The sequence below is a fragment of the Quercus lobata genome, chromosome 12 (assembly GCF_001633185.2).
Source record: "Quercus lobata isolate SW786 chromosome 12, ValleyOak3.0 Primary Assembly, whole genome shotgun sequence".
Classification (NCBI taxonomy): Eukaryota; Viridiplantae; Streptophyta; class Magnoliopsida; order Fagales; family Fagaceae; genus Quercus; species Quercus lobata.
In genome coordinates, this window is record NC_044915.1 from 3,574,801 (window position 1) to 3,646,889 (window position 72,089).

A 72,089-nucleotide genomic window follows, 5' to 3' on the forward strand; every position below is an offset into this window, starting at 1 on the left:
CTAATAGAGTTCAAGTAATTGCATTGCCATCATGAGGAAACCACACAAGGAAGGACTCCGATGAGAAGGTTAAGCAATTATACAAAGGATATTTGCGGAGGCAGATGAGGATTTCAGAATAGAATATTTGAATCCAGAACCAAAGCTGACACAGGAGGTTGTTTATTGAGTCTCTGTATTTATAGATAAGGGTTAAAATGAAATTATTTATTTTTTATTAATAAATACCATTCACACATCACCTGACTAAATCATTTACCAAACACCCTTTTGTATACTTGACCAAGATTAAGGCACAAATCAATGCACAAGTCTCTTGAATGTCACCTTAACGGCATTACCCCTACCTTAATCCCTCCAAACCACTGTCCGCATGGCAATCTCCACCTCTACCTTAATCCCTCCAAACTAATGTCCACATGGCAGTCTCCAAATGGCAACCTACAGGTCTATGCCAAGGTGGAGTAAAGGCTCCAGCATTCTTCCAAGCCGCCTCAATCCAACCCACATTCCTAGGAGTTCTGGGCTCCAATTCAAGAGCATATGGTTTTTCCATTGCTGGTTCCTCCAAGCAAGGCTCAGGGCGCTTCATGGTAAAACCAAGGCAGTACCTTCTAAAAAGGCACATGCCCTTGCTGCCACTTAGTAATCCCCTATATACAGTAACCACATTATTGACTCTTAACATCAAACAAAAACCGATACATTATCAAATATTCCAACATCAAATTCAGATATTGTTGTAAAAGTTTAACACAACATATTGACGTAGCAATCACAAATCCACCCATGCTTGACCCAACCTAATCCCTCCAATTGCCAACTCCAATCAAAGAATGAAGTGCTGGAGATTAGGATATCCTGTCAACACATTGTGTAATGCTGAAGGACATGTGAGGTATATAAGTTCCAGGATTTAGGCCAAAACAATAGCCCATGAAAGGGAACACTACTACATCCTACTCAACAGAAATTTCCATTGACAATCCAGAGTTTATTTTTTTTCTTCCTTTTCTTTCTTTGCGTTTTATACCTTTTGTTGTTTATAGAAGTAACCCATACAGGAAACAGTTCGACTAATAGGAATCTGCTAATGAGAAACAAGTGGTAAACCTTCCAATATAACAAAGAGGAAGTTTAGGAAGCATCTCATGCTTAAGCCCCTCAACTCAAAAGGACAGTATATGGTTTATCACATATAATTGGGTAAGCAGGCAACCTAGGCTTCCACAATTCACTCAATTTTGATCTGAGAATTGCTACAGAGTAAATAAATTGACCACTGGAAGTATTAATTCAATACATAGAATCTTAAGATGGCACCAGCCAAAAAATAACAATGGATTAATTACCATGTCATAAAACTGGAAGAGAAGAAAAATAAAAACCTAGACATGCAAAAAATACACTCATTTCAAATGGATACTTAATGACAAGTGTTATAAGACTAAAGGACAGCAGTTAAGCTCCATAAACCTTGGAATTTGGGTTCCTCTAATCAAGTTGATGCAATTCTAAATATGATTGAGGGAATATAAGAGTTTATGAAAGGAAAACAGAGAGCAAGTTAAAGCTATTAAATTAGCAATAACATCCCAACTCAATCCCTAAAAGAAAGAGGGAGAAAAGGCACAAACCTTGGCAGAAAGTTTATTGATTCTCCACCAAAAAAAAATCATAAGTCATTAATCCTTAAATAAGACAAAGAACGTTGCCCTAACTAAGACACAACCACAACCATTAATTTAGATCAAATATTATGTCTAAAACTGTCCTATCAGTGGTTGCATGCTTATTCAAAAAGACACATAACAAATTAAAAAGTCACACCATTTACTAAACAAAAACTTTAACAAAAATACTAAATTTAAAAATAAAAATACTTAAAGAAACAAACTTAATCCTAAAAACTTTCTTTTAACATGCTGCACATCACAAGTGTGCAAAGGCAAACAGTAATTTAACTCTGTAGTTAAAATGCGCTTATAGCTCAAAGCCTCAAGGTTTAAGCACTTAGATCAACCAGAGCGAAGCTTGTTTAATAAAGCACACCTCATGCATACCTTTTTGGTGCTTTTTGAAGAAACATAATGCATGCCTAGGTGCACTTTTTTTTCTTTCTTTTTTTTGATAAAAAATATATAAATCGTTAAAATTAACCCCTTTATCTTGATGAGAATGATATAGACAATTGATTTATACAAAACCTATTCTTAGGTGTTGTACTACATAAAAATAATTTAGTTTCAAAAAACACGAACAAGGCTAATTTACCATTCTTGTGCTTATTGGCCTTTGCCTTTTTGATATATTTTGATTGAAACGTGCATTTTCTTGATTTTTATCATAGGTGTCACAGCTATGTATTTTTATATGGCATAAGAAAATTATATAAAATGTTAAATTTAAACATTATAAGACTAGATTATTATTATTATATTGTCCGTTCATTATTGTTTTCAAACTTACTATATAAAGATTCTAAGGAATTGAAATAACTTTTATAAAATTTGATTTCATAAACTTTGTGCAATTTCACTATCCATTTGAGCTAACAGGCAAAATATATTGCTATTTTGAGTTTATTAACTTTTTTCAGTTTTATGCTATGAATCCTTTTATTAGAAGTTATTGTAAATTATATTTGAAAAGGTATGTTTTACTTCAATCAGGCATTTACGCTTTGTGCCTAGGCTCCAAAAGGACCATGCGGATAAGTGCACTTTATGCTTTTATCAACACTGGACTTGATTAAAAATTACAGTGCAAAGTCTACAAACAATAACTTGAGAGAGGGAACTTTAGATATGAATGTTTAATTGAAAGATCCATGATTGTGTTCACACAAACACATAAGCAATGATATCATAATTGTTGTTCCTATTCATGAATGTGAACACCATTAAAATGTGTTGGGAAAATAGAGAAGACAACTAAAAAAAGAAGAGAAAAAAACAATGACAACAAAGAATAGAGGAAAACAAAGGGTTAGGGTTAGTATAACTATTTCAGCGTGTGATTTCCTCCATGACCAATTTGTTCATTGATAACATTGCTTAAAAAAGAAAAATGTGAGAGGCCAGCTCATGGGCATAAAAATAACATGAACCAGCAATAATTGCTAATACTGATAGTTCCTACCAAGTCTCTCAAAATGAAAACCCCAATATAAGGTGCTCACATCATTTACCTTGAGATTCATCGCTTATAAAGCCAATGGACAGCAATGAGGTTTATAAAAGAAAAGGGACTGACTGACAGACAGAACCATGTTGGATAGAAGCAACCATGGACTTTTGGATAAAATTGAGGTCCAGATACCATTAGAAAGGCATGTTATCACCGTGCCTCCTTCCACCATAACCGTGTCCCCTTCCCCAGTTATATGAGCTCCGGTAATTGTCACCATGTCCAGCAGCATAACCACCATAACCTAGATTAGGTCTCTGTTGGATATTGCCAAATGTCTGCAAGAGTAACAGAAATTCAGTGACATCCATGACTACTTTTATTTCTTGGCAAAAGTTCATGCCTCATGATTTCAATTCTCAAATTTGGAAATGATACAAATAAGTTGGCAAACCTCAGTATCCTGCTTGATTCGCTCAGAGAACCTGTTCTGTCCGTTCCTTGCACCACGGGCAAGCGAATTACAAGAAATTGTATCAAAGAACTCATCCTTATCATATGCAGGCTGCACAGAGGGGGAAAGGAAAAGGCATGCATTTAAGAATTAACATGACTATATGCACTAGACAAGGATAACCATAAAAACTACAGTCATGTTGTTTGTTAAAAGAAGAAAACACACAATTTTAAATAAAATTATAAAAATAAAAAATCTGGCTCCTGTTTATAGAAATGTTGCAAGTCCAACCTTGGGATTAGGTATTAAGCCATGACCTTCTCTGTCCCCCAAGCTTTGACCAGTTGTAAAGCCCTGAACTCCCCCTGTTTTATCCTTACCCTTTCCAAGATAACCCCATACTTCATCTTTTTTAAACTTTTCATTCATGGCTGTAAAATCGAACTCTTCTGTGAATTGTGTAGCCGAATACTGAGGCTGCAAAAAACCAGCAACACAACAATTGGAAATTTCAAAAAATAGTGCAATGGGCATACATACTTCCCATAGAGACTAAATAAAACTGTGAAAATACACAAGCATCACACCCCAACCAAGTAGACCAATCTACTTTCTGTACACAGAAAAGAGTGCAATGAATATATGAATATAAATATATATATATATATATATATCTCCAAACACACAAGCCAACGTACACAAACATGCTCCAAACACCAACCTAAAGAGCCAAGTAGGCAACCTATTTTCATGCCCAAACAAGGACATGAATCCACATGAATGCTAACTGCAAGACAGATAGATGATCGAGAGATCATAGTTACCAGATGCACATAATGTTAGTTACAACGACACTGCACTTCAATGGAACACATCAAAACCCACACCAGTGAAAAACAAATAAAGAGATAAATAAGTTACATACTCGGCATGCACATGAATACCAACTGTAGAATAGTACAAAGACCAATAATTGAAATATTTGTTGACACATAAAAACACATACATAACATACCAATCTACCTAGACACTTCTTAAACAAATATCTTTATCATACTTTCCTGACTCCTAATCAAGCTTCAACAACAACAAAGACTTAGTCCCAAACTTTTAGGATTAGCTACGAATACTCAACAAATTACTTTAGGGTCGGCCACATGTAATCTTTTCCTCCATTATATATCGAAAGTCATACTCTCTGTTACTTCCTTAATTGATATGTCCTTTTGTATTGATTTTACTAATGTTATTTTGGCCTTCTTGACCTCTACCTTTTTTCGATCCCTCAACTTGGATCAACTCATTCTTTCTTACTGGTTCATTAATCGCTCTCCTCTTAACATGACCAAACTATCTCAAGCAAATCTCCTTCATCTTTTCATCAATAGGGGTGATGGAGGAAAAATGGTGAAAAGGAAAGATGTTTTAGAAAGCTAAGTTGCTTAGAGAAAAGAAAGAATGAACTAGCTCTTCAAGAGACACACTCTTGAAATAATACCTCATAGGTAGAGATTTCTTGGATTCAAATTCAACTAGTTACCATGAGGGCAGCCTTGCTTATTTATAGATACATAAGCAAGCTGTTGATTGGCTAGAAAGTTAGTTACAAGAACCTACCATGTGGCTGTCATGTGATTAGCCAAAGTCTAACAAACATCTCTAACTGATAGCACTTATCACTAACAATCTATCAACTAACTAATTTTCTGTTACAAGTGAAATGAACTATTTATCATACAGCATAAACACTAGTAAACAACTATTTATCATACAACATAAACACTAGTAAACACTAGTTCCACCCTGAGTGTGGATGATGCGGACAATACCCCAGGTAAAAATGAACAAACTTTTCAAGGGCAGGAGCTTTCTCTCAATAGAATAAGGCCGGATTTGTACAAATTTTATTTTAAAATATCATTAGATGGGCCATCGAATATTCTAGACTTCTTGAATTTTTGTATTTGTAAATGTTATTTGGGGCATAATTTTTCATATACAACCAGTATATCAAAGTTCCTCCCTTTGTTTTTAAATTATTGCAAAATCTTTACTTATCAAAAAAAAAAAATCCTAATCAATCCAGTAAACAAAACCGCATCAAAACAAGCAGAAACCAAGAAAATTAGATTCAAGCATGATGAATGCTAAAAATACTATTAATAATGTCTCAGCAAATAAAAAGCACCCCCTAAATTGTTTTGCATAATATTTCCCCAACATAATAGATTAAAACAGATTACAGATTAAATGGTACAAGATGCAATAGTAACAAGAAAATATCCTAAAAATGGGAATTATAATTTTTGGACCCAGCATCCCCCCCTCCCCAAAAAAAAAAAAATAAAAAGATAATTTTACCTGTCTTGTAGAAGTTGGCAATGGCAAAAGAGGTGCTTGAGATACTGGAATAGAAAATGATGATGAAGAATAAGATGATGTTGGAATTGGAGCACTCATATCAGTCTGAACAGGGTAGAGTTTCTGGATGGAAGAAAGCGCATGTGGTCTAGACTGTGCTAACTGATCTGGAGTTAACAATGGTGGAGGAGGTGTTAGCAAGGGGCCTGAAGAATCCGCAAATGAAGATGGATAAGACATGGACTGGACAGGGAGAACCGATTGTGAGTCAGACACAGCTTTACCAACAATTTGGTTTTCACTGGTGTTTAAGTCTTCACGAGACAAAGGAAATGAAGACACAGTTGATCTGTTAGCAGTTAAAGATTCAGAATGTGGTAAGGATGATTTTGTGGACAAGAAGGACGGAATATCAAGAGAAGTAGAAGACTGTACTGGACTAGTAGAGGGTAAGTATTTTGGATGTACAGAAGCAGAAGCAATATATGAAGATACAGGGCTACCAAATTCTGATGTATTCGGCAGGCTCAGGGTTGTAGGTGTCTGAATTTCAGGAGTCTGCCACTGACCCTGCATTGTCAAGGGAAATGATCCAGTTGATGGGGGTTGAAAAGGAATAGGTTGCTGTGAAGCATGAGATATACCACCCGATGTTCCATTGTACCCTTGCCAATACATTGGCATAGAAGAAGATGGAGAACCAACAAGTTGTGTAGCAGGTTGGGATACAGATTGATATGAAGGCAGTACTCCAGTATAGGTTCTGCTTGTCAAAGCAGGGGTATCTTGCCATCGAGTTGATTCTGTCAAGGTTTTACCACCAACAGAAGCAAAAGGTGGAGAACTCAAATGCACCCCAGCATAGTGCGACTGCAAAAATAAAGCAAAACAGATATGTAGGTGAACTTGATTTTTCTGAATGACACTTCAAATTTTGAATTTCAAATCCCAGAATGTCAATACCTGGATGATAGCAGGATCATTGTGAATCTGCTCTTCTGTTTGGACAGGTGGGGAGGCTTTAACTTGCAAGTCCTAAATGGTAAATATTCATAAGGATTTTTCTTTTATGAATAATAAAATTTTATTAAAATAAAGAAAATGGGCAAAATCATAGTCCACAGGACATTTACAAGAAAAATGCAACCAAAAAACTATGATGTAAAACTGCAAACATCTAAAATTTCCAGCAACAAGGAGCAATAAACACAAAAACAAGTGGAAAACCAACATATTTAACATGCCCACAATTTTAGAAGACTACCAAAACAAGTATTTAGTAAAGAATCATATAGCAGCAACAGCAATTATAGAAGATTACCAAAAATATTTCATAAGAATCATATAGAAGCAACATCAACTTATCATCCTAGCTCCTCAACAAAAATACAAAAAAAGAATGAGTATGTCTGAGAGAGAGATAGAGGGTACATATATAGTCAAAGGCAATGATAATGCAACCAAATATTGGGTGTTTGCATTCTTCTTTTTAAGCTTAGGGAAAATTATGTTTTAAACCCTATAATTTAAGGGTGTAACAAATTAAATCCTATAGTTTTAAAAGTAATAAATTAAACCCCAATGTTCCAAAAAGTAACAAATGAATCCTTATAGTTTCAGAAAAATGAAAAAGTAAACCCTGAGATTTCAAAAAATAACAAATTAAACCCTCAGCCAATTTTAAATTCCAAACGCAATGAAATTTTATTTAAATGGTTGAAGATATTTGATTAGGTTATTAAGTAAAGCTAAAAAAGACATTATATACCATAGCTCTTAGTTACTGAAAACATCCATATTTGTTCTAAGAATCAAGACACAAGGATATTTAAATAATAGCTATATTTTCAAAAAAATAAAAGAAGGGTGGGGGGGTGCTTGTAGAAAATCAGGAAAGACCTCAAAATGAGAAAGGAAGCATACTAAGAATGGAAAATAAGTTGCTCTCACTTACTTTAATGTCACTTGCTCGGAACAGAATGTATTCATACACCTTATCACCTGGTGGAATTTGCGGGCTATCTTTCCTTCGCCCCTCTGTTCCAAAAGACCTAACTGCAAGATCACAAAAGGCTATTTTTTTGTAATTCTTTTCCATTAATGTAACAGCCAAGCTAGAATTTATATAACCCCCAACGTTTTAGGATGAGTGCCGTACTTTTTTGTTGAACTTTAAGTATTTCACCTACCCTTATTATCTTCTTTTCTATTTTTGGATTAGTAAATAAAATAGTATTATTAAGTATAAGAGGATAACCTCAAGTACAAAGACTTTATAAAAGAGATTATCCAAAAAAATTACACTATGTAGTTTAACAAAACAAGAAAACCCATAAATGTAGAATAAGGAAAAGAACTCAAAGACTCAAAGTAGTCATCCTATCGATTAACAACCATAAAAACTTCAGCATTTTGTAGAGATCTCCACTCCTTTTTTTTTTTTATAGGAAAGATCTCCACTCCATTGAAAGTACAATTGACCTTGGACTGCAATTTATTATCCATAGTTGTTTCAATATCATCACTCTCAGAAGGAAACAAATATAGATAACATGAGGCCTTCGCCAAACACGTGACCCCACAAAGAAACGGTGACTTCAACATAGATTGGAAGCATTATAAGCTATGCAAAGAAATTAAGTTTCAGAGATTTTCCATGACTAAAATCAGCTCTTTTTTCTTACTTGGGCAGAAAAAATTTTAACAAAAATACCCTTTCCCTGCACTTGGTTGAGGGAAGTCAATATGCCCCCCGCATTTGTACCCCCAAATGGAATACCTAGAAACTTGAATGCCACAGAATATAATTTTTCCGCATTTGATTCGAATACAAATTTGACAAAATTCTCGAGAAAGTTACTAGCATGTTAGATTTATCAATCGAAATATTATAGGAACTGATTTTATTAATTAAAAAAACAAAAACAAAACAAAACTCCATACAATCTCATTTTGTGAAAACATTATAGTGACATTATATTCACACAATTATTCTCAAAAATTAAGACCACCGGCTATCAAATGCACGCCAACAAACTATGCATGAGTAGCCTAATGTTCAATTGTGGTATCTCCACCATGTCGCATCCTAATTCTTCAAAGAACAGACATGCTTCATAGGTTTTTGGCAATGTCCATTATTGTTCTTCATTTGTCGATTCTATAATTTTATTTAGGAGAATCTTTTGAAACTGTGGACAACACTCTACACCTAGGGTTAACAAAAATCCCAAACTACTTGTCAAAAAGAAACAAGAACAGAGGCAACAAAAAAAAAAACACAAACCCTAGTTTAGAAGAAATAGTTGGGAATTAATAAAGGTAAAGGAGCGTACCGTTGTTGAGGCCAATGGTGGAATCGTTGACGTTGAGGAAGGAGAGGAGTCCTTCGTAGCGAATATCGGACTTGGAAATCAGGCTTATGAAGCTTCCTATGTACGATTCCGCCGCCGCCGCCGCCGAACTCGAAGAAGACGAAGCGTCTTTGGCAGCAGCGGTTTCAGTCGCCATTGTAGTTGTGCTGGTTATGTGTGACGATCAAGATTCAAACAAGTACCTAATAATCCACAGAGAGAAAAAATATATATATACTACAAGTTGATATGAATATGAATTCTCTCTTCTGAACTCAGTTATTGTTTTGTTCTCTCTCAACACGGTTTTCTTTTGGTTTGCTTTTGCTTTTTTGCGTTTCAGTTTCAGTTTGTTTCTCCTTTTTAAAGAGGAAAGTGCTTTTAATTTTACTGGTGTGTGTTTTTTTTTTTTTTGGGATGGTCACAACCCACAATAAAGGAATGTTATTTACAAAATATTTTCGTAATAAATTATATAGTAGTGATCCTCCAAAAAAAAAAATTATAAAGTAGTGGTTGTTATTTTAGGTAAAAAAAGTAATTTTATTGATAAATTTAAATTAAAATTAATAATAACTTATTATTTATAATTTTTTGTGAAAATGTTTTAGACAGTTTAAAATAATTAAATAAAAATAATGTTGTTCTCTCAAAAAAAAACAATATTGATAAATAAAAACAATATTTTCCAAAATAAATAAATAAAAACTTTTTTTTTCTTTGAATTAGGTATAAATTTAGATTTTATCCCTAAACTTTAAAGTGTTATTTTTTTTGTCCCTAAGCTATCCAAAATGTTATACTTTCTATTTTTAAACATTAAAAAAATTAATCTTAAACTAACAAAAAAAAGTTTTTTTTAATCCTTATTTGGCCCCTAAATGTGAAAAAATGTTATTAAAAAATTTGTATGATGAAAAATGAAATTCATGCAAAATTTATAAACGAAAATAATATTTTAACCTAGAAAAATGCAGGATGCCAATTTTTTTTCACTCTTTTTTTTTTTTTTTTATCTGATTATATAAAGAAGTTCTAATAAAGCAAACTTATTAGCATACACTTCGAAGCGAAGGAAAGCTCCCCGTCAAAAGTAGGAGAAGAAAAAGGTTACAAAGTCTTAGTGTTGGCATCTTATCTTGCAATTTGCACCAGCACAATTATTTGATTCGCTGAAGACATACTTCGTCGGCTTTGGCTGAACTTGCCCAATAAGTTATAAGATACTTACAAAAGTTGTCCAAAGAGTTTTATTAACTTTAATTCCCTTCCAGGTTATCGCCTTCATAAGTGCCTTAGAGCATTCACGTCAAAGTTTTAAAAAGAATTAGCTTTTGCACCAGCACAATTATTTGATTCGTTAAAGAGATACTTCATCGGCTTTGGCTGAACTTGCCCAATAAGTTATAAGATATATTATAAAATTAGTGCAAGAGTTTTATTAGATGAAGATAGATTAGACACCAAATCAACTACAATTTTTGCATCCAAGTTTAACTCCCTTCCAGGTGATAACCGTCATAAGTGCCTTAGAGCATTCACAGCAAAATTTTAAAAAGAATTAGCTTTTAGCAACTCAAAATTTTATTTTATCTGCTTCTCAAAAAAAAAAAATTATTTTATCTATTTTAATACTTTGATTTATAAGAGCACTAGCAATAGTGATGCTAAATAGCTATATAGTTATTTTTAGCACCACTAAATATCAAAATATACCCTGCAATATTGGAGTCAAAGCTATATTTTTTTGCTCCACAGTTACAGTGCACAGCTACTTTTGGCTGAGCAGCTATGCATGGTAGCTGAAAGGTAAAAACTAAAAATAAAAATAAAAAGTTTCATTTTCCGTTCACACTGATTTTGCCTCTCTTCTCACTACCTCTCTGTGTCTCCCAATGTCCACCATGTGTTCACACTACTTTTAGTTGTGGTTGTGTTTTGGTGGTTAAATTAAATATTATTTTATTGTATTAAAAGTTAAAATAAAACCACTATTGTTGGAAGTGAGAAGGTAAAATAAATAAAATAACTTTTGGTGGTACTAAAAAGCTAAAAAATTAGCTCTACTACTATGGATGCTCTAAAAGTATCAGACCATTCACATTAAACCTCTCAAATGCTAAAAATGCTATTTTTTAACATTTTTTAGATGAAAACACCACTCCATTAAACTGCTAAATCTTAAATTTTTAAGATTTAAGCTACAGTGCAATCTCATATTTGAGACCACACTGTAGCTACAATTGTAAGACAAAAATTATTTTTTATTCACCTCAGGCTCTCTCTCTTCTATCTTTCTCTTTCCTTTCTCCACTTCTTTCTTCTCTCTTCTCCCTCTATGCTTTGCCGATGTGTTTCGCCGATGAGTGTGCTCTGCCGATGATTGTGCTCCGCCAATGGTCGTGGGTCGTGGTCTAATGTGCTCCGACGATTTTGTGGGTCTAGGTTTGTGGGTCTGGGTTTGTGGGTCTGCGTTCACGGGTCTGGGTTCATGGGTCTAGGTTCGTGGGTCTGCGATCGTGGATCATCGACATGACCTGGGTTGAGATTAGGGTGGTGCGTTTTGGCTGGGGTTGGAATCGGGGTGGTGCGTTTTGGTTGGGGATGAGAATGAGGTGGGTGGGTGGTGACTGAGGTGGGTTGTTGTGGCTAAGGCATGGTTCTTGGGTTTGATGGGTTTTGCTTGCCGTGGCCGCCGTGGGTCTTGGGTTTGTGGGTTTTGTTCACTGCTTTATCCTCCGCCTCCCTCTCTTCCTCTCACGGTGAGGCTTCTCTCTCTCAAGTTTAGTTTAGTTTTTGCTGTTGTTGTTGTTGTTTTTTTTTTTTTTTTTTTGCTATGGGGTTGATTTTTGGATGGATGCTGATTGTGGTGGCCATGGGTTTGGGTTTGTTGTTGAATGTTGATGGTTTATGATGGTGGTGGCTGACAGTGGCTAACCGTTGAGAAGAAAGTGGTAAAATAAAAATAATATTATTTAAATGAAGTTGTAAAAAAAAAAAATGTTTGATATTTGTTGGATTGTAAAATGGTATGTTAAAATTGATAAAGTAGGATTTTGAAGTGATAAATGCTAAAATATTTAGCATTCTAATGCTCTTAGTATTGATGGTGTTAAAAAGATAAATTGCTATTTTTAGCACCACGAACTACAAAATTGGGGTTGCATTAGTGGAGCTAAAACAATAATTTTTTGCTTCTCAGCTACAATGTACAACTCTGTAGCTCAAATGTTAAAAAAAATAAGACGAAACTACACTATTGGTCCCTGAAGTTTTCCTTGTATGTGCAATTGGTCCTTCAAGTTTGAAGCGAGCACAATTAGTCCCTTAAGTTTTAAAACTGAGTTGTGTTGGTCATTTTACTAACTGTTGTTAATAGTGTTGCTTACGTGGCTAACGGAACAATGACTTGGTTTTTTTTTTTTTTTTTTTTTTAATGATGTGGCATGTTTTTAATTAAAAAAAATTAGAAACTAAATTTACACGTGAGAAAAAAAAATCACCGGTACCAAATTAAAAAATTTATTTTCTACCTATTGTAAAAATCCACAACGAGAGAGGGTTATCAGGCAACCGGTGATTTTTTTAATTTTTAATTTTCTGTTAACCAGATTTCCATAACTTTTTAGACTGTTGATTACCTGAACATTCTTAATTTCTTACATATCATCGTTAGTGTTTTCTTACAACGAAACATGGAAAATTGGCAACTACAATTATAGAAAGCACAAGCTTGCAAAGACAAAACAAAATTTTAAAAGAAAAAGTGAAACACCAAACCTCAGCTTTGGATTCAACGGCAAGTCCAAAGAAAGCAGCCGAAACAAAATGCTTGCTCACAGACTCCGCCAATTTGATCTGATTGAGCCAATACGATGAAGTCTCGAGCCTATTGAATCGGCATTTGCTACAATTCTCTGCATTGTGGTATGGCGTGCCTAGACTCTTAGCCCTCATTGTGGGTTTTTACAACAGGCAGAAAATAAATTTTTTAATTTGGTACCAGTGATTTTTTTTTCTCACGTGTAAATTTAGTTTCTAATTTTTTAATTAAAAACATGCCACATCATTAAAAAAAAATGCCAAGTCATTGTTCTGTTAACCATGTAAGTAACACCGTTAACAACAGTTAGTAAAAGGACCAACACAACTCAGTTTTAAAACTTAAGGGACTAATTATGCTCGTTTTAAATTTGAGGGACCAATTGTACACACAGGGTAAACTTCAGGGACCAATATTGTAGTTTCGCCAAAAAATAAACATTATTTTATTTGTGTTCACACTGGATCATATTATTTAACTAGTTTCTTTTCTTTTCTTTTTTCTTTTTCTTTTCCTTTCTCATTTCTTCCCATTACAAGCTCCTCTCTCCTTACACTCTTCACTTCTCCCACTCTTCCCTCAGATTTTTCTTTCTTCCTCCACCTCGCCTGCCCAGCTCCGACCCACCTCTTCCTCCACTCACTGCCAACCCAAGCCCCTACCCCGCACTAACCCTCACTCTCTTCGTTCTCCGCCCCTCTCTTTCTCTGCTATCTCATGCCTCTCTCACTTGCAACATTTGCCGTGGGTTGCTGTGTTCAATATGGGTAGCGGGTTTGGCTATGTTTGTGTGGTTGGTGGTGAATTTTGGTCGTGGCAACAGGTTTGTAGAGTTTCGAGTTTGGCTGGGTTTTGGTGGATTGTGGTTGTTTGTTGGATTTCTGCGGTGGATTGTGTTTGTTTGGTGGATTTCTACAAGTTTGAATGGGTTTCAAGTTTGGCTATTATGGGTTTGTGTTTGTGTTTTCCGATCTGTTGTGGGCTGTGGGTTGAGATCGTGGGTTTATGTTTTTATTGGCTTTTTGGTTCTTCTTCCCATAGGAGTTTCACACTTATGGTGGTGGTGGTGGTGTTGTGAGTGCTTGAAGAAGTTTCACACTTGTGGTGGTGGTGGTGGCGGCGACGATGGCGGCGGCGTGAGAGCTATGGATTGAAAAGACTGAGAAAGATTGATAGAGAAGAATAGAGAAAAAAAATTAAATAAATGAATTGTTTATTGTAGTAGATATATTATTTTATTGTGTTGTTTATATTATTTTATTGCGTTGAAAGGTAAAATAAAACCACTGATGTTAGGTGTTTTATAAAGTGAGGTGGTAAAATAAATAAAGTAACTTTCTGTGATACCAAAGTGCTAAATTAATGACTCCACCAATGTGGATGCTCTAATATACTCAACATCAAAGGCTCTATTTTAGCATATAATATATTAAAATAATACAAACAATTTATACCTAATACACCCACAAACGCCATTCCATAGCCACAAAGAGTCAAACCCAAACCCACAACCACAAAATAGCCATGCCCACAGCTAAACACCCATTTCACATAAAAGCCACCAACCATTCCATAGCCACACTACCACCAACCACAACTCTGTCGAAAGCCAGCCACGACAAAATCCCACCACACAAAAAACCCACCAATGAACTCAGTGACCCACAACAATGATCAACCCAGCCACAACATCGTCAACCACAACCACCTAGCAAAAAGACCAAGTACAACTAGCTACAACCGCAACCCACCACCACTACCACCCACTCCCACAACCCACAAAACCCACCGATCTCAACAACTCGCAACCCATAAACCCATAACACTAATGCTAATCTCAACGACCACTACACGCCAATCTCTACCACCACTGCATGCTTAAATTGTCACCAATCTCAACACCATTGCTAATATGGAGCATAAAACAAATATACCCTTAATGGCAATGAGAGAGAGAGAGAGAGAGAGAGAGAGAGAGAGAGAGAGAGAGAGAGAGAGAGAGAGAGAGAGAGAGAGAGAGAGAGAGAGACAAAAATGTGAGACAGAGATGGAACAAAGAGGAGAAGAAAAGAGAGAGGGGCACGAGAAAGACAAATAAGAGAACCGAATAAAATAATATTATTTTTGTATAATTCTAACTATAGTAAACTACTATATATGATAGTTTACTATAACTAAGGTTGTATATGGCTTTGGCTAAAAAAGTCAGTTTTTTTTTTTACTATTTAGCTATTTTTGCTACTATTCAGCTTTTTTTGATATTATTCGTGGGTTTCATTGTACTTTTTGATATTATTCATGAGTCCAATTGTACTATTTCAACTACTTTTTAGCTTTAATTTTAGTACCTTCGGCAAAAAGTTTTCAGTTTCAATTAAATAAGTTGTTCCCAAATAGACTCTAAGTGTTAAAAATTTGTAAGCTTAGCACCTCTGTTGTTGTGAGTTTTTTTTTTTTTTTTTTTTTGGGTGAGTTATTTTAGCATATTTGATTTGAATGCTCTAAATAGTAGGAAATTCTTATGATCTATCCCACCTGCAAGTTTGAGAATTGTGAGTTCAAGTAGTGGCAAGTCATACCATTGCACATGGTGATCCTATGTCATGCATGACAGAGTTTAAGTTGGCCAGAACTAGTAACCACAACTACGGGTCCTTTTTTTAAAGCAAAAAATAATAATAATGAACTACACTCCAAGTTAAACAACTCCAAGCTATAAAATCAAGTCTATATCGTCTCTCAAAGCACAACATTCAAAACGAAACTAATAACTCCAACGAAATCGTCAATTAAGATTTCCTAAAGATTCATAGAGTAGACTCATAACCCAACTCTCTTGAAGTTCCCTAAATAACTCAAATCTATGTCCACAATTTTGATAAATGCTAACCAAACATTCAACTTTTTTTAAAAACAATTTCTAATAGTTTTTATCAAACATTCTACTTTTTAAAAATGTTTAATTACATACTGCATTTTTTTAAAACCATAACTTTTTTTAAAAAGCACAATATCAAAAGTTGAACCAAACTCACCTTAAAATTTTGTTAAAAGGAAGGAATAAATAAGTTTCGGGAAAGGCAAAGTAACATAAGAGAATATTAAGAGCTTTACGAGTTGCTGATGATGGCATGAGGAATTGGAGTGCTTGGACAACATCAGGCCAGTCACTTGGCTCAATGTTTTCTCAAGACACCAATGGCTCCTCGTGCCTATCTAATGAAGCTCCTAATTGCTCTTTGAGGGGGACAAGCCCGGTCTCCCTGCTAGATTCAGAGTGATGAGCATGATGAGGGGCAGCATGTGGAGGCACCTTACTTCACATGGTGCCCCAAGGCCATGGCAAAGGAGGGCCATGGTGGGCAGAGACGGATTTTGATGTTGGGCAGCAACAGGTGATGCTGACCCTGTGGGATGGTGCATGGCAATGGTGGCTTGGCTGATGGTTGCTTTGTGTGTGGTCTTGGTAGCTTGGATGCAAGGCAGTGCTTGGATGCAAGGCAGTGCTTGGCTACTGTGATGATGATATGTTGTGTAAGGCATTGGGCTGGTTAGTGTTGGCAAAATGCATGGACTTGTGTGAGTGGGTTGGTGACAGTTATTTGATGTGCTGCATATGGGCATGTTGTATGGTCTGTGATGCTGATGAGAAGGGCTTGGGCAGGAGACTAAGTCTTCTAAAACGTGGTGGAACAATTGTGTGTGGGCTGTTGGAGAATGGGTAGAAGCCCCATGATGATGTGTTGAGACATGAGCTGGCATGTGTAGAGTGTGCAGCAATAGTTATCAGCAGTTACCAAGCAGTTCCTAGCTTTCTGAATGTTCAGACCTGGTGTGTAGGGGTTGGAAATGTGGAGAGCAGGCCAATACAACATCAATTGAAAGTATCCTAAGTCATACCATATATGACAACAAGTCCTAGACAGGGGGTAGTTACTTGGCAGTAACTGCCGTGACAGTTATTTATGTGCATTTATCCTAGGCTGTTAGGGTTATCAACAGCAGAGTGTGTAATTTTGCTTAGAGAATTTTCGTGTGTATTCTCTAGGCTTCCTTTGTACTTGATATTGAGTAATAAAGATTAGGGTTGGTGTCCTGTAAATACTGTGTGTGCTGTGTGTGTGTGAATTCCCTTGATAGTTCTGTTTTGAGTGTTCCTACAATGTGTGTGTGGAGTGTTGGCTGAGACTAAGTCAGGGACTTAATGCCATCACAGGCATAAAATTTAAAATAAAAATTGACCATGTGACAAAGAAGGAGGTGGAGGATGACATAAAAAATAAAAAGCTTTGGAATAGAGTTTTGCTCAACATGCCAGTTGCCATGTCAAAATAGCATTCACATAAAGATCTTTTATTGAGTTTTAAACCACCTAACTAACCGCTTTTTCTTTTTGTTCATGGTTATGTACATGGGGAATTCATGGTAAGTCAAATCCTCAATAAAGGATGTTTATACTTATATTGTCAACATGAAAATATTGTTGTTCGTAAAAGAGAAATTAAGGGTGGAGTTCATTGGGTTGATAGTAATGACTAATGATAATACCCTGGTTTTAAAAGCTAGATTGGGGCAAAACTAGATTTGCCTTCGATTCCTAGTTTTGACCGATTTTTCTCGATTTTTACCGCTTTTCACCGATTTTAGGAATTTTTTCGGACCAAACTGGTCTCCAATTCCTAGTTCAACTAGTCGGACCGACCGGTCCAGATTTTAAAACCTTGGATAAAACTTAAGAAGCCTGTCAATATGAAGTTGAAGATATTGTTATCCTTAAAAGAGAAATCAGGTGGAGTTCATTTGGGTTGACAACAGTGACTAAGATATTTAGGGTCTGTTTGGATACTGTTTATTTTGCTAAAACTGAAAACTTATTGCTGAAAGTACTGTAGATAAATGTAAAAGTTAGTTGAAATAGTACAGTGAAGCTTATAAATAGTATCAAAAAAATGCAGTAGGGTTCATGAATAACAGCAAAAATAAGCTGAATAGTGAAATAATTTTCATTGGTATCCAAACTAAGGCTTAGATTAGCTTTTATCTATGTAATTTCATTATTATAATTGTTTTCGTGAGAATGTAAGTAAGAAATAAAATTTAATATTTTGCTATGTTTTATATTATAATTTAGGGATCCATACCTTGCTGTTGTTGTTTGTTTGTTTGTTTTTTTTTTTGGTTGGATTCAAACTATATTGTAATTTATTCATGCATCAATAATTTGTATGATATATATATATATATATATATTAAATTCATTGATAAAATTAATTAAGTGGCAACTTCTAAAAATTCTTGGTGGTTTGATAGCTTCTCGTGCACATTTGGTTTCTCGAGTGAATATGACTCTTTCATAGAGAAGTATCTGTCCATGGTCACAACCCTTCAAAAGGGTGCGACTAATTATTATACAATGAGTGTCCATAAAAACATCAAATTGTCATTCCATTTCATCACTGTCTGTCCTTCTCAATTTTCAATTAAGCTTCAATTTCCGCTCTCATCTTTATTTTTCTGGAATCAACATAAATACAAATCAATAAGTGTTTACAATCATTAATATGTATAATATGGCGATAATATGTTATTTTTTAGTTTGGCCAAATCATAATCACCTTCAATAAAAAAAAACGTTTATATGAATTGTTGTTGTTGTTGTTGTTTTTTTTTTTTTTTTTTTTTTTTTAACAAGAAAGTTTACAATGAATTAAAAAACAATCACTTTCATTTTGATAGACATAATAAGTTTTCATCCTATGATTATAAGTCAAGACACAGTTCATTACCATCAGAAACATACTTAATCTAAAATTATTAATGTATTTAATAACAATATATTTTGTGAGTTCCGGTAAAGTCCATAATTGAATCAAGAGATTTGGAATTCAATTTTCACCTACACAAAAAATTGACTATTATCTTGATCTAATAATAAAGAGATATAATTAGCAATGAGCACGAATTCTTAAAAAAAAAAAAATTTATTTCATCTTAGTATTTGTTTGGATAGCATTTTGCATGTTTAGTGCTTTTGATAGATCCGTGCACTATTTACAGACTCATAAATATTTTTTTTATCATAAAAATAATTTTAAAACTGGATTCGGTAATACTATTTATATATTTAAAAATGATTTTAGTGCAATATTTTCAATTTTTAATTTTCGGTGATAAGCACATCGGTGGATACAAATCCGAAACCCCACTGATTCGACTCGAACACGTCCCATAATTGAACTCACCTTTTCTTCACCACTGCCCCAAGTACCCACACCTGATTTCCCCCAATTTTCACTTTCACTTTACACCTCTCTCTCTCTCTCTCTCTCTCTCTCTCTCTGATTCTCAGATCCACAGAAATCAAATGCTTATACAAATCCCAATCTGAAAACCCTAGAAAAACCAATTCCCGGAAACCAAAAAAAAGAAAAGAATGGAGCAATTGAAAACCATCGGTCGAGAATTGGCAATGGGATCCCAAGGCGGGTTCGGCCAATCGAAGGAGTTCTTGGAGCTCGTGAAATCGATCGGCGAGGCTCGATCGAAAGCCGAGGAGGATCGAATTGTGCTCCACGAGATCGAAACCCTGAAGCGTCGGATTTCGGAGCCGGACATTCCGAAGAGGAAGATGAAGGAGTTCATAATCCGACTCGTCTACATCGAAATGCTCGGCCACGACGCGTCGTTTGGGTACATCCACGCCGTGAAGATGACCCACGACGATACCTTGCTTCTCAAGCGCACTGGTTACTTGGCCGTCACGCTTTTCTTGAACGACGATCACGATCTCATCATCTTGATTGTCAATACCATCCAAAAGGACTTGAAATCGGACAATTATCTCATCGTTTGCGCCGCCCTCAACGCCGTGTGTAGGCTCATAAACGACGAGACTATCCCTGCCGTTTTGCCTCAGGTGAATTTTAGAAACTCAGCTCTTTAAAGTGCGATTTTTTGAATTTCCTTTCTGAGTTTGTAATGTAATGTAATGTAATCCATAGATTCAAGGTTAAACAGGTGAGAGATGTTTTGAAGTTTTTTGGGTTTTTGTTTGTATTGTTCAGGAAATTTAGAAATGAATTTCCTTTCACGATTTTGGGTTTTGTTTGTATTCTTCAGAAATTTAGAAACTCAGCTCTTCATAGTGCGATTTCTTAAATTTCCTTTCTTGGTTTTGTCTGTATTGTTCAGAAAATTTAGAAACTCAGCCCTTTAAAGTGTGATTTTTATTTTTATTTTTTAATTTCTGGGTTTGAACTGCAATCCATAGATTCAAGGTTAAACACGTGAAAAGTTGATTTAACGATTTTGGGTGTTGTTTTGCATTTAGTTAAATAGAACTCTTAGCCTAACATTGTTTAGGATTTTCTTTTAATAAACATTTTAATGAGATTGGAATTTTTGGATGACTAAAAAGTCTTTTATCTATTTTAATTAGATGTTTTTAATCAGATTAAAGCTCTAATTATAAGTTAGAGATTCTAATGAGATTAAGAATCTTAGTAAGTTAAGGGTAGAGTTCTTTATGATTAAATATTTTGATCCATTAGAGTAAATAATCCTAAATAGTTTAGGACTTCCATTTAGTTAGAAAATTTAGAAACTTAGCTATTTAAAGTGTGATTTTTTTAAATTACCTTTATGGGTTTGTAATGTAATCCACAGATTCAAGATTAAACACGTGAGGTGTTTTAACGATTTTGGGTTTAGTCCGTATTGTTCAGAAAGTTTAGAAACCCCAGCTCTTGAAAGTGGGATTTATTTATTTTTTATAAATTGCTTTCTTGCCTCAGGTAGTCGACTTGTTAGGTCACCAGAAAGAAGCCGTCCGAAAAAAGGCGATAATGGCGCTCCATCGGTTCTACCACAAGTCTCCTTCTTCGGTGTCTCATCTCTTCTCTAATTTTCGTAAACGGCTCTGCGATAATGATCCTGGCGTCATGGGTGCCACTCTGTGCCCGCTTTTCGATCTTATAACGGTTGATGTTAATTCTTATAAGGATTTGGTGGTTAGTTTTGTGAGCATTCTTAAACAAGTAGCTGAACGAAGATTACCGAAAGGTTATGACTATCATCAGATGCCTGCGCCGTTTATTCAGATCAGGTTGCTGAAGATTTTAGCATTGCTGGGAAGTGGTGATAAGCTAGCAAGTGAAAAGATGTATACCGTTGTTGGGGACATATTTAAGAAGTGTGATTCGACGAGTAATATAGGAAATGCAGTACTTTACGAGTGCATTTGTTGTGTTTCATCTATATATCCAAATCCTAAATTGTTAGAAGCTGCTGCTGACGTAATTTCAAGGTTTTTGAAGGTATGCCCATTTGCCGCGATACCCAGATTGAGGTTATTCACATTGTACTAGTTTTTGGTCGCTCTAATGACTATTTTTTGTGGGCAGAGTGACAGTCACAATCTTAAATATATGGGAATTGATGCCCTTGGTCGACTCATAAAGATAAGTCCTGAGATTGCTGAACAACACCAACTTGCTGTGATTGATTGCTTAGAGGTGAGAAATATTTTCTATTATATTCACTATTATTCAAATTGCTTGAAATCTATTCATGTGGTTATTATTATGGTTTTGATGTGGAGTTTTGCTCATTGCAAATTATATATGTGGGGTAAAATTGTTCTTGATTTTTGCCCCCACAGTACATCCCCAATGTACTTGGGTTGGCTTCTTTTTTAATAAAATTTTTTGTTATCTATCAAAAAAAAAAGTGGGGTAAAACCTAGGCACGGTTCCTTATGTGCTGTACACAATTGCATTGAATTTAGTTGTACTTGAGAAAGATAACACTATTTGTGCTGCATTGGTCAATACAACTATGTGTTTGAATTTATTTGGGGAACCTAAGGTAGTGCACTAAAGGAATTGTACCAATTTATATATAAATCGCTTTTCAATCATGCTTGTCCTTTCCTTGTGTTAATAGTGGGCTTGATGTGCATGATGCAGGACCCGGATGATACTCTAAAGAGAAAAACCTTTGAGCTACTGTATAAAATGACTAAGTCCTCCAATGTTGAAGTGATTGTCGACCGCATGATTGACTACATGATAAGCATTAATGATAACCATTACAAAACCTATATAGCATCTCGATGTGTTGAGCTTGCAGAGCAATTTGCACCCAGTAATCATTGGTTTATCCAGGTAATTATTAAATGCCTTTGCATTCTGCATTTCTGCATTCTAGAGTGTTTTTGAGTATAATATAATTTTTATGATGTGTACTACACAGACAATGAATAAAGTCTTTGAGCATGCGGGAGATCTTGTGAATATTAAGGTGGCACATAACTTGATGCGGTTGATTGCAGAGGGATTTGGTGAGGATGATGATGCTGCAGATAGTCAACTCAGATCATCTGCTGTATGTTACTTTGTTGTGCACCTTATTTATGAAATATGTGTGTCAAATTTTTACGTCATTTCATTGTCTGAATTTTATATTATATAAGATTTTGAAGTTATATAGTATTTTGAAGATAAGATAATCATGTAGATGAGCTACTTATGATAGGATAAGTCTACTTATCAAAAAGGATAGGAAAAATCTAGATAACTTATCAATAGTAAACAACAAGTCTAGCTGAGTTAATTTTAATACTGTTTTCTTAGTTGTGTTTTCTCTTATAATTTTTGAAAAACAGATTCAAGTAGGGATGCTGCTATGTATTGTTTTGCTATGTCACTTTTTTTTTTGATAGGTAATAAAACTTTTATTGAAAAAAATTGAATATCATGTTCATGATGGTGAACACTTTGAACAATGAAACAAATACAAGAAGATCAAGAGCTACATGAAATAGAAACTAAAAAATCAGATACAGCAATACAGTTTGTCCACCCCTAAACACGAGCCCAAAGGAACAGAGTACGAAAAATTAAACATTTTAGATGTTCCAAAGTTCTCGCCTTATCTTCAAAAACGCGGGCATTAAGTTCCTGCCAGACTAACCACATTAAACAAGCCGGGACCATATTCCAAATGTTTGAACAATGCTTTCCAAACCAGTGTCTCCAAATAAAAGAAAAAAGAGTTCATTGACCTTGGCATTATCCATTGAATCCCAAACACTGCAAAAACTTCACACCATAAGGCATAAGAGAACTTACAGTGAAGAAGAAGGTGGTCCACAGATTCCCTATCGTAGCAACATAGACAACATCTATTAACCAAAAACTAACCTTTCTTAATAAAGTTGTCAATGGTGAGTATTCCATCATTAGCTGCTGTCCATAAGAAGAAAGACACCCGTTTAGGCACCTTAGTACGCCATATGCACTCCCAAGGAAAGGCATCAGTGGTAGGACTAGATAATAGCTTATAAAAAGAGCGTACATCAAAAACACCAGATGTAGTCAATCTCCAGACCAGCTGATCCTCCCCCTCACCCCTCGGCATAGAGGAATAAATAAGCTCAAAAAATGAGTAGACAGTGGTTGTTTGCCAATCCTGAGGACCATGACGAAACAATACATTTCAGCTTCTACCTCCTTCTGAATTTGATACAACCAAGTCAGATACCCAAGCTTCTTTAGAGACCGAGCAAGCATACATAGAAGGGAAAAGTTCCTTCAACGAAGTAGGCCCACACCATGGGTCATGCCAAAAACTAACACGGCTACCCTCCCCCACATTATACAGAATCTGGCTAAAGAACTTCTCTGTTCCTTCTTTGATACTCCTCCACATCCCACACCGGTGAGCACCTCTTACCCCTTTAGTGCACCAGCCTTCTCTTGCCTCCCCATATTTGTCTGCTATAGACGCCATAGTCTATGATTTTCTTTCCCAAAACGCCACAACCACTTCCCAAGCAAAGCCTTGTTAAACTGCCCAACCCTTCGGATTCCCAAACCACCACATTCGACTAGCAAGCATACCTTATCCCAAGCAACTAAAGGATACCTAAAAACCTCCTCTGAGGCCCCCCAAAGGAAATTCCTCTGAATCCTTTCAATTCTTGCTGCCACAGCCTGAGGGATAGTAAACAACGATAAAAAGTAGGTGGGAAGACTCGATAGGGTACTCTTTAACAAAGTAAGCCTACCTCCTTTCGACAAGTAAAGTCTTTTCCATCAAGAATTTGTCTTTTCCATCAAGTAAACTCGTATACGCTTTTGGCATGATAGGTGGATTGGTGATAATACTCTAAAAAATCTCTATCCTAATCTCTATATGTGTTCAGCGGTCAAGGATGCTTGTATCTCCGAGGTTTTGTGGATGCCAGATGGGGGTACTGTTAGAGTATGGGATTTAAGGTTCTATAGAGCTTTTGAAGATTGGGAGTTAGCAGCATCTTATTCCCTACTCCAGCTTATCCAAACTCGCATTCCTCGGGGTGATAGGAGTGATACTCTTTGTTGGCGGTTGAAGGGTGATGGTAATTTTGACACCCAGTCTTATTACCATGCGATTCGAGGTGCTTCGAATTCTTTGTTCCTTGGAAGGGTGTTTGGAAACCAAAGATTCCTAGGCGAGTGGTGTTCTTTTTGTGGACAACTGCTCATGGTCGGATCCTCACTTTGGACAATCTAATGCTTAGGGGTCGCCCGTTGGCTACTTGGTGTTGTATGCGTTGTTGTGATGGGGAGTCGGTAGACCATCTTCTTCTTCATTGCCCTCTTACTCATTCCCTTTGGACTTTTATGCTTCAGGCCTTTGGTATTCATTGGGTTATGCCAGGATCAGTGGCGGGTTTGTTATCTTGTTGGCATCAGTGGCTCGGGAAACATAATTCTGACATTTGGAATTTGGTTCCAGGGTGCTTAATGTGGATTGTGTGGTTGGAACGAAATCGTCGTTCCTTTGAGGATAACAAGAAGACATTGGACGAGTTAAAAGTTTTATGCCAACGTAGTCTTTGGTAGTGGTCTCGGTGTTGGGGTTTTACTGATTGTTCTTCTCTCTCTGAGTTTATGTCTTCCCTTAGCTTAGTTTCCTGATTTCTTGTTTTGCTGTGTTGTTTTTTTTTTTTTTTCTTCTTGTTCATCATCATGAACAACTTGTACTTTTCTTTTCTTTTTTCTCTTTATTAATAAATTTCTGATTACCTATCAAAAAAAAAAAAAAAGAATTTTGAGAGTTAGATATCAGTTTATCCAAAACCCCTCGAAGTCAATGAGCCAATACCTTAGCCAAAAGTTTATAAAGGCTGCCCACGAGACTAATAGGACGAAAATCTTTGATATTTACTGCATTAGTCTTCTTGGGGATCAAATAAAGAGCATTAAGAGATTTCTCAAAAACACACTGGCTGTGAAAATCTTTGAAGAAAGCCAAAACATCCCCTTCTAAAACACTCTAGCATTTCTAATAGAAAGCCATAGTAAACCCATCTGGCCCAGGGGCCTTATCGCCTTCCGCTTCCTTAAGAGCCTCAATAATCTCCTCCTTCTCAAACTCTCTCTCCAACATAGCCCTCTCAGTTTCGTCTAGACAAGCGAACTCTAACCCATCAATAGTAGGTCTCCAAGCTTCTGGGTCCTAATATAATCTCTTATAAAAATCCACCACCTGATCTGTAACAACTGACTCCTCCTCAAAGAGAACGCCATCCACCTCCACTCCCCTAATCTGATTGGTTCGCCTATGGGAGTTGGCAATTCTATGAAAGAACCGTGTGTTGTTATCACCTTCTTTGATAAAAAGAGTCTTGGACTTCTACCTCCAAGAAATCTCTTCCAAAGAAGCTAGATAATCTACTAGCTTATATAGGAAAAAAAAAACAGTCATACTATTTTTTTTTTTGTAAGTAATAATTTTTATTGATATAAAAAAGTGTCACCCTAGTACATAGGAAGTGTACAAGGGTTTACAAATCAATTACAAAGATTACATAAATTGAGTAAATGAAGAAAAGAAGAAAGTGATTGGTTTTGCAAAGTGGACAACCAATCCAATAAGGTTCTAAAGAAAAATAACTTGAGGTCTGGCATGGATCTCTCATTATCTTCAAAACAATTACTATTTCTTTCCCTCCAGAGACACCACATCAAACAATGTGGAACAATAATCCATATATGTCCATTTCGATGCTGACCAAACTGACCTTGCCAGCAAGCTAGAAGCCCAACTACTAACTTTGTCATAACCCAACTTACTCCAAATAAATCCAAAACCACAAACCATAAATCCATAGCAGCCAGACAATTAAGGAAAAGATGGTCAACTGATTCACCGTTATACTTGCACATATAACACTAATCCCATATCCAAACCTTCCTTTTTCTTTCCTTTTTCTTAAATTGTCTATCGTTAGACATGAGAATGGCATAAGCCCTAGTGCACATGAAGCATACAATTAAATTCTAAAATTTCAATGATTAACCACCTCTAAAAGATTAGAAAAAGAAAAAGAGCCTAACACAACATCCATTCAAACAAGGATCTGAGGAGCATCAACTTATAGATGAGAAATTCATAACCTTGCCCTTGAACTTATTTGTGAGTCATGCTCTAAGTAACTAGATGGAACTTCTACAATATATAAGCCAATAAGTTTGTACCGTGCTATGTTCTCTTGATGTGACCTAAGTTTGGGGCCAACAGGGCATTTCGTCAAACATGTTGAGAGAAATCTGATAATAAAATATTCTCTTTTTTGCTATGTTGAAAAGAACTGATGAGCGAAAAAAGAAGGGAAGGAGACTTATCTAGAAGGAAGGGATTGGAAGAAAAATTCCTTAGTAGAGAGAAGATAGATAAGGAAGAGGTGAGAGATACCTATAAAAAAAAGAGAGGTGAGAGACAATCCAGGAGGAGTAGAGATTGAGAGGGATTTTAAGGAGATTTTAGGAGAAGAACATAATAGAATGAGATGTTAAGAAGGTAATGAAGAAGCTAGGAAAGCACATGATCTTCCAAATGGCTATTTTTATCCATTCATGGTCTAATAACAAACTGATGTAACCTGAATCGTGGTGTATGACAGAGAGAATGATATAACCACCCTTAGACAGCCTAAATTTTGTGTTATGGCAGAAAGCTTGCATAAGCATGTAATTTTTTCCATCTTGTTGTATATAATTCACCCAATTGTTCTTTACTGTACAGATATGGCTTTGCACTAAGATAGTGTACATCCTTTTTGTAAGAACTATTATCTGTTCCTAAGATAAGTGTAGTAAATTCTTATATATTATTTTCCTTTTTGACTGAACTGAACAGTCCGAGAATAGAGTTAATAGATAAGATGTAAGGCAAGACCCTTTGCATTTGTTTCTGTGTGTGATCATAAAAGATCAGGAGCTTATGGAATGGAGATTGTATCTACAAATATGCATATGTGAATAGCTTCAGCTCTGCAATGAAGACTATTTTTTAATTTATCCATTTTATTGATGGCAATTGTTCTTTGGGGATGCAGGTGGAGTCATATTTGCGCATTATTGGAGAGCCAAAGCTTCCGTCTGTATTTCTTCAAGTACACACTATCTTACTTTGGTTTCATTTTTATTTATTTACCTGCATGTAGATGTTGCTGAAAGAATATTTAAAAAAAAAAAAAAATTATTATTATCATAATACTTAGTTCTGATTACAGGTCATTTGTTGGGTTTTGGGGGAGTATGGAACAGCTGATGGGAAGTATTCTGCTTCTTATATTACCGGTAAATTATGTGATGTGGCAGAGGCATATTCAAATGATGAAACTGTAAAGGTATCCCTCGCTACATTCTGTATGGTGAAATTTAAGTTGCCCTTGGCTGGCATGTTTTAACTTTATTGAATACTTCTCATTGTAATTAAGGTTGTGTTTGGTTTACTGCCAATGTTACCATCAATTCTAGTTTACCATATTATTGCCTTGCAGTGACTCAATCACCCTATTGTTGACACCAACCTTCAAACACCTCCATCATCCCAAGGTTAAATCATGATAATTGGATTGTGTTATTTTCCTTGCCAGTGCTAATATTGACATCTTTGTCCAACTCTACATTTAAAAAAAAAAAAAAAAAAAAATTTATGGCAGGGACATTGTGTAGTTGACTTTTCAAAGTTACATGTTTGATTCCGTCTTTGGTTAAAAACTCTTAGGAACATGCCTGTATAGCTGTATGCTTCATTAATCACCTATATGTGCATGTATCTTGGAAGAAATGGATGCAATAGGAGAGTAATTGATTTGAGTGGACATTCATGTTTTTCCTAGTTTAAAACAATTTGAGAAGGATGGGAAGATGTTAATCTATCTGAATGTGGGTGTTTTAAGGGATGATTTCAAGCAACCAAGTACTCTACAATTGAATTTCTTAGAAAAAGCTCAGGTTACAGCTTATTTGTGAGATCAATGTTTGCAATCGGAACATTAATTACAAATACATAATAAAATAAAGCATGATTTGAATATAGAGCTGAATTTGAGGATATGATTGCTAAAACTACTCATTAGTATACTGTAGTATGTGCTAAGTATGAAATTGCTATATTTTCCATTAGGTATTTTGTTCTTATTCTTTGGATTTGATTGTGATTTTAAATAGTGAAGAAACGCATTTAAGCTCAATATTAGCACATTAATGCTGGGTATAAATTTTATGACTCAGTTTGAGAAGGAAATTGATTTATCCGCAAAAACTTTACTTTTTTTCATCAAAAAACTTCTGCCCCAATTTCTTTTACATTTTGTCATTAATTGGACAATTTTTTCTTTTCTTTTGAAGGCATATGCAGTTACAGCACTCATGAAAATATATGCATTTGAAATAGCAGCTGGAAGAAAAGTGGATATGTTACCTGAGGTATGTGAAACACTAAGCTCAAAGACCAAATATCCTTTCCATTGTAATTGATTTCTTTATTTTGAGTGCCATCTGGGAGAAGAGTGGATATGTTACCTGAGATAGATAACAGCATTTTTTATGACTCAAAGCAAATATGCTGCTAAGATAAAACCATGACCCACTGGCTGTTCCATGGATTTGGCACTTTCCCCCATGGTACTTGTGTCAACATGATGTGACATGAGTGTGTGGATATGAATCTCATGTTGTTTTGGCAGAAGATAGCGCATCATTTTCATTCTGTATGTGTTTTTTTTTTTTTTTTTTTTTTTGAAGATTTGAGATTTATCACAACCAAATGAACTTCCACAGCCCTGTCTTGCAAATGATTGTGCATGGGGAATGTAGAACAAACAAAAATTGATTTTAGTAAATGACTTATCTGTCCTTTGGCTAAAGATTATTGTGGGTATTATATAATCATATTTCAACACGTAACAAATATATATTTGCTTATAGGTTTTTCTTTGTCTGGTAGTTTTAGTCTTGTTTCTTTCTAAATCTGATGTGGCTTAAGTAATAAGAAGACCATCTGAGCCATAATTTAGATGCTAGAAAAATAAGATTGATTTTGAATATCCGTAACAAAAACAAATATGAGATTTTAGTGACCTGCCATGCTAAGCTAAGGTATATATAATTTTTTTTTTTTAAATCCCATAAATTAGAAATTGTTGTTTTTATAGAATTCTTCAACAATTGTTCATGTAATATTTTTGGAATTCTCTTATAATTGTGCCACACATGTGCTTGGTAGAGGTTCCTTCAATATCTGTTTGAAATTGAATGCTCCCAAAATACCCCCTTTAAGTGCTTGCTTCATAATGAAACTGAAATTTCTATTAAGATATGATGTTACATTATGATTTTCTTGATTCTTGTAACTTGATTGTTGACCCCTGTATACTCCGTGTACTAGGGTTGCCCTTTTTGATATCAATAAAACTTATTACTAATAAAAAAAAATGATGTTACATTATGATCTTTCTCTCTTACAGTTATCTAACACTTATTTTTTTATACTTCATAAAAGAAAAACTTATTATTTTATTCTCTCTATCCAAGATTGGTTGTTATTAGGACAACAACAACTAAGCCTTAATTTCAAAACTTTAGAGGCAATTGTGGATCTTCAAGAAACAAGACCTAGCCTTGAACGTTTCCATTTCTCTTGTTTTCTATCCTCAATTAGATTACTCAATTTGGTCGGTCTACTTTATTGTATGGCTTCCATTAAAAAGTTTATCAGAATAACTCTTCAATCTCTCTATAATCTCCTCTTCCTTTTCAAACACTTTTTGATATTCAGCTTTAATGTTGACACAATTTAAGTATTGTTTTCATTGTACTTGTCTTAGCAAGTTTATAAATATCCAACTAGCTACATAATTCATCTTAGGCCTTAAATCTAGCCTCTCAGACTGTCTTTTTTGCTTCCTTGTTTATCTCTCTAATTTTCATAGGCGGCATTGTCTCTACATCTAGGTAGGCTTCTATACCATTCTCTCTATAGTCTAACTGCTGCTTGGACGTTCTCATTCTGCCACCAAGTCTCCTTGGTAGATCTCTCTCTCTCTCTCTGTCTCTCTTTTAACCATAATACTTCATAATTTACAACTCAACTTGGTATCAGTGTGTATTGATCCAACCTTAGAATATAGTAGAATAATCTGGAGGTTGTCATCAGATGATTGGGCTGTTGACATCAGCACCGTGCAATGACGTCATTGGTGATTTCAGCACTGACATGGTCACCAGATTCTGGTGACTACATGATTTGAGTTGCTGGCCTCCTCTGGTAATTATGGTGATTTTCCCATTATTTTTTGAAGCCATCTGATGTGATTTATTTTTGTTTTTTGTTTTTTCCATTTTTTTTTTATAAAATTTGCTACTATTTTTTCGATTTGCGATTGTTAGTGGGAAACTCCCTAACTAATCCTTGCTCACCTTTAACTGCGTTTGGGGTCCACTAGGATGCTCTAACTTCTATTAGTAACTTCTTAAATAGATTTTAGTTTTCATAGAAAATTCCACTAAATGCTAGGGCATTCTTGCATCTGTTTGTGATTGTATTCATTTATATATGTTTTTTTTTTTTTTTTTTTTTTTTTATAATCTGGCATTGCTAATTTGTTATTATATTATGATACTCTGCAAACGAACTTCTAGATTAGTAACTCTTTCTCTTGATGTAGTGTCAATCTTTGGTTGAAGAATTATCAGCTTCCCACTCTACGGATTTGCAGCAACGTGCATATGAATTGCAAGCAGTCGTTAGCTTGGATGCTCATGCTGTTGAGAGTATTATGCCATTAGACGCAAGTTGTGAGGACATAGAGGTAATTACAGAACCTACTAGCATTATTTTGAATCTCATGCAAGTGGCTCCCCTTTTAAATGCTTATTGGTAATCTTGGAAGATATTTTAATCCTACCTATCTCCTATTTATGTGCTGATCTAATTATCTAAACTTATTTCTTGTTTCTTGTTTCTCTGTTTATTAGTTTGCCCCTTCTAACTTATCAAAAAAAAAAGTTTGCTCTTCTAGAGGCCTCATGCTTATATTTTGAGTTCTTGCTTAAGTTCCATTGTGACATCAGGTGTTGAGTTTGTTCATCTGGTTTACGTCAATTTGTGCCATGTTTTAGGTAATGTGATCTTCTGATAAAATGTTAGTTACTAATTTCTAGGACTTATCAAGTCCTGCTTGGTTATCATCTACTTGACCTTATGTGATTTTACTTAGAGAGATTAAAGACTGAGGCAGGTGATATAAATGTGATTACTAAAGATTCAGACTTCAGGTTTTGCAAGTGCTATTCTGAATTATAGTTTTAATTTCTGGGATGGCACAGTTAAATCAAAGATAAATTGTGGTTCAGGGTTTGTTAATATTGTTAATTATGAATTAAAAATTGAGTGTATGAGAGATATATATGTTCTGAGATTCCAATAGTCAGATAAATTTGGTGGTATGTTTTCTTACAGTGGAGGGTACTGAAGTGGCTAAATTCTTGGTGGAAATGAGAGTATGAATTATATCTGAATCATTTAATAGTACTTTCTAGTGGCTTGGTCAAGTCAAAATTTGTTGAATTAATAATTTGTCCCATTTGTGTTAAAAGTATGTTTTAGAGGAGAGCTTATCAATTTTCATGGTTTGATGTCTGAATACTTTGCTCAACTAATAAATTAGATCTCATTTGCAGTCCTTGTGCCTCTGCATCGGTTCCTTTTATTCTTAATCCTTTGTTTTTTTTTCTCTCTTGGTCTTACAAATCTTATCCTTGGCCTTACTTATCCAAAAAAAAAAAAAAATCTTATCCTTGGCCTTCTATTAATTTTCAGAACCAATGAACTGTTGATCAAACATTGAGCTACAATTTCTATGAAATGGGAATTGGTTTTAGATTTTTTTGTTAGTTTGTTGAAGAAAAAAATACATCAATATTAGTTGGAGAAGGTTCTGAGATTTATTCAGTTAAACTTTACATAGTAGAATGAGTATCAATTGAACTTGCCAACTGGGCTTTTGGGGTTAGATTGCTGAAAACTCAGAATCAGTTTAAGCTTAGGGGTCATAGTTAGTCGACATTCAGTATACTCTCTGTGCAAAAGAATCCATATATTTTGCAGATTCAGTAGGTTCTGCCATTAATGTTATTTATTTGGTAATTTGTACCTCTGTGTGGCATGCTTGTATTCTTAGCAGGCTTTTATTGGATTTTGGTTTTTGTTGCACTTAGTTCTTGTGTCTTGTTTCTTTTTTTATGAAATCAACTTTATCAAAGTTTTGCAAAGGTAAATCCTTTGCTTGATTGCTTGAAAATCCTCGTTTTGGATTGTAAATTAATGCATTATACTTGGTAGTAATCTAAATTTGTTTCATGTACATCCTGTTTCTGCCCCTCTAGTTTATGATTGTTAGTTGCTTGGAAGAGCATTCATACTTTGGATGTATTTATTGAGAAAATATGTAATGTGCTGATGCACAATTCAGTAGATGAGGACATATGTGGGCATGTGTGTGTGTTGTGTGGGGCCACATGTGCATGCACCTGTGGGCGGGTGGGCAGTGTACCTGCATGGGTGTGCATCTTAGTATGTTTGAAAGGCATCTCTTCTGTTTTGGCTGACTTTAAACTCCTGCCACTTGGATTGGTCTGTTTTGATATTCTTCACGTCATTTAATTCCAGAATACTAAAATCTGTAAATTCTCCTTGCAGATTGATAAAAATCTCTCATTCCTCAACAGTTATGTCCAACAATCGCTGGAAAATGGCGCCCAGCCTTACATTCCTGAGAGTCAGCGCTCTGGTGTGTTAGATATCAGCAATTTCAGAAGCCAAGACCAGCCTGAAGCTTCAATGCATGGTCTTAGGTTTGAGGCATATGAGCTTCCAAAGGCCCCAGTGACATCAAGAATACCTCCAGCTTCAGTTGCACCCTCAACTGAACTTGTTCCAGTACCTGAGCCATCTTATTCAAGGGAGACCCACCAGGTTGCATCAGTGCCATCCATATCAGATGCAGGGTCAACAGAACTCAGGCTACGACTTGATGGTGTTCAAAGAAAGTGGGGTAAACCAACATACTCTTCTCCTACATCATCTACCTCAAATGCTTCCCAGAGTACATCAAATGGGGTCACACAAGTAGATTCTGCAGCCAATGTAAATTCAAAAGCACGTAATACTCATGATTCAAGGAAGCCACAAGCTGAAATTACTCCAGAAAAGCAGAAGCTTGCTGCTTCGTTGTTTGGTGGACCCTCAAAAACTGAGAAGAGGCCTACTTCAGCTAGCCATAAGGTAGCCAAGGCAAGTAGCCATGCTGCAGAGAAGTCTCCGGCACCAAAGGCAGCAGTCGTATCCAATCAAGCTACATTGGAGAAGATCAATCATCAACCTCCTCCAGACTTGCTTGACTTGGGTGAACCGACTGTTACAAATAGTGCTCCATCTGTGGATCCATTCAAGCAGTTAGAAGGGCTTCTTGACCCAACTCAAGTTACTTCAACAGTGAATCATGGTGCAGTTGGTGCTACTGAAGCACCTGATATTATGGCGCTATATGTAGGGACACCTGCTGGTGGACAGAGTAGCAGTGCTGAAAACTCTCTGCCAAGCAACAGCTATGATGTCAATCTCACATCTGAGTTATCTAATTTAACTAGTGGCGCTACTAATGCAGGAGCTACACTTCCGACACAATTTACTAAAGGTCCAAACCCTAAAGATGCCCTAGAAAAGGATGCACTTGTGAGGCAGATGGGTGTCACCCCTTCAAGTCAAAATCCAAACTTGTTTAGTGATTTGCTTGGCTAAATTCATCAGACAGAGAGTTTTAAATCAAAGATGCTTGAAGATTGATTGCTTTGTGATATGCATATGGTTTTCTGGAGCAGCTTGCTATTTGACAGGGCAATATTTATAAATTGTACAATTAGTGAAACAATCAGAGTAGCAAGTGACACTGTGAATGGAGTAATTCAACCTCCAGAACTGTAAAATCAGGTACAGATTTGTATTTGTTGAAGGACAATAGAACTTTTGATAGGAATAGAACCATAGCCGGTGCATTTGAGGTTTTCCCTTCGAGCGAGTCAACATGCAGCTTTTTGTGAATGCTGTCGCAGCCCATTTGGGGTTTTGGAGCACTCCATAAGCAAAAGGGTTCTGCTGAGCATGTTTGTATGCTTTTGCTCCGCATGGCATTTGAGACATCTTGTTGTAATAATAACGCTGTATAAGTGAGTTCTCTTTCCCACATATTTTTTTTCATTTTTCATTGGTTTCCAATTTTACATCATCTTGGATAATGAGAGGCCACTTGTTTGAATTTGACATTCAAGATCTAATCGTGTAATTTCAAATATAATAATGAGCATGGATTGGAGGTAATCGCATTACATAAAGTGCAGTGCATACGGGCTTTTCGGTTTTTTTTTTTTTTTTTTTTTTTTTTTTTTTTTTTTTTGTGTGTGTGTACAGTGCGTACAAGCTTGGTAGAACCAGAGCAGAGTATCTAAAGTTTTTAAGATACAATTTAAAGTGGTACCAGTTGAGTAGCCTTGAAAGAGTTACCAATTCGTTTAATAAGTGATCTCTGTGATACATATATTTTTTGAAAATTACATCCTTTTATTCATACTTCAAATTATTTTCTGGTTTATTTAGGTAAAAGGTACATACTTTTGCACATAATTGTAAAAGATTGTTTCCTTTAGACGTGCATGCTTTATTCTTAGTTTATCTGATTCTGTTATGGCTGTTTCTCAAAATATAAAATGGGGAAAAATGGCTAGAGACCCTTTGAACTTTGAGGTAGTGGCCACTACACTCCCTATACTTTTAATTTAGCTAATTTACTCCGTGAATTTTTCACTTTTGCCAAATTAAGATATCCGTTAGTTTGCTATTAAAAATTTAAAATTTAAAATTGACTCATGCCCAAATGCATGTGCAATTAAATTACCCAAAACAATCTATCGTCTTTTCTTATAAAAAAAAAAAAAAAAAATCCAAAAACAAATGCGAACAAAGAGAGGCTGCATCATCACCAGACTTTGTGGTCTTGACGCTGCTCATTTTTGCCACCGATCTCACCATCCTAGCGGAACCCGCTCGTGGTTGCTACCGATTGGGTTGGAGCAAGAGCGTCGAAAATATGTGCACAGACTAGGCTTGTAAATTTTTTTTCAAGGAAGTTTAATATATGTGCATATGCACAAATCGGGGTTGGTCATGGAAACACCATATGATTTAGAATTACTAATACGGCTAGAAGTGTGATGCCCCAAAATCATAAGCAATAAAAGCCTATTCCATCTAAATAATCCTTAAAAATATTAAATAAAAGCAACTAACAACCTAAAATCTCATCACAAATGTCAGAGCTCTAATCCACTAAAGATAAAACATCCTCAAAATAATTCTTCAATACAATGTTTAATACCATAAAAATAATAGTAAAATCCTCAGTTTCACAAAACAATTAGTAACTGTTGCCTTCCAAGAATCTCTACTCTAATGATCCCTTTAATGTATTTGTAAGGAGGAATAAAGGGGGGCGGGGGGGATGAGATAACTCAATAAGTGGAATTCGCTAACATTGGGGTGTGAGAACAAACTTTTCAAATAAATAATTTTTACAACAAATTCATAACTTGTAATTCATCAATATTTTATCATCAAATATTTCATATAAAAAATATTTTTATATTGTGAGCCATCATAATATATATATCAATACCATCATATAAACAATTTCTTAGGCTTTTCTCGCGGTCAACATTTAGTCCCATTGACAGGGTTGTGCTGTCCCCTTTTTGGGACTTAAACCTCATTTTCATCCCCTTTCTTAAGAATGACTCCTTTATAACCTAAAGGTGCACTCCCCTGTTAAGGAACTTCCTTTTTGGATCCTCAATAGTATACTTCCTTCCTAAGGAGCTATCAAATGTGCACTGTCCCTTTTTTTGGCACTGTCCCTTGCTAAAGACTAGCTGCAGTATGATTGTCTCTTACTAAGGACTAAATACAATACTAAGCTTTTATTCACAACTTGCCATAGGTTTTCAAAACATATTCAATATGCTCACAAAAATAATTCATTCATAATTCTAAAAAATATAAAGATATATTCACACATACAAGTTTAAATAAATTTAGGTTGTCCCACAAGTTTTTCATAAAACGAATAGTCAATGTGCACATCAAACATTTATAAAATATTAACTTATATATAGAATATTAACACATTTCTTTGATATAAAATAGTTTAATAATCAACACTGTTTTGGGAAAACCCCCCAAAATTAGTAAACACCACTTACCTCTTATTTGCAAAAATATGAAACCAACCTCCCTTGAATCACAACAAATCAGTAGGATTAGAACCTAGCAACACTAAAGATAGGTCCATCAATACACAATTTCTCACTTAAAATCAGTTTTCACACTTAAACAATTTTATCTTAAACAATACTGATATATCCAAAATTCTCTATTTATTCACTTAAATATTCAATTTACTTTCAGCTTTGATCAGATTTTTGGCTCTGCCTAATCAGATTTTCCATTAATGTAATCATAGATATTCATGAAACTTCAATATGGCCGAATAATGAATATCTGATCAATTTGACTGTAACAGCCATATGTTTTATTCATATCTATTCACTCTAACATTATATCTATTCAATCTAATATTGGAAGCCACGTATAATAGCCTTAATTTATCAATCCAGTTGCCTATTATTCCCTTGATGCCGCTGGACTAGTATTTAGACAATAACAAAGGTGTGGATGCATGTTAGTTTGATGGTGAACTTAGTGAGGCTATATACGATTATATAATAACCACAAAGCACCCTTTTTCCCATTAATATAATCATAGATTAGGTACACAAATCGTAGATGCTTCCTATAAGCGTGGAAACAACCCTAGGGTAGAAAAATAAATTCAACCTTGTGCGTCGCTAAAAGAGAGGAAGTCTCCTATTTATATATATACGTAGCTCAAGGATAAGGCTAGGGTTTTAAAATCATCAAGGCCCATATTTATACTTATGACATCTCACTTGGGCCTCATATACAATAATAATTATCTGATTTAAATATTTTAGATCCAAATCAATTAAATCCATTTAATTATGAGACTCTCTTTAATTTATGCATATGAAATAAATTTATATAAAATTATGGGGTGTTACAAGAAGTGTCATAAGGCTAGTTATAAAAAATGAACAAATCCACACACGAACATATGATTTGTACTCATTTTTTAGAGTTAGCGTTATGATGATGTTAGTTGTATTAGTAGTTCTAATTACTTAATTTTTGTAGAAAAACATGTAAATCTCAAATTAAAATCAGTAAAAAATTATGATACTAACCAAAAAAAAAAAAAGTCTCATCTCACGGGCGAAGTTTGGGATTTGATTTTTTTTTTTTTTTGTTTTTTTGAATTTAGTTATTGAATTTGATCTATTTTTTATTTTTTTATAAATATAGTGATAATATAATATATTGGGGGTATTTTAGTCAATTTTAAATCTCAAAATTCAAAAAAGGTTTTATGCTTCTCGAGAGAAAGCAGTGTTGTTGTCTTCTCGGTTGAGTTTTCTCACGCATTTGATTTCTAATTTAATTTCTTTCACACTCACACACACACACTCTTCTCTCAAAAAAAGAAATGGAAGGAAGTGGTGAAAGTGGTGAATGCGATCCTTATGATATGCAATGCGCTCCTTCATCAACAATGGGAATGGGAACGCGAAGTTGGGATATGAAGAAATCATTCAACCTCGCCCTTCGCCCTCTCCTCACCGCCTGCTCTAACCAAGTAAATTCAATTCAATCTTTTCCAAATTCCCAAAACCTAACAATTAACCAAGTAAACTCGTGTTGGTGTGTAGGGATTCTGCAGTGCCTTTCCAAATTTCAGTACCCAGGAGCAACAACATCTCCACCGCCTATTTCTCCAGGTACCGTACACCCCTTCTTTTTGCACCTAATAAATTTTTGATTATGATTAGGGCTTATTGAACTAACACTCTCTTCTCTTTGCTGTTTTTTTTTTTTTTTTTTACAGGTCCTTACATCATTACATGAAAGTATTGAGGTACACACTGCTACTTTCTTCACCCATTTTCCGAAAATTGTTTGACTGATCATAATAATTTTCATCACAACAGCAACAAAGCCTTAGTCCCTAATTTATTTTTTATTGTTGCCTATGCATCCTTAAAAGATTGGTCACATGTTTGTTTTTCATTAAAAAAAAATAAAAAGGTCAAATTAAAACTTACCTACATGTTGTTTGACCAAAATTTAAGTTGTCTACTTGAAGTTTAAAATTTGACACTTTACCACATGAGGTTAGCTCAGTTAGAATTTTGTATCCCACTTCTAATAAAAACATGGCTAAATATGTAATTTTACTTTACTTTTATGCCTCTATCCTCCAAAAAAACAAAAAAAACATAAAAATACAATATCAAATAAGATAAAAAATAATCCAGCAGAACACTTGCATCATGAGATTTCAAACCACAAGTAGGCAACTTAAATTTTGGTCAAACCTCAGGTGGGTAAAATGTCAAATTTCAAACCACAGGTAAGTAACTTAAATTTCAATTAAAACACATGTGGGTAAGTTATAATTTACCCAAATTAAAAAGAAAAAGAAAATTTGTTCATTCTTCAAAGTCAATTTTACTGCAATTATGCAAGAGTGGATGTAGGGGAAGTGTAAAAGGTGTCGTGTGCCAAATTGTCAAAATTAAGAGAATGGAGTTTGAGCTTTGTTGCCACTTGTTTGATTTATGTTTTGTGGGAGTTGTTTATTTGTTAGGGTCAGTGTGTTTGAATGGCAAATTGGTTTACTTAATTGGCTTGTTTTTATACTTGGCTAGTCTGTACTCTATGCAATTGCTGCACTTTCATATTTGTGATAGTGATTTTATTTTTTTCAGTGTATTCTCTCAAATGCGATTACTTAAATCTTCCTTGCGCTTTCTTTTTATTTACTTAGCGCCTTCTCTGGCCTTGAAGTTCTCATCTTTTATGAAACATTTAGTATTTCAGCCTGCTCTCAACTTAAATGTTAGGCTAAAACGTACTTTACACATTCTTAGTTTGGGGTCACTTCTAAATTGTTCTCTTGACTTCCAAAACTTGCAGTTTATACTATCGACTATTATAATGATGTTAATGGGCCCTTTCCATTATGGTTTGTTACATTTTTCACTGTTAACCCGCCTAAAAATGGCATTTTTAAAAAAATTTTCTTTTCAATTTTTGTTGGGGGTTGGGTAATAGGAAGATTCTAACTAATGATGATGGGAGGGCACATCAACAATGATGTTATACTCAGGATTGTAAATTAAAAGTTTTCATAGTCAAGGGACCCTGATTTGGAATCGACCTCAAACTTAAAGGGTGTAAATAGTATTTTAGCCTAACTTTTACCACCTTTATTATAATCTCTCTCTCTCTCTCTCTCTCTAAAGTTGGAAAAATTGGATTAGACATAGTTACCCTGTGTTGCTGCATCAGTGCAAACCTTATTGAAGATGACCATTACTCTAGTGAATTTGGCTCTCTACTTAACATTCAGAACCATTATGATTTTATTTTCTAAATTTGCAAGGAAACATAATTACTCTAATAAAGGTTTATTGATATCAAAAAAAGAGACACCCAAGTAAACAAGGATCGTTTAGGAGACATAGCCTCATAGACAATTCATGATCGTTTGTGATATTGTGATCATTCAGGAGACATAGCCTCATAGACAGAAAAATGAATTTTTCTTCTATGCTGAACTATTTCTGCAAAATGCCAATCAAATCAGATAACGTTTTTATAAATGTGTTCTGTCTTGGAACTCCAATAGTCACGTATGAAAGAAAAAATAATTAGTTACTTTATCTCACTTTGATGTTGAAGAATAAGTGAATAACAATGGGTTAATTTCTTTGTAATGTTGGCATTTATCATGTTTTACTATTAATAAGTTCATAAAATAAAAATAGCAGACATTATGGTTTGAAAAAGGAGAATTTGAACCAGTAAATTATTTGGAATTTTGGATGATATGGGAAAATATGTATGCATTCACTCATATTGAATTTAATGGGAATATTGTGCATATGTAATATGATAGACCTGTTACTCTCTGTTCCTACAAACAAAATTTCTCATTATTTTATTTGTTATCAAGTGAGATTATTTTAAATTCTTCGACTGAATATTTAATGCTTTGCTAAAGTGGGATTGGTAACAAGCATGTTTTGGTTGGGCATTGATGCTTCTATTTCAATAGTCTTGCATGCTTTATAGGTAAAATACACACATCCCTAGTGAGTTTTGAATCCATGACCTCATGCCCAACTATCAAAGTTTTGAATCCATGACCTCACGCCCAACTATCGAATTATCCACCAGGAAAAAAAAATCTTGCATGCTTAATTGAAAATTAGTCTCATTTTTATATCTTTTATTCCCTTTGTAGTGTTGCTTAAAGATCTTAGCTAAAGCCTAAAGTAGACTTCTTTTTAGGGATCTTCCCATTGCATGGTGTTTTTGTTGTTGATTTTATTGCATGTGTTAAAAACTATAGTTCCTGAAATAGCTCCTTCATCAACTTTATATAGAATGTATAAATTAGATTGCTACCTGGGCTCCATGGCAATCAACAGGGCCAACTTCTTAATTGCTGTTTTGATATAATCTTATGGTATAATTCTAAATTTCATGCTACCTTATTTGAATTTGACAGGATGAGTTCGAGTCTTTATGTCTTGAAACACAGGTACTCATTTTATTAATATCTTTGCTGTTATCATTTTTTCTTAATTACCTTCAATTTCTACGTCGAAGGTTTAGGTTATGTTTGGTAATAGTTTTTGTTTTCTATTTTCAAAAACTTGTTTTGGGAATATAAAGAAAAAACAATTTTCTTTTATTTTTTAAATAAAAAACATGTTTGGTTAGTTGAAATTAAAAAGATAGTTTTTTTGAACAAAAAAATAGAAAATACTAAAATATGTTGTTACTCGGATTTGAACTCTAATGCTAACTCATTAAATGAGACAAATTCATTAAATTAAATGCGTATTTTCATTGACTTTTGAAAATTAGAAATTGAAAACAGTTTTTTGCATGCTTTTAGTTTTCTTCACAAGTTAAGTTTTGAGAACAGTTTTTGTTTTCTATCCATTTTGAGTTGCCAAACAAGTTTTTTAGTCTAAAAAATAGAAAATTGTTTTTGAAAACAGAAAATAAGAGGAAAAAACAGTTACAAATATACCCTTAGTATCTTACACATCATAGAATTGAAGCAGGTTGTTTCCGTCGCTAGGATATGATTTTTTTTTTTTCCTTTTACTTTGGAAAAAGAAAAAAAGTAAGGGGGATGGGGAAGGGGTTGCCTCATATGTGAAACATACCTTTAGAATCAATGGAACCACAATGAAAAGCACTTAAACAGTGAAAACTGAAAACAAGAAAGTTTTGGTTATGTTGTTTACGTGACAGATGATCTGTTAATTTTCAAATGATTTATAGGTAAGTTAAATTTTATCAAGAAAAAAGATTACAACCAAGTACGCTGAATGTGTACTTAATGGCTAGACATTAACTTAAAGTACAATAATATACAGAATTGAGTAATTCTGAGAAAGAATGGCCACTTAATGTATCCATCCAACCATACAACGTACGTAAAATAAATGAAAAAGCTTAAGCTCCATTGTTGTATTTTCAACTCCTTCAAACATTTGAGGATTTCGTTCTTGGCATGCCCTGTTTCAATTTACTATCAAGACACGCATTCGCAATTAGATCTGTATCAAGAATTTGTCTACATTTGATGAGTGTTTTTTGAGAATGAGAAACTGACTTCGTTTGGACCAACTTCAATCTATTTTGCCAATACCCTTGCCAGAATCTTATAAACGTTGCCAATTAGGCTAATGAGTCTAAAATCCTTCCCATCCAATAATCCAAAGCCCTTATCTATAAATGTTAAAGGACCCAAGATTGAGCTAATGACCAGAAGAATAGAAGCATTTGGGGGAATACTTACTCAAATTGGTTACACTTGGATTCCTTGGGAGCTTCAGGTGGTATTTTAGCGTTATGGGATAGAGCTAGGGAGTTGTTAGTTGGTGGAATGTTCCTTGGTGCATAGGGGGGTTTTAAGTGTTATTTGTTTTTCAAGCAAAAGAAAGGGAGCAACAAGAATAACAACAGGGATGTGGGTTTTTTCAACATGCTTTGCTAGATTTACCCTTGGAGAGGGGTGGGGTGCCTTCACCTGGTCAAGCAATCACGATCCACCATTAATGTCCAGGCTAGACAGATTCTCGGTATCATTGAATTGGGAAATACATTTTCTTAATGTGAGTAAAAAATTACTCCAACAGCCCATCTCAGACCCTTTCCTATCCTACTCTATTGCAATTGCGTAAACGTAGGGTTTGGAAATATATGGCTGAAATCTTTGTGCTTTGTGGAAAGAGTCCAGAATTGGTGCGGGAGTTATAATGTCAAGGGTCACCCAATTGGATGTTGGCTCAGAAACTCAAATCTTTGAAAATTGATTTGAGAATTTGTTACAAGGAATTTTTTTGGGGGATGTGGCATCAAGGAAGTCTTTTGTCTTGAATGAAATAAGGGAGATGGATAGGAGGGAGGAAGATGGAAGGTTGAGTGCTGATGTGAGAGTTACTAAGGAAGATAATAAATTGGAATTGCAAAAGTTAATTGTTGTGGAGGAAATGAGTTGGAGACAAAAGTCATGGGTTCCCTGGTTAAAGGAAAGGGACAGAACTACCACCTTTTTTCACTGCCTTGCCAATGCATGTAGGCAGAATAACTTTGTTAGTTGCTTAAAATTTGGTGACACTTGCACCAATGTGTGGTGGCTCCATAACCATGTTGGTTGGATCTTTGCTTGTTCTGTGATGGAGCTTCTATAATGTTGGAAAGGAGACTTTGGTAAGAGAGGTTACAGTAGGATTTGCTAAGTGACCCATTTATGCTTATACGGTGTTTTTCGAGGGAAAGAAATGCCCCTTATTTTGAAGGGAAATTACAAAATTTGATTAATTGAAGTTGTTATTTTTTAAGACCCTTTTATTTATGATTGGAGTGTAGGGTCCATGCATTGGGGTGTTACTTTTGTGCGGGATGATCATGATTGGAAATTGAAACGTTGGTGGATTTCATGGACCCTATTTATTCAATCAAGATTAGGGGGGACGTTGAAGATCAAATTTGTTGGAGACCTACAAAGAATAAGTTTTTGAGGTAAAATCTTTCTATATGCTATTTTCTAATGGGGACAAGCCTTATTTCCCATGGAGAAAGTTCCTTTATAAGTAGCTTTCTTTGCTTGGACTATTGCGGTGGAGAAAATTCTTAATTTATATAATCTTCAAAGGTGAAGGATTATTGTTGTAGATTGATGTTATCTGTGTAAGAAGGGTGGAGAGACTGTAGATCATATATTGCTGTATTGTGGTTACACCAGAGAGTTATGGTCTTTCGTTTTGTGTTTATTTGGAGTGCATGGGTTATTTTAAATTTTTAATTGGTTAGTTGATTTGTTGGCATTTTGGACGGCGTGGTTTGCAAAACTTTAGAGTTGTGGTAGTTGGAAGGCCGCTAATCATTGAAGGAGAAGGGTTGCTGTTGTAGATTGATGTTATCTGTGTAAAAAGGGTGGAGAGACTGTAGATTATATATTGATGCATTGTGGTTACACCAGAGAGTTAAGGTCTCTTGTTTTGTGTTTCATTGGAATGCACTGGGTCATCCTAGTCAGTTAGTTGATTTGTTGCTTTTTGGCCTTTTGGATGGGGAAGTTCGCAAAACATCAAAGTGGTGGTAGTTGGAAGGCTGTCCCTTCGAACCTTACGTGGGCCATTTGGCGAGAGTGAAATAGCTGAGCTTTTGAAGGCATTGAATGATCTACAAAAGAGCTTAAGATGCTTTTTTTACATTCTTTGTATGAATGGATGGCTGTTTTACCAGGCCAACCGTGTTCCAATCTGTTAGAGTTTCTTGACTGTAAAATTTTCTTGATTTTGCCCTCTAAGTGCACCCCTTCTGTACTGGGTGGTTTCTTTATTCTCAATAAAACTTTCTATTTAAAGAAAAAAACTAGCAGATGAAGATTTTATTACCATCTAAGATGATTCATATAATTTCCAGTCAGAACTGTCACATTATTGGCACTTTGCTTCAAGAATCCTTGGCTTTTTCTTGTGTCTTGGTTGCTCCACATCACTGAGTAAGCAAATTGAATTGGTCACCATGTTAACATATACTGTACATGCAGGTGGGAGCCGCTCTAGATACTGTAGAGCAACTTGTGGAAGAACAAGCCTTGGACCCTTTGTTTTCAGATAAGTAGGTATCATTTAATTTTTGATTAATTTGATTCAAATTTATTGATTGGTTGGCCGGCTGCTAAAATTGTAGTCATTGTTATTATTATTATAAGTATTGGTCGTTATTTGATTTATTATTTTATAATTGGCTTGTTATTCTTGTATCAGCTTAAGGGGATTTTATAATTGGCTTGTTAATATCTAATTTTTGGCTTGTTAATATCTAATTTTCTCCTCTTTCAAATTATGCCCTCTTCTCATCTAACCCGAATCTTCCAAAGTTTACATTCAATTATTATTATATTATTTCTAGTAAATGGGATGTCATATAATTATAGGATTGTTTCGATGTTGAAGACTTTTAAGAATCTAGTAGAACCATTGATTCTAAACTTTTACAGCTTACTGAAATGCTCATACTGGAATTCAAAGACATTAACAAATTCAGGGTTAGTCAGATTTATTCAACATCCTCTATCTTGGTATCATAATCAATTTTAGAATATTTTATTCTCAGGGGATATTTCTTTGCTGAAGTTAATCTTCATTCCCTTATGTAATTTGTAAATTCTTGTATTGGTTGGGAAATATTCGTTGGGAAGTAGTTAAGTCCTATTCAAATCTTGGGTTGCAAATTGGCACTCTGACTTCTAATTCTTTTGGTTTTGGGAAAGGGAAAATTGCAAAAGGACTCTAAACTTTGGGTCAAAATAAAATTGACACTGTTTTTCTAATTTGATTTTCGTTTGGGCTTAATGGACATAAAATCCTATCACGTATGGGGTACATGATTTATTTTAATAAAATACTGGTTTGAAATTAATAAAAAAATCATTTTAAAATTCGGTTTTTTTTTTCCCTCCTTATTCTTCCTCCACCAGTGGCTTGGTGGATTTACCATGGCTGAAAATTGAGCCAACCTGGCAACCATAGGAGACCCCCATCACCATCCACATCTAGCTTGCCTTTTAGGCCCAAAACACCACCACCTCACTGCCTATAATTAAGCACCAATGCAGGCCACCATGAAACCCACCCAAAATCACTCTATTTCTACCACCTTCCTCAACTAGTTCCCATAAGTATTCTCAAAGCCCTTTAGTAAATATGCCAAATGCACAACTAGACACACCCAAATAACCAGCCAAACACCCAAGCGGCGGCTCTACTCCATTGGCCCTCCACTCAAACTAACACCTAAACTCATCCCTTCCACACTAAACCAGCACAACCCATTACTAATTCAAAGCCCATCAAACAGAACACCTTTAAACACAAAAGTGATCTAATTTTCAAACCTCAATTGACCTTTATAACCCATCATTGACCATGCTAGCCAACCTATCAACTATCAAGCTGATTTAGGCCCAAGCTATGACACCCACAACTCAAATTTGTTGTGCCCCAAAAACTGTCGTGGCGACACTCTGGTGAGAAAAGAAGAAGAATAGAAAAAGGAGGTGAAGTTTCCGTTCAGATGGAAGAGAGAATATGATAAAGATGGAAAGAGAAAAAGAAGATAAGGAGGAGAGAGAAGAAGTAGGTGGTTGGAGATTGAGAGAAACAGAAGGCTGTATCCAGTACACAAAGGTCTTACTTTTGCAGGGTTTAGGAGAGGTGATTGGTAAGTAGCATTACCCCCATTTTCTTTGGAGACTAATTCTATGACTCGAACCATGATTAGTCACTTTGGGTAGAAGGCACTTGCCATTGCTATTTGCTTAGGAGAGAAGGAAAAAAAATTGAGTTTTAAAATGAATTTTATTAATTAAATCATGAGCTTTTCACGTGAGGATATTCTGTACTTATCAAGAAGAGAGTTTCTAATTTCAAATTAGAAGAACTAGGGATTATTTTTATTATGGCCCAAAGTTCACATGATCCCTATGCATTTTTCCCTTCAGGAAATGTCTCTCCTACAGTCCTAATTATTTTCATGTTGATTAGTAGTGTTCCTCAAGGATAACCATTTGTCAAGAAGATTTTTCATAGTTTATAAAAACATCCCTTTGTTGCCTGTTGGTCTTAATCTCTTCATGTTTTTTGAGAACTCTTGAATTTTCTATCTTCTAGTTTTGGCTTTCTTCAATTTCTCTTCACCGCTTATAAAAAAAACCCTGACCCCTCCCCTACCCCCACTGTGGGCAGGCTTTGGAGAGTGGACAGAATTCCATAAAAAAATAAATTTTGCTTTACCTTTATACCTAATACCCCATTTCTGTTTTTGGTCAAGCTTAAGAGTTGAACCCAAGACCTTACCCAATTCTATTGGTGTCTTTATAACTCCATTTTTATAACAAACCAACCCCCCCCCCCCCCCCCCCCCCCCATCCCCTCTCACTATTTTGTAATAGAAAATTTTACTTGAATTGTGAATAACTACAAATATTTTTTCTATATCTGTTGCCATAAGTAAGGTGTTGCTGTCTAGTCAACCTGTTTGTGGAAATTTAGCAATAACCTTGAAAGCATTCCTACTTTATCATATTCTATCTAGTACTTGTAAGATCTGTGGTTTCTATTTTGTAAACATTGGAAACCAGAAGAAGTCTGAAACCTAAGTAAGGTTCTCTGTTATCAGTAGTAATATACTTTATAATGGATTCACAACAGTGCCCTTAATAGAATATATGATTATGCATCAGCATTCTACAATATTTTATGTTGGTTAGAATGGAATTACGTTTTCCTTGATCTCATTTATTGGAATTATAGAGTGCTTGTAACGTATTAACCCAAATGCAGGACTAATGTAATGGATGTTGCTCAAAATCTTTCATCGGCAAAGAGGAGTGAGATCCGATACTTGACGGATATGCTAAATATGGTGAGTGATTGGGTTTTTGTATTTAACTAACTTAATAGACTATGACAGTTGTCATCTCTTTTTACGGTTATATTTTTACTTATGATCACACTTATCAGTATTTGTAGAAGGGATAAAATCAGCTATATATGCATTGGTTGAAGAGGTTGTAAGTTAACTGCTTAGGATAAATCATTTTATCATCTCCTTTTCCCCTTTCTGATCAAGAAGAATCATTAGATATCTTCTATTAAAATCTTGCACCAGAAGCCACAGTGCTTAGGCTTGTATATGATATGCACAAAATCAAATTAATAGAATTGACAACTAGACATTACTTAAATCTGTAGAATTGAAAAGTTTTGTGTGCATTGGAGGATTAGGAATAAGTAAATTGTGTACTTTCAACCAAGTTTTATTGGGCAAATGGGGTGTGTGTGTGTTTTTTTTTTTTTTTTTTTTTTTTTTTTTTTTTGAGGATATGGTGTAGACATGGAAGATAGATTCATTGCTAGTTCAGAATTTCGTCCATTCAAGGTTTATATTATTGGGTCAATGTATGAAGTCTAGTTGAAGCAAAAATCATTATTTTATATGTCTAGTTATAGACATTCTGGGGTTCATACAAATTTTAATTTGGTTTTTCAATTTACAAGTTATGGTTAGTTTTTAATTTAGGCCAATTTTGTAATTTTCAATTCGTCTGAAATAATGGTATTTTGGTGGAGTCTAAAATTATCTAAAGAGATTCTAAGTATCTTAGGTTTATTTCCTTGAGTGCAAGTTTTTTATTACCTTAGTAGGTTTTTAGTTTACTAGTCTAATAAGGAGTTCGTGTAATAGTCAAATTTGGAGCTCTAGTTCTATTATAGAAGTTCAGATTTTGAGCTATTTAAGTGTCTTATTGTACTCATTAAAGGTGGATTTGATTATAAAAATAATGGGTTTTTTTTTTTTAGTATTGAGGCACATTGGCCTTATTGTGTTATTTCTCCTTTGCGCTTCTCTCTCCCCTTTATTTGATATTGTGTCACTGCCACGTGCACTGTTGGCATGCACTGTTCATGCTATTGTTCCCTACTAAAAACCTAGTCATACTTGAATCATAACCTTAACCCTAAGTCACCACGAACCCTACCACAAGCACGTACAAACAAATTCCTCATTTTGTCCTATGTTAGGAAATTGATCATTTATGGAAGCTATTAATTACAGGGAAGTGTGGTGAGTCTTGGGATACAAATTTGGTTGGGATGTCTTATGGGTGTAGCCTTTGGAAACATATAGTGCAGGATGTAAGAGGTTATTTTAGTTTTGTTAATTTGTGGTTGGGGATGATAGGATGGAAGGGGTTTTTTTTTTATTTTTGTTAATTTGTGGTTGGGGATGATAGGATAGGTCACTTGTGGAATGATTTGTGGTGGAACACAAATTGAAAGGGGCATTGAGGAAAACAAATAAAACAAAAAAGATAGGAAAGCCTATGAACCAACACCTAGAATTACTTGGAATTAGCACCACGTAGGAAAACCTAGGAATTTATACTTTGGTTGCCAGAAATCAGCACCTAGATATTGGATAATCCAGTATAAAATTTTATTCATCATCAATCATAATTTTTTCTCTGGGCCTTTAAATAGGCTAATCTCTCTCTCTCTCTCTCTCTCTCTCTCTCTCTCTCTCTCTCTCTCTCTCTCTCTATATATATATATATATATAATCAGAAACCTCATGTATGAGATAATGATGTGTTGCCTTGTGGCTCATTCTTAGAGAACTCCTTCACTTAGCCTTCCACTTAATCAAAGATTTTAAAGATTTATTTGATTTTTATTATTTATTTGTATTCAACAATAAATAATTTTGGGTTAATCACCATTTTGGTTCCTAATGTTTTTGCACTATGTGGCAAAATGGTCCCTAATATTTCAAATGTGTCAATTTAGTCTCCAACATTTGGTATTGTGTCAATAGTTCCCGCCCGCCATTAAGTAGTGGATTGAAAGTGCTTGTGGCTAACAGTCAAAATAAAAATGTTTTATATGCCACCTAGACTTCCACATGGAGGTGAAATTTCTACTTTGTGACTGATTCTTTAGCTATAATGAATTTAATCTTGCCGAAGGTAAATCATCATATGTGCTAACTTCTCTATTGTACTCTTCTGGATGATGAACTTGTTAGGAAATGCTAAACCTAACCCAAGATTTGTGAGATGTGAACAACAGAAAACAGAAACAAAATATATCTAAGCATACAAACGCAAGAACACTAGTTTTATGTGGTTCACCCCAAAACCAAGGCTATGTCCTCGAAGTTGTTGCAGCTTTTTGTTGACCTAAAAATTGATTACAAGGATCATAGGTATATATACTGCCTAAGTGCCTATCCATGTGTGAAAATACCATAGTGTGCTTAAAGCTTCTAATGTATTCTCAAATACTGAAATATCCCCTATAATTATATGCACTAACACAATAAAGGCTCCACACAAATCTTATTAGAACCTTACCCAAGCAAATATTGTTTGTTTCAAGCTCTGGCCCTTTTGTTTGATTTTTAAGATGAAAGAAGAATGATTATAAAGTAGTGGGTGAGTATTCTTATCACCACTCCGTTTATTAGGTTGAGGAACAGAATCGCCATATTCGCGCTCATGTTGAAATCCGCAGGAAAGAGATGGAAGATGCCAAACGCTTGGCAGATGCCGTAGAGAAGGTACAATGTTTTTTCTCTAACTTAGACTTCTCTCCTACCCCACACCCCCTCACCCTCTCTCTCCCACACCACCCCCACCCCCCCCCCCCCCACCCCCACCACACCCCTTCCTCCCCAAAAAAAGGAAAGAAAAAGCTATGTCAAAAGTTGTCATGAAAAGTGTTTGATGGCTGATTAAATTAGTTTCTCGTATGCTAATTTGCAGTTAAGAAGCAGGAGTTTAAGTTATGGGACATTTGGCAGCAACATGGTTGATTAAATTGGTTTTGCATATTGACAGCTGCTTCCTTCAGTGGATTTTTACAATATATGTCTGTCTATCTTCTGTTCTCAAAACCTGTATATCACAGCTTGTTAATTGTGATACAGTTCTAGTGTGTATAGGCCTTTATGGCTCTTAGGAATTCTTGTTAATGGACTAGTCTTATTCTGATGTTTAAGATCATGAGAAGCTGAGAAATTTGCCCACTTATGATATCCGTGTCAATTGCTATTGAATTTAATATGACATATTGACACTATTTTTCTCTGGGGTGCATTTGATGAAGTAATTGCTGCTAACATACCCAAGAAAGTTCAAGCGAGATTGGAAATTTCTAAATGTTTGCTTCCCAGTTCCCACATTCTTAGGTTGACATGGACCAATATCATCGGCTACGCCTACGCAAATCTAATTTAAAGCTCTAAGCTTCAACTACAAATGGAAAAAACAATTGCTTGTCGGCCCACATGGCCCAAAGTATTTCTATACTGACCGAGAAGTATTATTGGGCTCTAAGCTAATTCCTGGATCCATTATAAGTTTTGTACAAGCTCAAATGAACTACACCTACAAGCCGATTTTGAGCTCGAATTTTCTCTTCCCGGTATCTTGTTCTTGAACATTCTTTTGATAAGGCCAATAATTTTACTCAAAAGCATCAAAGTTTAGATTTTAAACAGTCATCAATATTTAAGACACACCTAGGCCTTTTAGAATGCATAATATGAACTCCCGCCAAATAGAATTGTATGCTTTTATAGTCGTCTTATGCTCTGCATCTTGGAGAAGTACATGAAATTTCAGTCAACTAAGAAAGCAGCCTAACGTCAACTGTCCCTCTACAGGGTCAGCTCTTTAGCTGGGGCCTAAAATAACTTTTATATTAAAAAAAAAAAAATAGTGAGTACACATCATACTAATATGACATTCTTAATTTTTATTTTAACATGATACATTTATGTTAAAAGCTAGAGATTCGGTTGTTTACTGTGTTCACAAAGAGAATTTCTTAGTGCCAACAAGTTAAATTTCTTTCGTGCAAAAATATACTTTGCAGTTTTGTGTTATATTTGCTCTGGTTCTACTGTTTATGGCATATTTATTATATGAAGTAAAATATATTTATTTTTATACCTTGAAAGTGAAAAGTGAAATAATGAAAAATGTAGTATATATAGATTTTACTCTTATACATTTATTACATAATATATAAGAAATAATTTATTTGTAATAAAAAAATAAAAAAATATTACTTATTATCAATAAAAATTAATTTATTAAAATTAACACATCACACGTATTAATCTACTGATTTAATTTTCTTTTATTATAATATTTTTGTATATTACAATTAATGAGGGTAAATTTATCAAGACCATCTATCTACAAAGATGGACTGAGTAAATAGCATTTATGGCAAGGCCGCATAATGGCCAACCATCAATGATAGACGAAACCATAAAAAAACATTAAATACAAGAGACAGCTAAGGAGTAACGTCCGGATACTAACAGACGAATAGTCGTTGACAGACAATAAAAGCCAACATTTATTACCAATGACTCCTGTGGGGCCCAAATAATTTATGGGTCAGGCCCATTTACCCGTAGGGAGTCCAAAGGCCCAAACCGAGGAGGGTTATGGCCCAAATTTGATAATATAAAGCACAAGATAGCCTTGGGGTACAGCCGAGGACAGTTCAGTCCTTGGCAGACCCAAAGTCCCACCGGTAAGAGGGGCAAAAACGGTATAGAACTAAACTTGAAAGAAAATCTAAAAATATCCAGGGAAAGCTGCCCTTACTGCCATTCAATACTCTGCACCTGACAGAGCCGTATTCTTCGGCTTTTACAACCACCCCCAACGACTTTGAGTATGGGCTGATGGGACAAGTATCAGTCTTGGAAAGTTTGACCCTACACGTGGACGAAGGACAGTGAACACAGGCTAGTATAAAAGGAAATGTGAGTAATCTAGAGGGGGGGTTGGGAAAAGTGGCCAAAAACCAGAGCCTCCCAGCCCACCTCCAGGAGAAAGACTCCGGGGGTGAAGAAAACTGAAACATGTATGAACTCCACGAAAAACCCACCACCTGATGACCAAGGCCTAGCCTTTCAAACCCACGCTCTACAAATCATATTGTTTGGGCCTTTTTACGTGCGAACCCAACACCGCTACGGTCCGCCACGAATCGTGTCCTTACAATTGGCGCCGTCTGTGGGGAGGCTTGTGTGTTGGTATAGGTGGTAGGTTGAGAGAGTTCCTTTGTCATTTCTAACGACTGGTTATAGAGTTTTAGTGTAAAGTTTCGCTAGGGACTACGTTTCTTGACTAGGGGCTACGCTAGGTAGCGTTAATCGCATGGATAACTCTAGGGGCTTGGTTGAGGAGCTAACTCCCCTAAAGCCAAGGTCCCACGCAATGAGAAAACTGAGTTTTGGACAGAACTAAGGCATTGCATGGTCCTCGGACTCAAGCCTATGGGGAAACCAACTACTTGGATGAGAAAACTGAGTTTTGGACAGAATCAAGGCATTGCATGGTCCTCGGACTCAAGCCTATGGGGAAACCAACGACTTGGATGAGAAAACTGGGTTTTGGACAGAACCAAGGCATTGCATGGTCCTCGGACTCAAGCCTATGGGGAAACCAACTACTTGGATGAGAAAACTGGATTTTGGACAGAACCAAGGCATTGCATGGTCTTCGGACTCAAGCCTATGGGGAAACCAACTACTTGGATGAGAAAAATATTGAGCTTTGTAAGGTTGGCTACTTAATAACAATTCTAAGTTACTCAATTCTCGGCTCAAATACTGTAAAAGGTTAATGCCAATAGGAGTGTTAAGAAGATGGAGAAACACCGCACTATTCAGTAGCATAGGGGGGCAGTTCATTTTGCGGGTGATATGTCCTCGGATGGTTACTTCCTACACTGCATCGGGCATTGAGCTATCATCTCGGCGAGTTTTGGGGTAAGTATCGTTTTTCACAGGTCGGCATTGTTGTGCCAAACAACTCTATTAAGGTTATGGTGATATCTTTTTTAGCAAGCATTTTGGCCCTAAGTGTCATTGATTCAAATGCTATATTATTGTGCCGAACAACACTTGCAAATTCACAATAGCCCTTTTTTTTTGGCGCTAGAAGGAGGGCCCTTCTCTTTGATAAAGGATTAGGACCCCCAAGTATTGTACTCTAAGGTCGGCGGTATTGTGCTAGGCCGACTCAAAAAGTTCATCATAATGTTCTTTCTTTTCCTGTCTAATGGGAGTTTCAGCCATAAGTATCATTTGTTCGATTCAGTATTATTATTAAGCCGGATTGTTTTTATAAACATAGAGCAAGATCTTTTTATTAACTGGGACTTTGGTCCTAGACTTCGGTCACGGTTTAAGAATAAAAAGAATTCACAAGATTGTATGTCTATGCATTGCGCTATCATCTCGAAAATATAGAGAAAAAACATGTGAAGTAAAGTGATAACAATTTTTATTAATATAAAAATGTATTACAACGTACAAAGAGGGGCTTAAACAAGCCTATACAAAAAGTAGATTGCCAAAACAATAAAAAAAAAGAAAGCAATACATTAAGTAAATAGTCAGATCTCTTTTTAAACTCGTCTCCGAAGTCCTTCCAAACTCTGCCTCAGTAGCGCCCATATCGAGAGAAGGATCTTCTTCTCAGTAGCGCCCATATTGAGAGAAGGACCTTCTTCGGAAGAAGATTGAGGAGACGAATGAAGAAGATGGAGGAGATGAATGAAAAGAAGGAGGAGAAGAAGAGGGAAGAGATGAAAAAAAAGAAAAAGGAGCAAAAGAGGGAGAAGGAAAAGCACCAGGATGGATCTGGTGGTGGAAAGAAGAAGAAAGAGAGGCAAAATGAGACACCAGTAAACGAAGAGAGAAAGAAACAGGGGCACTTGGCCCCTGCCTCAATCCTGACTCCTAACACACTGGTGCCATGTTAGGAATGCTCATGAGAGAGCGGTTGGTTCTGATGATGAGTGTCCTTGACTCAGTCACGCCGAAAGTTTGACGTGACGAGTCCCTGTTTCGGATTTTGGCTGAAAGGATGGTGAGATAGATTTTGAGTCTTCGCTATCCCTGCCCTGACCGAGCCATTACGAGCTTTATTGGAATGTGGTGTTTACGGGGGGGGGGGGTATGGTTCCTTCATTACACGTTGTTACGGTGAACGTATTATGATTTAGTGTATAACTAGTGGGTGAAGTAAATGCTAAGGGAGGCTAAGGATTTCAGATCTCAGAAGGGTAAAAAGGGTCTCTGTACGAGAGCGATAGCCTCCTACTTGCCTTCTTATAGGAAGGGCAAAACGGAAGGTATTAAATTCGTCCAGGTTTCCAGAAGAACCTGTAAACAAAGATGTATCCGTTCCACTTCCCCACCTCATCAAACAAACCGTCGAATTTAAATAGTCTCGTAAATAGAAGTCATTAAAAGCGCGTCTTGGATAACCAAACGGCGAAAACGCGTCCGGAGTAAGATCAAAAGAATGTCTCGTAGACCGGTACATTTCCTGGGCAGATGGAGAACCGCCAGCATTAGTGAAAGATCGAATTGGATGAGCTATAATAAAGGCTCGGTATTACCAAAACCCCCCTTTCCAACCAAGAGGTTGGACAGCAAGGTTTTGAGGGGCTATTGTGGGGCCCAAATAATTTATGGGCCAGGCCCATTTACCCGTAGGGAGTCCAAAGGCCCAAGCCGAGGAGGGCTATGGCCCAAATTTGATAATATAAAGCACAAGATGGCCTTGGGGTACAGCCGAGGACAGTTCAGTCCTCGGCAGACCCAAAGTCCCACCAGTAAGAGGGGCAAAAATGGTATAGAACTAAACTTGAAAGAAAATCTAAAAATATTCAGGGAAAGCTGCCCTTACTGCCATTCAATACTCTACACCTGACAGAGCCGTATTCTTCGGCTTTTACAACCACCCCCAATGACTTTGAGTATGGGCTGATGGGACAAGTATCAGTCTTGGAAAGTTTGACCCTACACGTGGACGAAGGACAGTGAACGCAGGCTAGTATAAAAGGAAAGGTGAGTAATCTAGAGGGGGGGCTGGGAAAAGTGGCCAAAAACCAGAGCCTCCCAGCCCACTTCCAGGAGAAAGACTCCGGGGGTGAAGAAAACTAAAACATGTATGAACTCCACGAAAAACCCACCACCTGATGACCAAGGTCTAGCCTTTCAAATCCATGCTCTACAAATCATATTGTTTGAGCCTTTTTACGTGCGAACCCAACACCGCTACGGTCCGCCACGAATCGTGTCCTTACAACTCCAAATCTCATAAATGCAAATATTCATTTAGATGATGAATACAAAAGGTATAAAACTCACACAATTAAAAGAGAGAAAGGTACACAATTTCATCCTCACAACTCTTAGCCATTTTAGCTCTCTGATTTAAGTAAGTGATTGTTTCACCTTCAACTGACTTTTATCATTGGAAGACCCTTGGCCAACACCACACCGGTGTTTTATCATTTCTTGGTCTCTCTTTGCAGATTGAGCATCAGAACAACCTGTCATCGTCCATCAACATAGACAAAGTGCACAACTGATGATTTTCTGCATTATCAACAATCATAATAAAATGAGAAATAGTATATAGGCTTTTTTTTTTTTTTTCTCATAACAATTTAATAATTCTTTGTATTACGTTGCATTCCTAAAAATAATAATAAAAAAAAATTTATGAGATTTGACTTGTGTAGGAATACCTTTTTATGGAAATAAAATAATAATTTATGTTCACAGATTTAAAATATTGATACATGACAACTAACATCTAAAAAATCAACCTATTCTATCATTTAGCACCAAAAAAAAAAAATCAACCTATAATTTATATTTTTTTAACAAGACATACATGATGGTGCAAAAAACCTCAGTCGGCCATTCATCCAAAAGAGTTTTAAAATACTTGTGATATACAACACACTCAAACAAAGGGACACTTCCTTCTCAAAAAAGAAGAAAAAAAGAAAGAAGAGGGGGACACTAATATGATGCCAGCGAGGCTCATCATGCTTAAGCTCAAACGGCAAGTAACCTATTGGCTTTTCATGCTCAATTAAATGACCATCCATTACTATCCTTTGGTCAAAGGCTTTTAATAGGTGGAGCCATGCCTTTTTATAGCTCATGTAATTAATTTCTGAAATTCTTTTTGATACCTGGAATCGAATGGAAAGGCTACCGTGAGCTCTATATATATCCATTATATATATAATAATCATGCTTTCAACACAATATATTTCGGGTGAAGAGTTTCTCATCCTATAAGTAGTGTAGGCTTGTAAGGATATACAGCTAGGTGGTTGGGTTTGTTGTATCCTAAAGGCAATACACATAATTGTTAGTTTATTACACCTAAAAACTCCGTAGATAACGTATATCGTCTCAAGAGAGTTCTTAAGAACCAAAATATATGGACCAAATTGACAATAATCACAAAATGAAAGAACCAAAATATTATTTCTCCTTAAACTTTTTACGGAATCAACCATTACATGTCAAGAAGTATCTACATACACGGTTATAGTACACAATCCATGAACCATCACTGCAATTTAATACTAATGCTAAGCATTCTAAATAAGTTCATTCTCCACTGATTATGGTACATCACTTCAGTCCATTTCTCCTCAGCCCATTTCTATAAGCTTGTGCGCACTGTTTAGAATGGCCGAAAACCTTGCAAGAAGAATATTGGGAAGAAGCTCACATAGTGGGCAAAAACTGATTTAAAGACAAAAGACTTTAGATGCAAGATGATGAAGTACAAAAACTGAACTTTTTATGTGGACAGGAATATGTTAAGAAGAAATTGAATAAGATTGGTAGCGTACTCAGATTATATTTTTTTAGTTGGGCCAAGTTATATATATATATATATATATTAAAAATTAAATCTAAAGAATAACCTATCAAAAAAAAGTTTACTTCCAAAATAGTTTGGATGAATTTTCCTTACCGGCAATGAAATGAATATTCAAGTATACTTTAAGTTATATAATAGTTTTAATAGGTTAAATCTTGTTACACACACCTTATTCCACACTCTTGTACACAAACACGATTCCAGTTATAAATTTGAAATATCTAACAATTAAATATTACAAATAGACCTTTGTGAGTGAATAAGCCCAATTCTCCGTGAATATATACACACCCACATGACTACACAAAGGCTTTTGACATTTTAGGATTCTATTTGAGACTTTGTATCAATCCTAAATTTTATAATTATTTGAGTCTCATAACTCATACTCAACCTAAGTTAGCCTTACCTTTTACCGAAACCCACACCTGTGCTTAACCCAACTAAAAAAAGAACCCAAATCTAGTGATTAATCTAATTCATAGCTACCTAAGCCTAAATCATGTTCGAGGACTCGTGTGGAAAAGATGCTTTTGTCTAGTGTTCCAAAGTACTAGACGTATAGATCAAAAAAAAAAAAGTACTAGACGTATAACAAGATTGACTTGTGTGTGTTGTCATGTCTAGTGCAATGAACAAGCTGAAGCCACTGTTGTGTGGTTTCAATAGTAGTTTGATGAAACAAATATCCTAGACCTTCTCAAATTCCCATAAGAAAATATATTGTAGAGGATTAAAATTATTTTACATGATATAGTTATGTTGTTGAATCATTTTTGTTGTTAGTTAGTTTCGATCGTAAATTCAAAAGCTAATTGAGTAGCTCAAGCTTGGCCCAATGGGCCTTTTTCGTAACAAGGATGGGGCTATACCTATTTCTGACCTCCCAGATTGAGTTTGATATCTTAAGATTGGAGTTTGAAGCCCGCTTCTCTCTTCTTCTTCTTCTTCTTCTTTTTTCCTTTTTTTTTTTTTTTTTTTTTTTTTCATAAATTTTTATTCAAAAAAAGAAGAAGAAGCATGCTTTGCACTCTAAGGATTTATTTGGGATCTGTTTATTTTGTTAAAATTGAAATTTTTTTACTAAAAGTACGGTAGATAAAGGTAAAAATTAGCTAAAATAATACTGTGGAACTTATGAATAGTATCAAAAAGTATAGTGAGACTTATAAATAGTAAAATAAGTTAGAAAAAATAATTTTTACCAAACAAACACTAAAATGTTGCATTTGAGAAAAGTTGAAAAATGCAGTTTTATTTATTTATTACTATTTAGCTTATTTTTACTATTATTCATAGATTTCATTACACTTTTTGGTACTATTCATAGGTCTTACTGTACTATTTTAGTTATTTTTTAATACTTTCACCAAAAGTTTTCAATTTCAATTAAATAAACTATTTCTAAACTGACTCTAAATAACATAGTTATTAAGCCCGACCTAACCTTGCCAATTGAACTAGAAACCTAGTGAACCAGTGCCTAAGCCGGTCTAGTTGTATAATTGAACAACTTATACAATTGAACCAGTAAGATCCTACAGTTTTCCTGCAATCCATGCAACTCGGTTTTCTTGGTTTTTCAAAAATGAAATGATGTTGCATACTCCATACTCTTGATTTTTTTTTTTTTTTTTTTTTTTAAGAGTCACGTTAACAAGTAACTTTAATCTTAAGACAATTATTAATAAACCCTTTAAAAAAAATTAATTATTTTTTATTTTTCATAAAATATTTCTAAAAATAATTTATAAACTACAGTCCATATAGAAACATTTCCCTCTTTTAAAATAGTCTTTGAGGGTGTGGATTTGGGTAAAAAGGGTAGGCTGACCCGGATTCAAATTATTTTAGTTTGATGCTCTCTGAGCGTCAGTGTCTCAGATAGAAGAACAGAATAGAACCCTAAAAAAAAAGCCCAAAAACCCTCTTCACTCGGCACAGAACAGCTCTTCTCTCGTTCCGAATGGCGGTGAGTTATTTATTTATTTTATTATTTTAATCAATTTACAATAAGTTTGTGTTTATGTTTATGTATATATTCTTTCTAAGTAATCAATTTGAAAATTTTCATCAGACAATACCAGTTAACCCGAAACCATTCTTGAACAATTTGACCGGGAAGCCTGTCATTGTCAAACTCAAGTGGGGAATGGAGTACAAAGGTTTCTTCTTTTTTCTCTGCTTTCTTTAAATGGGTCCATCTCCATTCCCTAACACATTCTCTCTTTTTGATTTGGTCTCTATTCATTCAGGTTTTCTTGCCTCAGTGGATTCATACATGAACTTGCAGGTCCTACTTTTTTGTCATTTTACCGTGTACCCACTTCGTGTTTGCCTTAATTTCTAGTTTCTAAGCTTTCATTCATGTCACATGGGTTGCTACTTTTAGCAATTATGATTTTTAATGTTGCTTTAAAGAAACACAAAATATGTACACTCGTTATAGTAATGCTCCTTGTTTATTTTCATGAATTTGGTTATCAAGGTTAGCACAAGTGCTATGTGGTTTTGAAATCTTCACTAGCAGTGTAGTGCTTCTTTAGGCTACAAAATAATATTTGTAGACCAATAATATTGGGCTATTATTCCTTGCACGTTTTCATTGTTGCATCTTCTTCTACTAAAAAAAAAAAAACAGTCAATTACTGCCCGATCCTCCCAAGGTGAAGAATGATATCTAAAACATTCATCCGTGCAATCCAAAGTTTTGAAACAACTTGTTCTTTTTTACATAAAGAAAAGTGAAAGAGATATTAATCTAAGAAAGCAATTTTCTTTGACCGAATACTCATTTTTAAGGTTGATGCCGATATGTGATACCATTTGAAATTGTATGAGAATTGGTAGAAATAAAATTATAGACTTCTCATCATATTATAACTTTATACTTTGAATAGTTTGATCTTTATAGACTTCTCATCATATAAATCCTAAAAAGAATTAATCCTAATTTAAGCCATATGAATAAGACTCTTATTTTATAGTTTCACATTACTGTCTTGTCCAATGTATTATGTTTGAACCATGTTGACAGATGTGATCCATTTTGTCTTATATATGAAGATATGTTATATGAAATATGATTCAAACATCATGATAATGTCTGAACTTGGAAATTTCATATACTGAGCTGTTTTCAACCTTCTTGTGTATTTAGTACGCATCTGCATGTTTGTATTCTAATGCTATTAGTATATGATCTGTAGCTGGCTAACACCGAAGAATACATTGATGGACAATTCACTGGAAATCTGGGAGAGATTTTGATCAGGTAACTTCAGTCTAATGCTGGAATCTCTCAATACTCCTTTGTTTCAATGGCCTCTCTTACTTAAAGTATATGTTTCCTTGATAGATTATCACATGTGCTATATGATAAATGAAGAACTGCTTATAAGACATGATAAGAACTACTTCATAGTTTTTAATAATGGTGTTGCATCATTTATATGCTTGCTTATTTTCTCCATAATATCCACAACTGGATGCGAGAGACGAGTGAATCTTTTAAGATTGTTGCAAATACAAATTTGTCCTTTAGAAGTAGATTTAATTCTTATGGGAAAATCAAAATAGTCAACCCAGAAAGATTTGTAAATTGTGACCACCTTGATTTGAAATTGAAGGAGTGTATTGAGAATTACTATACGACACTTTGTTTATGTCCTTTCTGTACATATAGCTTAAGCTACCAATCATATAGGTTAGCTGCATAATTTGGGAATTAGTTACAAGTTCTGCCACATGTTGACACATCAGAGCTAATAATTTGTGTTTCATATAAACGCATTTTGACTTATCAAAAAAAAAAAAAAAAGTTTGTGTTTCTATTATTTACCTTTACGCTGCTCTGGTAGTATATTATCAACAGAGCTCTTGTAATCTTATTTAGTTAGCTTAATACAGAATTAGTTTTCCCATATTTCTCTCTTTTTTTTTGATAAGTAATCAGAGAAATGATATAAATGAGGAAAAAAACAAGTACAAGTAGTTCATGATGATGAACAACAAGAAACAGAAAAAACAAACAACAAAAACCAAAGCTAAGGATATCAGAAAGATAAACTAAGGGAAAACATAAACTCTGAAAGGGATGAAGAATCAGTAAAGCCCCAACAACGAGCCCACTCAAAAAGACTACGCTTGCATAAAATCTTTAACTCATCCAACGTCTTCTCCATGTTCTCAAAGGAGCGACGGTTACGTTCCAACCAAACAATCCACATTAAGCACCCTGGAATCAAATTCCAAAAATTCGAGTTGTGCTTCCCAAGCCATTGATACCAGCAAGATAACAAACCCGCCGTCGTTCTTGGCATAACCCAATGCACACCAAAAGCCTGAAGCATGAAGGACCATAAAGAATGTGTAACAGGACAATGAAGCAAAAGATGGTCTACTGACTCCCCATCACCACAACACATACAACACCGATTTACCAAAATGCGATCCCTAAGCATGAGATTATCCAAAGTGAGAATCCGATTGTGCGCAGCTGTCCACAATAAGAAGGCCACTCGCTTAGGAATCTTTGGTTTCCACACACCCTTCCAAGGAAAAAAGAAGTTATGATTACCCTGAATAGCTTGGTAATAAGATCTGGTATCAAACTTACCATCCCCTTTGAGCTGCCATCGAAATGTATCCCTCCTATCCCCCCGAGGAGTACGAGGATGGATAAGGTGAAGAAGAGAGTAAGATGCAGCTAGCTCCCAATCTTCAAAAGCTCTAAAAATCCTTAAGTCCCACACTCTGGAAGTACCTCCTTCCGGAGTCCACAAAACCTCAGAGATGCATGCATCCTTGGCTACTGAACAGACATATAGCTCAGGATAGAGGTTTTTTAGGGTATAGTCTCCAATCCACCTATCATGCCAGAAGCGGATACGAGTGCCTTCACCCACTATAAAAGAGAAATGCTGAGAAAAACTCTCCCACCCTTCATGGATGCTTCTCCAAAGACCACAACCATGAGTCCTCCTGCACACTTTCGTACACCACCCCCCATGACCCTCACCATATTTTGTGGAGATTACTCTCCGCCAAAGATGGGTAACTTCATGCCCAAACCGCCACAACCATTTACCTAATAAAGCTTGATTAAAAGATGCCACACTTCTTATCCCCAAACCACCCAATTTGATAGGTAAACACACTCTATCCCAAGCCACCAAAGGATATTTGAAGCTCCCCTCAGAAGACCCCCAAAGGAAATTCCTCTGAATACGTCCCATATTTCTCTCAAATTCTGTTAGAGTGGAACAGAAACTTAGTTAACTAAATTTTGTATTTTTATGTTACCTTTAGCCATAGAACTGCTGAACAGAGTATTTTCATCTATTTGTCAAATTTGAGTGTGCTTTACGAGTAACTATACCGTAGTTCAAATGGAATGGTCAAAGACCATCCAGTTGAGGCCTCCAAAAGGTGCGAGTTATTACAAATAATTCTTTCACATCTTTAATAGTTATAATTGCCTCAAAATTCAAAAACATAGTACCGTACTACTGGATTTTAAATGGAAATAGTCAAAGACTAACCAGTCTAAGGCTCTGGCTCATTGGAGTATGGGACAATAACTTCTCCATCCAAAACTTGTGAATTATAGCAAATATTGCTTCCACATCTTTGATGAACAATAGTAATCTATTTATGACTAGAAGAATTATAATTGATACAAAATTCAAGACTCAATGTTTAGACAACTCACTGCATCTTTTAATGTTTTTCCATCTGCAGATGTAACAATGTTCTTTATCTTCGTGGAGTACCAGAGGATGAGGAAATTGAAGAAACTGATCGAGACTAAGAAATGGGGCATCCTAGCAGTTTGGTAGTGGCCTAAGTAGGATTCCAGTATTCTATTTTGCTTCTTTGAGTCATGGCACCTACATTGTACTTGTATCCCATTTAGAGGTCTTCTGGATGTTCCATTGCTCATGCTAACAATGCCTTATAAAGGGACCCTCATAGATATATTGTTCCCTTAAGTTGGTTCTGATTGCCTGCCCTTTATCATGGTGAATAGTTCAATGCACTGCAAAAATATTTCACTTAGTGTTAACTATCCCTTTGGTTTGAAATGAACGCATTTTTCTTCCATTGCATTAAAATCATTTCATCACAATGAGAATCATATGAAATTTTAATTTATGTTTTAATTGTTAATTCCGACATATGGAATAATTGGTTTACATATCCACTTTTGGAGATGAGGTCAAGTTTTTATGACCGCGTCATTTTATACTGTGGATCTTTAAGTAATCCTTATCAACAAGACTAGGTGGTATTAAATCACGGATGAAGGGAGCTTGTAGGAATGCAAGAAAATGTGATTTCTAATTTGTTTCCAAAAGCGTTATGCTATTGAGATGATATTAAAAAAAAAAAAAAACCCCAATTTCTTGCATTTATTATTTAACTGCTGAATGAAAATGAACCTTTAACTTTGTTGGTTGCTTAAAAATTGGTGACACTTTGCATCAATGTGTACCATGCTGATTGGATCTTTGCTTGTTCTGTGATGGAGCTTCTCTCAGGTTGGAAAGGAGACTTTTGTAGGAAGGAGACTTTTGTAGGAGAGGTTACTGGAGGATTTGAAAAGTGACTCTTCTTATGCTTATATGGTGTTTTTGGAAAGAAAGAAATGCCCCTTGTTTTGAAGGTGTTAAGGACATATTTTGTGTAATTGGCTAATCCTTTGACAAAATGTACTTTACTTGTAATTGGGTAGATCTAAGATGTGTTTAATACTTCAAGAAACATGTTCAAGTCTAGTATTAAAACTATGAAGATTGGACCAAGAAACAAGTGAAGAAAAGTTGTTCATTAAAACTGGACAGATAGCTCGACACCTCTCGATAATTGGTGGATCGATCGAAAAAGCTTCTGTCTCCTCGACAGCTCCTCGATAGCTTCTCGATAGCTGTATCTGTTGAAGTTTAAAGCTCGACACCTCCCAATCGATCGAGGTTACGGAAATTAGAATTTTCAAATTTGATTTTTGGGCTAGGTTTTTGTATTTGTGTAGAGTTTCTTTTCTCACAACTCTAGACCTATATAAGGCTTATTTTAAAGACCGGTACATAAGAGAATATAAGGAGAACATATGCAAAAGGTGACCGATGCCTTATTCTCTCTGAAGTAAGCTACTGTGTCTTTGCGCCTTAGGGTTTTGTAACCAAGTGTTTCTTGATCTTCATTGTTAATGAAGTGAAGAACTTTGCAGCCAACATTCTTTTTCTTCAAGTTGGTGAATGAGTCACGTACTGGGATCCGTGCAATAAAAAATGTGGCGTTCATATATTGAAGAGTTCAGAAGTTCTGAAGCGGTAGAAGGTTTCTGTTGTATGTTCATCGATAGGGATTGTAGAGTCTAGGGACAAAAGTTTTGTACTAGATCTGAAACTTCTCTTTTTAATAATGGATTGCTTTTCGGGAAGGTTTCCCTTCAGGTTTTTTACTGTGAAACTGGTTGGTTTCATTGGTTTTCCTAGGTCATCATATCTTGTTTTATTTATTTTTTCGCTGTATGATTTTGACATGATATTGATGTTTGTTTGTTTTAACAAGTTTTATTGATAATAAATCTAATTAATAACTTGGATTTAAAACTTGTTAATTTTATCAACTGGGGTCTAAATTTCCCAACAAGTGGTATCAGGGCGGGTTCACTCTGATTGGATTAATTTCCTGAGTGTGATCCTTGACCTCTGTTGTCATGGATCGTGGACAATCTCTTTTTTTTTCCTCCTTTATTTGATGGAACTAATTATGCGTATTGAAAAATTCGTATAAAAGTTTTTTTGCAGGCTCTAGGTGAACATGTATGGCAAGCTGTTGAAGTTGGCTGGATTAAGCCAAAGGAAGTGCTAGTGGATTGAGATGATGCAACAATCATAGCGGCAAATTTCAACAGTAGGGTCTTGAATGCTTTGTTTTGTGGGGTGACCAATGAGGAATTCAAGAGAATATCATCCACAGAAGTTGCCAAGAAAGCATGGACCATACTTGAGACCACTTATGAAGGTACCAAGGCAGTAAAGGCTGTGAAGTTTCAAAGACTAACTGGTAGTTTTGAAGAAATAAGGATGGAGGAGGATGAGACATTTGATTAGTTTTATGCTAAACTCATGGATATTGTGAATTTTGCCTTCAATCTTGGAGAATCTATTGTAGAATCCAAAATTGTTAGGAAAATCCTTAGATCCTTACCTGAAAGATTCCATGCCAAGATCACTGCTATTGACAAAGTGAAGGATATTGATCAAATTCCTTTGACTGAGCTTGTAGGGAACCTTCAAACCTATGAGATGAGATTAAGCTCAATGGGAAAAGGTGGAAAGAGTAAAAACTTGGCTCTTAAGGGTATAGAGGAAGAGATTGAAGACTTTGAAGATGAAGATGATGATGAGGATGAGGATCTAACTTTCATAACTGATGAGATTATCAAGCTTCTTCAGTTTAGGAAAAAGGATAAGGGCAAACATCCTAGGAAATCTAAACCTTCTAGGAAGAGCAAGAATGAGAAACCCCTCATCCAATGCTATGAGTGCAAAGGTTTTGGTCATATAAGGATAGAGTGTCCAAACTATCTCATGAAGGAAAAGACTAAGGAGTCAAAAGATAAAGGGTTGGTTGCAACTTGGAGTGATACTGAGAATGACTCTTCTGATGAGTATTTGGATGAACGTCGTCACGTTATGGCCTTTGCTTCCTTAATCGATAAGGTGATTGTGGAGAGTGCTAGTGATAATAAGGATTCTTCTGATGATGAAGTATCCAAGAAGTTGACCTTTCAGGAAGCCTATGATAAGCTATGCACTGAATTCATAAAATCTAAAAAGACTTCTCATCTTTGTAAAAAAAGCTTAATGAGGTAAAAACTGAAAAAGTTGATCTATTAGTCAAACAAGATGAGACTACAAGGGTAGTTGAGACTCTTGTTATAGAGAATACCTCATTTGAAGAGAAGGTCAAGAATCTCGAGGTTGAGCTTAGTCAAGCTAGAACTCAACTAGAGAGGATGTCTAGTGCAAAGCTTGATAAGGTCTTGAGTGCTCAAAAGCCTAGTTCTGATAAGACTGGCTTAGGATATGATGTCTCCTCCGGCCCCTCCTCTTCCACGGCTTCTGGATCAAGGACTGTCTTTGTACCCCAATATGAGAAAGGTAATAAAGGTATGAAATCCAAATCTAATTTGTCTAATTCTAAATCTTTTGTTAGACCTCATGTTTGTCACCATTGTGGTGTTTCTGGACATATTCGTCCCAATTGCTTTAAGTTGTATCCTTATAAGCAATTGTCCAAACGGTTACAGGTTTCCTCTCAAGGACCTATACTTTTGTTTGGAGAGTTATTAAAAGTTTTAAGCTTTTTAACTCAATTTCAGGAGAATTCTAATTCTTCTATGTTCTTTAGTAGACATACTAAGACATGTGCCTTTTCATCTTCATGGCCAAAGACTCATGCTGTATGAGTGAGAAAGGAGCCTAAGACTTAATTGTCTTTTCTGTTTGTCCTCCGCTTTAATTCTTTCTATCTAAAGTAGGACTCTCTTTGCTTGATTTCTTATCTGCTTTTAGAATCATGCTTTTATGCATCTGCACCTTTCTATCATGCCTTCATACATATGCATCTTTCTTTCATGCTTTCATGTTGTTTGTCTGTTTTTGTTTGGTTATTTAGTCTTTATTTTGTTTTGTTTTCAAAATAAAAATAAAAATTGAAAAAATCAGAAAAATACAAAAATAATGTGTATTTTGTGTACATTGGTACTTGTGTACCTTGGATAGCCATTGAAACAAAGTTTCTAAATTTTGTATCTTTTGTAATTTAGATGAGCATCTCTATGCACAACTAAGCAAGTGAGTTTTGTGGCTCATGTTAGTGATAAGTAAGATTAAGTTATCTTTTGTATTTAATATTCGTATCACTCTTTTTTGACGGGAAGGACTAAAAAATCCTAAGAGAAAGACATTAATAACCATCTCATCACTGTTGCCCGCCAATCATAATATAACACCTGTATGCTTCGGCATAGTAAAAGTGCAGTGTCAATGACATTTGTGTGCTTAGGCATAGCAAAATTGGAATGTCAAATATCATTGGGTATTTCTTTTCTCTCTCTAATATGCCCATGCATGATATGCTTAAAAAGAAAAATATGCAAAGAAAATAAAAAACAAAAAGATCAAAAAATGCTTTAAAAAATTAGTGCAAGCGTGTATTATAGGAGATGTGGGAGTTATAGGATGTACATCGAAGGTAATAGTCCCCATCAAGCAGTTATGATTGTGTGTAAGTTAAAATGATTTTCTCATATCTCAAATCGTCATAACATATATACACTTATGCAATCTTGTGATGTTTTTTCACACACAACACGCAATATTCTTTGCTACTCTTGATACATGTGTAGGTACAATGTGATTTGGCCATCACAAGATGTTACATGTGTTAGTGTATGCTCACTAAACTGTCTTAACTTGTTTTTGAAATATAAAATTGGTTAGACTTGTTTAGTGTGTGTGTGTGTGTGTTTTGAGATCTATGTGCATAACATTTTTCTTATTGAGAGATCTGTTTTTCACATGTTTTACATCTTTTTATTATCTTGTCATCCATAGCATCTTGTTTCATTACATTTATGCATTTATATGGATTTCTTTTGCCCCCTTGATAATCTTTATGTCTCTCGGGTGAAGCTTTCTAGCTTCTGGTACCCTTTGTCAATCATGACAAAAATGGGGAGAAATTGTGGAGACTTTATGGTTTCTTTTTTAAGATTCTACATGTTAGGGAGAGAAATACATTCCTTTGTAAGGGGGAGATGTGTTTCATCTTATTAGGGGGAGTGCTTACTTCCTTCTTCTTGTACCTTGGGTCTTGTGACATTTTTTGACATACATTCTACTTATCTCCTTATTTATGTTGATGTATGTTCTTCTTCATCTACCTCTATATGTGTTGTTTCTTTCTATCTTTATACACATGTTTCTTATTACTTGTATGCAATCTATTATTTCCGTTTTACACAAAGATGCCTTGATGAGTTTTGTTTAAAGTGTTTTAGAAATATAGGTTGTCAAAGTCTACTTGCCATAAACTCTCTTCTTACAAAATTTTTCAAGAGTTTGTGTTAGGATATATTTTATTGTATTCAACAAGTGAATATGAGTTGAGTGATTTATAACTTCTCTCATATGTTCATTTGTTTGTTGTGGTTTTATCACGGATTGTCAAAGGGGGAGATTGTTAAGGACATATTTTGTGTAATTGGTTAATCCTTTGACAAAATGCACTTTACTTGTAATTGGGTAGATCTAGGATGTGTTTAATACTTCAAGAAACATGTTGTTCAAGTCTAGTATTAAAGTCATGAAGATTGGACCAAGAAACAAGTGAAGAAAAACTGTTCATTAAAACTGGACAGATAGCTCGACAGCTGCGGACAGATAGCTCGACATCTCTTGATAACTGGTGGATCGATCGAGAAAGCTTTTGTCTCCTCGACAGCTCCTCGATAGCTTCTCGATAGCTGTATTTGTTGAGGTTTAAAGCTCGACACCTCCTCGACACCTCCCGATCGATCGAGGTTACGGAAATTAGAATTTTCAGATCTGATTTTTGGGCCAGGATTTTGTATTTGTGTAGGGTTTTTTTTCTCACAACCCTAGATCTATATAAGGCTTATTTTAGAGGCCGTCACATAAGAGAATACAAGGAGAACATATGCAAAAGGTGACTGATGCCTTATTCTCTTTTGAAAGAAGCTACTACGTCTTTGCACCTTAAGGTTTTGTAACCAAGTGCTTCTTGATCTTCATTGTTGATGAAGTGAAGAACTTTGCAGCCAACATTCTTCTTCCTCAAGTTGGTGAGTGAGTCACGTACTGGGATCTGTTCAATAAAAAGGGTGGCGTTTATATATTGAAGAGTTCAGAGGTTTTGAAGTAGTAGAAGGTTTCTACTGTAAGTTCATCTACGGGGATTGTAGAGTCTAGGGACAAAGGTTTTGTATTAGATCTGAAACTTCTCTATTCAATAGTGGATTGCTTTTCGGGAAGGTTTCCCCCCAGGTTTTTTACTGTGAAACTGGTTGGTTTTATTGGTTTTCTTGGGTCATCATATCTTGTCTTATTTATTTTTTCGCTGTATGATTTTGACATGATATTGATGTTTGTTTGTTTTAAAAAATTTTATTGATAATAAATCTAATTAACAATTTGGATTTAAAACTTGTTAATTCTATCAATCGGGGTCTAAATTTCCCAACAGAAGGGAAATAACTCAAAACTTGATTAAGACCCTCTATAATTGGAGTACATGGTCCATGCATTGAGGTGTTACTTTCGTTCTGGATGATCATGATTGGGAGTTGAGAAATGTTGGTGGATATTTAATGGATCCCATTTATTCAATCAAGATTAGGTGGGACGTTGAAGATCATATTTGTTGGAGACCTACCGAGAGTAAGTTTTTGAGGTTAAATCTTTCTATATGCTATTTTGTAATAGGGGACAAGCCTTATTTCCCATGGAAAAATATTTGGAGAAAGTTCCTTTATAAGCAGCTTTCTTTGCTTGGACTATTGTGGTAGAGAAAATTCTTACTGTATATAATCGACCAAGGAGAAGGATTATTGTTGAAGATTGAAGACAGCAGAAAATTTGTTATATATTTTTGAGTTGATTGCCGATGAGTTTGTTTAAGTTTATATTTCTGTCTAATTTATTGGTCTATGTGATTTTTCCAGCAAGATGGTTTTCCTTTTTTTGGGTGATTTTTATTGGCTTTACTTACAATTAAGTGATGTTTGTATGCAATTTTGTTAATCAAATGGTTTGATAAAAGTGGTATAGACATTTAAAGTCGAATTTCATGGTGGGTTTGTGTGATTGTGTCTGAAATTATAATTTTAAGATGGATTTGCTTGACTTTGATGGCTCGAATTTATTTGTTCAAAAGAATTTTCCACAATGATACTATTTGGGGTTAGTTTTATTACTTTTTACTTAAACTAACTGATATTTGGATGTTGGTGGAATTTCATAGTGAGGTTGTGTTTGAAATTGTAATTTTCAAATCGGTTTACTTGATTTTGATTGCTCAAATTTACTTGTCTCAAAGTAAATGTACTACAATAATACTTTTTGGGTTACTGGTATTGTTGGGTTCCTTAGCATTATGGTTAGAACATGGAAGAAATGTGGGCGTGGTCATAAGAAAATGTTTGCTCTACTCTCTGCCCTCCACAACACTCCAATATATAACATTGGTTACATATGTTTAGATTGGATATTAGCTTTAGGATGTTGATTGTAATGAGAAAAATTTTGTGTAACATTATAGTATTATACATATTTTTATACAGTTACTACATACTTTTTAAAGCTTTTGAAGGATGGAAGGATGCAAACTATAATGAAAAGAATTCAGTCACCTTGGAAATTACAGAGGATATGAGAATGCAATTTGTAGATCTATTTAGCACTGGCTTTATAGACAAATTGATGGGTGCTAATATAAGCTCTTTAAGATTTTAAAGTTTTAAAGCATTTGAATTGCTAAATTTTAAAAATATTAATATCTTTCTCATGCATCGTATGGATTAACGACTAGTATCAACATATACGAGAGAGGAGGCTTTTTTAATGACGATGATTTATCTTATATTTTATGTAAGGTAACGGTTAATCGCTACTTGGTGAGCTACATAAAATTAACACGTTATTGATTGATTTCATGACACATGGGCTCGACTAAGATGGCTTTTTCACGTCCACTTCTTCCGACCCACATTAATTAATCATCTCATAGGTGATGGGCCAATTTTAATTAGTTTTTGGACTGTAAATTCGGTCTATTTAATTTGCAAAACTAGTGGGCCCTTAGGATTAAATTTTATGGGCCCAATTCAACTGAATTTCTGCTATTTATTCTCACTGGTAGTGTACTAGAGAGATGGACTTTAGTCTTGAATTTGTGGGCTTTCGGCCTATTTATTTATTGTGTGAAAGACAATCGCTACTATCAGAAGGCCAAGAATTAGACTAAAAAACATCAAAGTTTAGATTGAAAAAAAAAAAAAAAAAAAAAAAATAAAATTTAAGACACATCAAGAACTTAAATGCAAAATATGAACGAACTCCCACCAATTAGAAGTATATTCTTTTATAGTCTTCTTTAACTCAGCATCTTGGAGAAAAGTACATGAAATTTCAGTATATGCTAAGCAAGCAGCTTAACATCAACTTTCTCTTGCATTAGTAAAGGCATAATTTTTCCACAAATTATTTTGAGCGGTACTTTGTTTTGTGTTTACCAACCTAAAAGATGTCCAATCTCAAGATGAACTAATTTAAGAGAAAAGGATTAAAAAACATGTATTTTGGAAACTAGAGTTTAATTACAGCCTAAAAACATGTATTTTGTATAAATAAATAAAAAGAATTCAAAGATATACAAAAGAGTTGGTGGGTCAATTTTATAAGTGTGAATTTAAAGAATAATGAGAAAGAAATAGAGTTGGTAGGTTATAGT

At 35.2% G+C, this 72,089-nt stretch overlaps 5 protein-coding genes across 5 annotated transcripts in view; 4 read left to right on the forward strand and 1 right to left on the reverse strand.

The window, feature by feature from the left end:
• Positions 1 to 9, forward strand: part of LOC115972223 (protein MODIFYING WALL LIGNIN-2) — a 2,493-nt gene extending 2,484 nt beyond the window's left edge. The window contains exon 3 of the mRNA XM_031092435.1: positions 1 to 9. This exon is cut by the window's left edge and continues 1,134 nt beyond it. The gene's annotated coding sequence lies outside the window, so the exon portion shown is untranslated.
• A 2,962-nt stretch (positions 10 to 2,971) lies between these two features.
• On the reverse strand, positions 2,972 to 9,659 carry LOC115971839 (decapping 5-like protein). Its single transcript, XM_031091913.1, has 7 exons — positions 9,283 to 9,659; positions 7,902 to 8,002; positions 6,911 to 6,982; positions 5,948 to 6,817; positions 3,878 to 4,063; positions 3,584 to 3,694; positions 2,972 to 3,467 (listed from the first exon to the last, which is right to left on the reverse strand). Exons 1-7 carry the CDS (start codon positions 9,455 to 9,457, stop codon positions 3,324 to 3,326), a joined length of 1,659 nt encoding a protein of 552 aa, XP_030947773.1. The 5' UTR covers positions 9,458 to 9,659; the 3' UTR covers positions 2,972 to 3,323.
• Positions 9,660 to 19,308: 9,649 nt separating this feature from the next.
• Positions 19,309 to 34,791, forward strand: LOC115970864 (AP-4 complex subunit epsilon). The gene is made up of 10 exons (XM_031090483.1): positions 19,309 to 20,039; positions 20,917 to 21,438; positions 21,526 to 21,636; positions 22,090 to 22,287; positions 22,376 to 22,507; positions 27,510 to 27,566; positions 27,687 to 27,803; positions 28,810 to 28,887; positions 31,128 to 31,271; positions 33,161 to 34,791. Exons 1-10 carry the CDS (start codon positions 19,557 to 19,559, stop codon positions 34,259 to 34,261), a joined length of 2,943 nt encoding a protein of 980 aa, XP_030946343.1. The 5' UTR covers positions 19,309 to 19,556; the 3' UTR covers positions 34,262 to 34,791.
• A 3,240-nt stretch (positions 34,792 to 38,031) lies between these two features.
• Positions 38,032 to 50,901, forward strand: LOC115969759. The gene is made up of 8 exons (XM_031089370.1): positions 38,032 to 38,282; positions 38,356 to 38,424; positions 38,532 to 38,561; positions 41,223 to 41,255; positions 44,790 to 44,860; positions 47,587 to 47,668; positions 50,273 to 50,365; positions 50,571 to 50,901. The coding sequence occupies exons 1-8, from the start codon at positions 38,133 to 38,135 to the stop codon at positions 50,622 to 50,624; spliced, it is 582 nt and encodes a 193-aa protein (XP_030945230.1). The 5' UTR covers positions 38,032 to 38,132; the 3' UTR covers positions 50,625 to 50,901.
• An 8,430-nt stretch (positions 50,902 to 59,331) lies between these two features.
• Positions 59,332 to 63,658, forward strand: LOC115972616 (probable small nuclear ribonucleoprotein F). Its single transcript, XM_031092947.1, has 5 exons — positions 59,332 to 59,514; positions 59,620 to 59,707; positions 59,798 to 59,835; positions 60,752 to 60,816; positions 63,285 to 63,658. Exons 1-5 carry the CDS (start codon positions 59,509 to 59,511, stop codon positions 63,352 to 63,354), a joined length of 267 nt encoding a protein of 88 aa, XP_030948807.1. The 5' UTR covers positions 59,332 to 59,508; the 3' UTR covers positions 63,355 to 63,658.
• Positions 63,659 to 72,089: the final 8,431 nt, after the last annotated feature.

Excerpts from the sequence above, each read along its gene's own strand:
- LOC115972616 (XM_031092947.1), top strand. Across the intron at positions 59,836-60,751 it reads ATTCATACATGAACTTGCAG|CTGGCTAACACCGAAGAATA; the intron begins GTCCTACTTTTT and ends TATGATCTGTAG. Across the intron at positions 60,817-63,284 it reads CTGGGAGAGATTTTGATCAG|ATGTAACAATGTTCTTTATC; the intron begins GTAACTTCAGTC and ends TTCCATCTGCAG.
- LOC115970864 (XM_031090483.1), top strand. The coding sequence starts at position 19,557 with ATGGAGCAATTGAAAACCATCGGTCGAGAATTGGCAATGGGATCCCAA. Across the intron at positions 20,040-20,916 it reads TCCCTGCCGTTTTGCCTCAG|GTAGTCGACTTGTTAGGTCA; the intron begins GTGAATTTTAGA and ends TTCTTGCCTCAG. Across the intron at positions 21,637-22,089 it reads CTGTGATTGATTGCTTAGAG|GACCCGGATGATACTCTAAA; the intron begins GTGAGAAATATT and ends TGCATGATGCAG.
- LOC115969759 (XM_031089370.1), top strand. The coding sequence starts at position 38,133 with ATGGAAGGAAGTGGTGAAAGTGGTGAATGCGATCCTTATGATATGCAA. Across the intron at positions 38,425-38,531 it reads TCCACCGCCTATTTCTCCAG|GTCCTTACATCATTACATGA; the intron begins GTACCGTACACC and ends TTTTTTTTACAG. Across the intron at positions 50,366-50,570 it reads TGGCAGATGCCGTAGAGAAG|TTAAGAAGCAGGAGTTTAAG; the intron begins GTACAATGTTTT and ends GCTAATTTGCAG.
- LOC115971839 (XM_031091913.1), bottom strand. The coding sequence starts at position 9,457 with ATGGCGACTGAAACCGCTGCTGCCAAAGACGCTTCGTCTTCTTCGAGT. Across the intron at positions 8,003-9,282 it reads CACCATTGGCCTCAACAACG|TTAGGTCTTTTGGAACAGAG; the intron begins GTACGCTCCTTT and ends GTGATCTTGCAG. Across the intron at positions 3,695-3,877 it reads GCTTAATACCTAATCCCAAG|CCTGCATATGATAAGGATGA; the intron begins GTTGGACTTGCA and ends CCCTCTGTGCAG.